Below are 72,089 nucleotides of genomic sequence, written 5' to 3' on the forward strand. Positions count from 1 at the left end.
CACTGAAACACCACGCCGGGTGATTTTGTTTATGGCAGAGAAGCGGCGGGAAAGTAGCACTGTGCAACCAGGAAAACAGTATTAGAATTTCCACGAAGGCGCACTCTCAGAAGTACAAAAACCACGTAACAAAATCACGTGAAAAGATTCAGGGCGGCTTTCTCACGTGCAGGATAGCAAACTAGGCTCTATCGAGGTTAACTTTCTTGCCTTTCTTCTACATCCTTCTTTCACGGGACCACGCATATAAAAACGCGCCTTGTGACGTACGCTTGTTACACATATATGGCAGCCATGAAATCGGTGTTCAGGTGCCTGAAGTAAACGTTATTTACCGAGAAGAAATGCGCGCACAAGGACTGTGACAAAAGGTGTATTCCGGAGAGTAAATATTCTATGTCGCTTTTTGTTTATCACCTAACGCTTTTGGAGTTTGTTGCTGTCTTGCACTTTGGCATCGTTATCTCTTGTCATCGGGGAAATGTGACGCCTGCGGCGTTCCCCTTTTAAAAGTTCTAGCACGTCTGCTGTGGCGTCTTAACATTGCTTGGAAACGCGAGTGCTCTTTCCTCTCTGTAAAAGGGCTTCCGCTCGGGTTTTAGGCCATGTGCCCCTAGTTCAACACATAGTGAACAAAGGGGTTACCGAAGCACTAATACCTTCTGGAAATGCTAAGTGCAAAGTTCGAGATAAGATGGCAACGCCTAAAATATCAATGAAAAGGCACTTCGCGAAATACTCTTTAAGGGGAGTGCCACCAATACCGAAAGTGGCGTCTGTTGACTCTACATAGCTATAAACTTTATAGAACTTCAAGGTACCCATTTTTCTTGAAATAAAGTTAATAAACTATTCCAATGTTTAGTTGATGTGGTCGTTCTAGTATTTAAATTCCGCCTTGCTAGTATTTCATATAAACTGCCTACGAAGTTGCTAGGAAAAACCCGCACGCGATAAAAGGGCGCAGCACTTCGAATAGAGTGCAGCCTTTGTAGAAAAAGTTTTCTTCTACAAGGGCTAAACTCTATTCGGAGTGCCGCGCACGGTTATCGTTCATAGCAATATCAATTTAAGGTACTACAACCTACAATAAACTGGCATGCTATGCACAGTAGTGTCTGTGTTTATTGATTGTGACCGCAGTAGGAAAGTTAGCTTGGTTGGGCACCAAAGGGCCCAACCAAGGGCATACTTTACACCGTGGTTTGTTACTGGTTTGTTACACAAATGACCACCGCACAGCGCCCAGCCCGCACAGCTTGAAACTACTATGTTAATGTAAAAGGTAACGTTACGGTGATTCCGCCAACGTCATATATCTGCTGGAATGCACCGTTTGCGGCAAACAATACATCGGCCAAACTGAAATACCTTTTCGTTTGAGGTTTAACAATCACTGTTCTCATGCAAAAACGTGCCCTTCTTTGCCTCTATCAAAGCATTGTAACACTCCTGGTCCTTCTTTCGAGCAGGCGAAGGCCACAATTCTTGAATCTAGTTTTAAAACGCATCCCGATCGCGAGGTTCGTGAGCCCTACCTCATCTACAAGTTTAAGTCCACCTCATTTGCATCAATGAAAGTTATGGGAAATTAACGTGCCTTTCCCCCGATTAAAATTTCGGCTTTCGCTCCTTGATATTCATATGCTGCAATTCTGCATTCTTCAGGATAGTATCATGCCTGTTCATTTCTTTGCCACGATAATATTCTCCCATCAGTTGGCGAACCCCCGTAGACGGTTACAGTTTCGTGCTGGCACCGCGTTTTTTCCACAGTGGCTTCACTAAACTGAATTTTACCAGCAAATCTGGCCATTATATTCTGCGTAGAGGGCTGCAGTACCATTGTTAGCTTTCATACTCGCCCTTGTAATCGATGTGTGCACGCGAGCGTGTGTGATTGCTTTCCTCTCCCCTTCCTTTTCTTGTATTGCTGATTTCTAATATTCGTTGCTGACCGCCTCGGCGTTCCTGAACCGGTACCATATGCCGACCAGACGTGTACCTCCAGGTTTCCATCATACGTGTGAACCTGCTTTCTGTTATCTTTCTTTTCATGACTTGTTTGACCATCACTTTTTCATCTCCTTTTCTTTTTTTTTCGTTCTTTTTTCTGCTCTTTGTACACGAATGTACGCTCATTTCCTGTCAAAACTGCCTGTCTGACTGCTTTTGGGCGCGACCCTTCCCCCCCCCCCCCAGCAGAAGCAAAGTATAGTACTCTAATGTTTCAATCACCCTACTCTGATTCTTAGAACGGATGTGTATGGCCAGATGTGCGCCTTTTATGTGCATGGACATATCTTGTTTGGGCCCCCTCTCTGGCCCCCTGTTGGCACGAGACACTGAAAATACCAATTAATTTCTTTTTCTTTGTACTTATTTCTCATGTTCGTACCACGTGACTGGGACTTCTTTGTTATCTTTTTTTATGCCCATGCCAAATGCTTGCAAGGGCATATCTTGTTTTCACCCCTCTCTTTTCCCCCTGTTGCCAAAGAGGGAAAGGGTTTTTACCATCTTAAAATTTTTTTTGTCGTTCTGTTTCTTCTTTTTTTTCATTTGTTGTTTTCTCACCTTCGTTCCGCGTGACTGGAATTTTTGCCGATGTCAAATGCGTGCATGGGCATACCTTGTTTTGACCCCTCTTTTACCCCTGTTGCTACGGGGGAAAGGGGGCATTACCTGGTTAAAACTTTTTGGTCCTTTTTTCTCATGTTCGTACCGTGTCACTGTGATTTCTTGTTATCTTTTTTTCCCTATTACAGTTTTCTGATTTTTTTCTGCCCACCAACCATGATCGCATTCTACGAACTCTCCCTTCACTTGCCCTAACCTCACCCTTGCTACATTTTTTGTATGTATATATAACCCTGAAACCAACTTATTCTGTACCCTGGATAAAGGAGGTCCTCTTCCTGAAACGTCAGTAAACGTTTATTTTTTAATGTTTTTCTCGTGCGTCTCTGTCTCTACTTATCTTATTTTGTCGCGCTCTGAGATTTTGTTTCCAGACTTTCTCTCTCTCTCTCTCTCTCTCTCTATATATATATATATATATATATATATATATATATATATATATATATATATATATATATATATATATATATATATATACATTATTTACAAATTTGTGTGTGTGTGTGCACATAATTCTCAGTCAGGCCAGCAACTGACTTGAAGGCAGAATCTTTACTCTACCATTATCTTCCCTTTTAATTATAACTTTTCGAAGCCTTGCACATGCGTATTAATTATTTATAGAGACGGCAAGGTATCGACTTTTCAGCCAATACTCACCAAAATCTTGCCGAGTCGTTTCTTCTTTTTGCACTAGGAAAATACTTCTAGAAAAAACTCATGACGACACTTTAAAGCCTCTTCTCATGAAATTTTTGCCGCGTTGAACGGCACAGCATTGCTGAAGACGAAACGTTGAACGTGCACGTTTTCTGCGAATCTTTCACTCCCCTTTTACAGGCAGTTAAAGATGACACAGTACAAAGATGAGCTGGCAAAGAAGAAAAGTGTGTGTAAGGTAAGAAAAAAACGAAGGAACGAAGGAAGGAACACGTTTTTTTGTCCATCGGAATCAGGTATTGGAGGTGGAGGAAGCCCACAGCGCCGCCGCGACCGCCAGGACTCGGGGGGTGGTCAGGACTTGGCCTGACTTCCCCAGGTCACGCAACATCTGCTCCCAGTGGTGAGGAGAGGGAACGGGGAGGGGGGGGGGGGGTACTGGTCTGCGGGGCATTCGCGGTGGGAATGGTAGTGAGTGCCCAGTGCCCCGCTGGCTAGACAGGTAGGGTCAGTAAAGAGGTGTGGATGACTGTGTATACGTGTAATGTTTAAAGTAAGTCATGTAGCACCCTTTGTACCGTGCTGTGTGGCTGTTGTTTACAAGACTCCTTTATCTTGCGGAAAAATGTATGTAGGTCAGACTGGTCGCGGCGTAAACGTTCGACTGATACAGAATCGCAACACGCTTAAAAAAGATGAATACGAACGTCTGGCCGAGCATTGTCGCACGTGTGAGCACCGTTGCTATCCGCTTTTCGGCGATACTGATATCCTGTACAAGAACAAAGACAGGCATACTAGAGAGTTGCTGGAATCTGACTACATCAGATAATGGGGTAGTGATTGCATCAGTGAGTCATAAGTTGTCGTGCACAAAAAAGAATTTGTTTATTTGGGGCGGTCGTTGCGATAGGTGTTTAAGCGTTAAAGAGGGTACGTTGTCAACAGTGGAGTTTTTTGGTCGTGTTAGTATTTAATTGGCTGGTGTGGGCACGTGGCATGGGGGAAGAGGATTCTGGGTTTGTATAAGTAGTTAAGAGGTCTCTTCCATTAAATCGAGATGAAGTCAGCGCTGTCCTGTTCACTTCTTTCTTCTTTCTGTCCCTGTTCACGCTGTTCCCCAAGATGCAAAATTTACCCCGTCTGGCAGAAGTTTTTCTATAACTGCAGAAGTTCGTAAAAAGAGCGTGTTTAAGGGCTATTTTTTAAGAGCAATGTTTGATGGCCTAACACACAGAATTTTAGCTCAATGCTTTGTGTGAATCCTATTTATCAATGTAGTATTACCCAGAAAAACTGTTGGATCATTTGGCTTGTGCGGAGTAAAAATAACTTCCAGCTGAAAGTTCACGGGATCAGTCAGAGGATCGATGGAGTCTGAAATTGCCATGCTTTCAATGCGACAAGGTTTATTCAAGAGCGGAACACTTTATAAACATTACACTGCTAACAAGTAGAAAAATTAAGGGGATAAATCACAGTTCATAGCGTACCCTGTTCTTTCTTCTAGACATTGCTTTGTCTTAGGAGCAGCTTAAATTTGCTACTTCACATACGAACAGCCCCCTCAGTTGCAAAGTTTCTTTCATTGAAGTCTTCCCGGAAATAGTAAAGATGTTTCTGTATCCTCAATGTTTCAGTCGGCTCTTTATTAGCGCAGTGGTCCAAAGCATACGTGCCCATTTCGGCTAGCGCATTCTTGTGAAAAGTTGGGGCCGAAATGTCCGTGGGATTACAGCGCCGGTAGTACTTCCTAAGCGCTACACGTCGGCCATTCCAAGAAACCTCCTGCTAGCCGTTATAAGAGACAGAAATTTTTTAGAGATTCTACTTGGGACAAGATGCATTGTATGTAGAGTGGGAGGATTTATCTCTAGGTAGGCCGTAAAAATATAAAATCCCTGCTCTCGTACACGCCCTAAGCGACCAGAACGCATGGGCTGCAATAAGTGGTGCTACGGGTCATTCGCCGAACATATCTGGTGTCATGAAGTTTCACCATTTTGCACGGCCAATATTTGTAGCCTAGTAGCGAGGTCCCTTGTGACAAAGATAGCTTCACAAGACAATATATGGTTAACAGGTCTGTAAGGTGTGTACTTCCTATTCACTTGAGTGCCAGATTGGCATGTTAAGTTTCCGGTCTGCAAATTGTGGGCTATTTTTTTCTCCGGAAACCCCAAATACACCGCGAAATTCCAATTAGGCACCCCCGGACGTGCAAAGCACCCCGCCCCTCCCTAAATCCACTAATTGCAAATTTACACACCGTTCCGTGAAAACAGACCCCCTGCTTCCCTCCACAGTGTCCAGACTGAAATGCATCGCATTCATGGAGCACTGACGTGCCAAGGCCAGTCTACAATCCAATACAATCCAATCATGGCTAGCAGCTCGTTAGTCCGTTGTCTACGCGTAATTTCTCGTTTTTCTTTTGAAGGTGTCGATTATATTTGGCGGCAGCATGTGGTCGATTTGGTTGCAGAGGCGTGGGACACTGCACCCGAGGATACTTAGGTGCGGTCCTTCGGGTGCTGTTGCATAAGGAAGGCGCTGGATGACTCGGAGGAGGGTGACCTGCATGGTGGACTGGCATGGCACCAGGAGACCGGGCGGAATTGAAGCGTTATTTTGCGAACTTTTCTTCTGGACTTGCTCAGTGGTTTGATGGTTTTCGAGAGCGACGAATAAGATTTGCTAGAAAAATATTAGGTGAATGTACATTCCGCATTTTCTTGCCGGCAGGGATTGTTGTCGCCGCCATCTTGAATTTTGGATTGATTGATTGATTGAAAACAGGTTTATTCCATTTTCTCGCGCATAGGTGCTGCTATGGATAAGTGTCGGTAGGTGATTCGTAGGGAAGGGGAAAGTGGGAAAAGATACATATGCCGCCATTTACTGCGTCAGCGGCCTGGACGCAACGCTGTGGTCACCTGGAGTCGTAGCCACTTGAATTTTGGTGTTGATCCGGGATAGCACCCCTCCTCGCTCTGGCAGTGATCGTCACTTGCCTGCAGGGGGGCGCTTACTCGATATTTTACCTGCGGCGGTTGAAAGAGTGGCGGAATCCGGTTTCTCTAACCACTTAAACAGAATGCTCGAAATTAGCGAGCAAAACTTGTATTCACAAAGTTTGTTTCGTCTCTTGCCTGGTATAACAAAGAATTGTCGCTAACAATTGACGCACACAGGCACCCGGGTAAGAGCATTGTCATAACCTTTACCCTCCTGATTGTTTATTTTAGATACTATACGCGATACTCAAACAAGTTCTTTGCAGTGCCGACAACGTTTTCAGACAGCCTTGTCATCTATCCGAAGGCCGGATGATAATCCTGCCCTACTCGTCTTTTTATAGCAGAGAAAACCAGTTTGTTATTAACATTCAGAAGAAAATACAGAAAACTATGTTTTTTGCTATAGGTGTAATGCCAAGTGGCGATGTCTAGTGAAAGGATCTTAGTAACAGTATCTTCATGTAACATAAACAAGCATCATGAATTGATCAGTGGTAGTCTACGAGGTAGCTTTCCATACTCTATTGCATTCTCTTTTCTCTCAGCAGGTAGGGCAGACTACTTTTTTAGCGTAGCCCTCTCAACGCTCTCGGATACATTGGCGAAATAGACTGAGGCGGCCGATAGCCCGGCTGCCACTGTTACTTACGTGCTCGAACTCCTATTTGATAAGCCCCAAATTATATTTTGTATTTGAGCTTCTAGGTTACGTATAGCATGGGTTTTGTTTTACGGAGTGTGGCCGAAATATTTCTTTTACGTAGGATAATTGCTCAGGGCTCCCTTATCGACATCATCATCGCCACTGCTTCACATTGGATGCGTGTGAAACCTTCACCACATTTCGCATCAACGCATCAAGCAGGTGGTATCCCGACCGGATATCGCAATATTAAAAACCGATTAGGATTTCCTCCTGGTAGAGATAATTAAAGTTCGAACGTGAACATTCGATGTAATAAAATAACCCGTATTTACAAGCGCGCTAGGATTCTTCTGAACTTAGATATTGCGAAAGCCCAGTACATTATAGAATGTTCGCTGCTGCCGCATGAATTTCAGAGCATTGTGCTTCGCTTGCTAAATTTTTATGTGACAAATACTTCAGTGGTGTAAAGTGTAATATTTGTTCCTTCCGGAAGCCGGAGTCAACGGGTGTACCACATGAGACAAGGTTTCCCTCTGTTCCATGAATGCGCGGAAAGTTTAGGTAGTAGTTAATATTTAGTACTAGTTTATAAAATATGTTTGTCTTCAGTATAAGAATAACTGTAAATAGAATGTGAAATTCAGTTAGATGCTGTAACAGTTACACCACGATGTCAACCCCAAGCTGTAATAAAACGATCGACTGCCTCTGCATTTGCAGAAACAAAAAGTTGAACAATTCACATGCCGGGAACGTCCACTGATTTGGGAAGGTTTATTTTCGTAACTAAACCAACTTTAAATGAGGAAGTTCTGAACTAACGACTGTAGTGCGGCCGTCTTTTATTGTGGTTTTGACCTTTTTGTAACATTCACACAACTACAGCGAGAACAAACCAAGAATGCAACCTGTGGACTTCTATTTAATTTCTACAGTCAATAATTAAGACAGGCTTGCACATATAGGATCAGCTTAAAACCATACAACATTGAAGCACCATGAACGCTGCGAAGACGCAGATAAAAGTCGGACGCTGTGAGAATATTTTTGTCAGTGACCTAAAATCACCAGGCGAGATACTACTAATGAATAAGAAAAACAAACAGAAGGACTGACGGGTCAGCAGCATCTTGCTAACAGATTATCCAGCAACCGGTCAACAAAGCAGGGCACCAGCGTTTCGCTGAATATATTTAAATGTCACGTCGTGCAGGATCTCAAACCCTGGACAACTTTTAAAAGCCCTCTTAAAATATCTGATATGGTAATGAAATACAGCAGCGGACTCCAGTTCAAGCTCTAATGGGCGCTTAAGGGTCAAGAAAAAAACTACTGTTCGATTGGCTGGTTGTTGATCAAAGCATGTATATGTAAAAAACAAATACGTCTACACAATCGCAACAATTTTTGGGCGTGACTGGTCTTGCTGTACCTGTAATTAAAAAACTACCTTACGCAGGAATAGCCCGTCCCTTACATGTGATATTTTTATTACTGAATGGCCGGTGCAGTATTGTGCAGTATGGTGGACGAATAAATAGAGGTTCGTTCCTAGATTGATGCGGAAATAGATCCATATATCAGACAAAATAAGAAAGCAGTTGCGCGGTTCATCTTAAAGGTCGATTGATCTCTTCGTACATTCTATTTTTGTAGACAAGCCCAGCGAACTACGTTTTTTGCTTGCATGTAAATAGATAGGCAAGCGCCAGGGAAACTTGGCTACGCCTGCTTTGATCATAAAATCACAAAGTTGGGAACACAGTTTGTGAGTAGAAATGTATGGTCAATAGAAGAACACAACAGCGAAGGCGCTCCACATTAAGCGGTGTCCTTGCGATATCATGGCAAATATTCAGTATGGGTAGTACCATTCCACAGAACCTCATTTATCGTATATTTTATGCGTATATTTTATACTACCTTTTTCCTTAGTGGTTTGCGCAAACATATCTGCTCGTATGCGCTTTTGCGTATATGGCTATTTGCAGCTTGCAGCATGTCACAACAAATCTTTTGAAGCGAAAGAAATAGGAAGGGCTGCTCTGATTCTCTATTGCCTCACATGATGTGCAGCTACTTTTGAAGCCATCGCTTTGCATTGACACAGCTACGCACCGGTAGACTTTTATGGTGTCGAAGATAGCATTTCCGTCTATACGGTATTTCTAGACTTCTTGAGTACGCGCATCCGTATAATCGCCAGATAACCTATTTCGGTAACTTATTTATAAACCGTCAAAATGGCTCTGGTACATATATATTTTGCTATTTGACACTCCCCTAAATGCTCACCCTTTGCACTAGTTTTTGTGGGTTTGCTTATCCAAACCTGACCTTTATATGCATGATGAACAAAATTTCTTGTAAGGCTTTTTTGTTCGGGGGGAGGGAGTAACCGTAACCTGCTAGCTCAAGTTGACTCTCAAAACATCGCCCGCATCATGTGGAGGTATGCGGGTTCCACCATCCAACAAAGTATTTTCAATTTTCTTTTTATTGAAAAAAAATGGGAAAATAGCATTGAGAGACGCGCCTCGATTTTGTTCGGAAACCGTTGATCAAGTGCAGAGATTTTCTTGTCTAGTTAACTAGTTGGCGGTGGCACATTTTTCCAGGCATGTATCTCATCGTCTTTGATGAGTCAGTCCGCGCAACTACTTACAGAGAATCCACTGTGTTGAACACCGGTAGAGTTATCTCTAAGTGACCGTATTCAAAATTCTTCTCTACCTAAAATTATTAGAATGACCCGAGGTTTCCTGAAAGTGAATGGTCGTTTCAGTGCTCTTCATTCGCATGATATGTCAAAGACTGACCGCACGTATATCCGCTGGCGTGTAACGACAACCCGTGCTGTGAAATACTCCTGACAAACTGTAAGAATACCAGGCCAACGATATCTCTGTGTACTATATTCTCATCAAAACTGGCATAACAATTGGGCTACTTGTAACAGAATATGATGTAAACATAACATCGTTTTCATTTCGGAACAACTTGTTTAGTTCATCGTTTCGGTCTTATAGCGTAACCCAGTGTAACATTTTTTTTATATTTCGAGGATAAGTTATACGTTAGGGAATTAGGGTTTGTCGCTGCGGCATTCTCAAGGAATAAAATTTATTGGGAAAGCTTTTTTGGTGTGCAATTTATGATCTAATTTGGTTGAGCCAAAAACTACTCTTATTTTTTCCGAAAATTCAAACCTTTTTTGTGGCCATTTTTAACCGGTACATATACCGGTCATTTTTATACGTACGCAACGCAAGCGCGATGCGCGGAACATGACTAGTGTTCTCTTGGAATCTGTTAAAGCCACCGTAAGGACTTACAAATAGTGCACACCCGGAAGTTGGAGATGATTTGATTAGCTACGAACACCGGTAGCAGCAACAAACTCAATTTGGTACTGCTACCGACTGTAGCAGTGGTGGATGCTACCGGTGCTACCGGTGGTAGCAGGGTGCGACGGCGTCTTTACGTGTACGCTTCCAGAGCAGATTTCAAATCAAAAGCGCCCGTCTTAGTACTGGGACCGTACCGAAGCTTGTGCATTTTGTTTTTTGTAACGCTATAAATTTCAGCCATCCTATCAAAATACTCAGTGGTACGCAACTAAGTACGCTGGAACCACCATTTTGGACAATACAGGGCTTTGCGTGATCATAACGTTCTTTCGGTCCCTAAAAAAAGAAACAGGTAGAGTATTAGACTTCTAACCTGATCTGAAGTGTTAACAGATGTTATGCCAAATTTATTCTACCTTTTCCCACGACCACACTCGGCACGTGCCGACGTGGGCAAAAAATGAATCAAAGCTGCTTGAGTTGTTATTCACTGGCTCGCACAGTGGAGCGGCATGTTTCCGGACTTACCTACACCAGAGCGTTCTGCGGAACCCTGCACTGTCAGTTTTGATGCTTCACGTATGAAATCACGGTAATTTCTACCTACGCTCTTCGTATGCATCAGTTGGCGCTGTGTGTAAATATCTTATTGTATAATTTTTGCTGAAACATAGGATCAAGAATGCACTGTTTGATGCCCGTTTTCCAAAAATTTGTCAAGGTGAAATGATGTTTGTGCCAACGGGTAGTTGCGCACGGTACAATATATTGATCAGGGACAACAATTTCCCAAAAATCGTAGAGCTCGCACAGTCTCAAATGCAACACAGTTTTACAAGACGGCCAACTAAAACCACGTGTTCAAAACATACAAACATTGTTTTGTTGTATTTCTGACATCAAACACATGGTATTCTCAAGATCAATCGGCATTTTAAAAACATGGGCGACGATCAACCAATAGCTGCTTTGATAATCAATTCGTTTTATAAAGTACAGCAAGTGGAAACTTCAAACTCAAGTGTGTTGCATCGGTGATGTCTTAAGACCCAGACATTGTCTTTGTCTTTATCCTCTCATTTATTGTCGCTATGTCAAGTCAACTTCGCCGTTTCTGATCGCCATTAAATATTTTTTAAAGACATTTGGACGTTCAACATTTTCCTGCAATCAAATCGTCATCATGCAGCAGTGTGATTTCAGGCTTTGTATTTTAAAAAAAGGTTGAGTTCTTCCGGAAAATAACTAAAGGCAATAGAACTAAAGCTCAACTCTATTGAATGAATATTAATTGGTGGCCGTATTCGAGTTTGTTAGGTATCCTTTACGGGAAGGGCGACTAATAATTCAGTTGCAATGGCGCACAAGAAACGGTTCGCTTAAACCGTACTTACATCAGCGGAGTTTCGGTTTTGGCTAGTTAGTAGCGGTAATCTCTGACTTATTGCCCGTCACCTGCTTCTGTCCGTGTCCTTTTTTGCCACACAGTCATGAATTACCCCAGCCACTAGCCGCAATAAACTCACGTGCACCGTGTTTTCTGGAACTCTGTTGCTGTGCCTATTACAACAAAATGCAATGCCTAACATTATGCCAGCTGTTATTTGTGACGCCTTTTTCAGGTGGCGCCACGTTTTAAGAAAACATGTAGTCGCTTTGTGCTCTCACACGCTTTTGCGTGTTTCCAAAAAATAATAATGGCTACCTAAAAACTAATTGAAGGGAGAAATGCTGAGAGCTCCGCGTTTTCATTCGATGGTTGAGTTATGAAAAGAGAAGCGACGAAATACTTCATAATCGGTAGAATTGAGCACCTTAAAAGGCACTGTAAAGCACACATACTCGCACAGGCAGCGGCACGAAAAATGCCTTCGTTCGCGCTTTCATACACACATCCCAAACATTAAAACTCATTTAAAATCACGAAACACGCTCTTTGAGCACGAAGGATGTCGAAAATTTTATGCGATTCTGAGTCTATGAGGCCAGCAATAAACCGGCCTCCTTCGTGCAGCACGGAAACGAAATAATCACGAGTGAAACAAAATTTGTAGTTCTTCACAGGTACACCGTCCAGCAAAGGGATGAATTTCGCACCAAGAGAGGAGGACACGTATACAGTGAGCCATAATCTAGAGCACGTGATCACAGTTCACAGGCACCATATAATACACAGCCACGATAGATGCTGGCGACATCGAGGAAACGTGAAGAAGACATCAATTTTCCGCAACGGCACTTCAGGCGTGGGAAGCCGGCAGCTTTTCCCAAACCGCGTTCACAGCTTGTAGTTCACAGGTTTCCTGCTTTAGAATGTATAAGGCGTGTTCCCACATGAAGGCTTAGAACTTATAGCAGTCCTTCGAGCTGGTGACGGTATAAATGACGAGCACTGCTTCGCTGTTGGTTCCTCTTTTCTGTTTTAGTCAAAACACATTGTCGGCACGTTTGCGCCCGAAGAACGTACCACAGGGTACGAGGTTTCAAAGGCAGCGTGAGGCAACGGGGTCACCTGAAAGAAAAAAAAATTAAGGCACCTGGCTCTCTATTTAAAGTACACGAAACGGAGCATAAAATGGGTATGCAACACGATCTGGGATGACTCAATTATGGAGCTGCGAGTGCCGGCACGGATTCACCGTTGAGTCACTAATATACGAAAGGGGATTTTTTTTTACTGTGCCTAGTGCTACTTGAAATACGTACCGAACAGTTGAAGCGAACTGGATACACAGAATTATCTTAAATACCTCATCCTATGTTACGGCAGATGCGCAATCAAACTGCATACAACATATCCTAAAATGACTCTTCAAGTTTTTTGATGCTCAACAAAATGCGCTAAACGTTTGGCGCATGTTGTGCTTATAGCTGTAGCAGAATCAGTGCCTTCGAGCTTGATAAAGTCGAGCAAAATACTCTGGGTTTGTCTATCCGCTGCTGGGTTTGTCTATCTTCTCCTGATATTTATAGCATAATCACCAGTTGGGTAATGTAGGAATACCAGTCTTATGTGCTCGCGGAGAAGCACAGTTTTGCAGAGGTATAGTGGATATGCGAATCGTGTAACACGAAATTGCAACAGGCCGTCGTTAGTGCAACTGTAGCTAGAGGGTCAAGTTTGCTAATTTTGTTTTCTTCTTCTAAATGCATTACTTTTTCTCTCACTTTTATGCACTTTGTGTACGGTGGAAGAATAAAGCAAATATGCTATTTCAGCTCTCGGGCAGACGCATTCTGCAAGTCATCACGTTCGAGAAAAATTGGTCGGGCAATGAATTTGATAGAACATTGCAAGAAAACCGTAACATATACTCCAAAATATGATTTCCCTACCAATGGTAAAATGCCTAAAAGCCTACCCAAATACGCAATCAGTGGCGGCAACTTCATCATTGGTGCAACTATGGGTGGATAACATTTTTTGTGGTTCTTTTAAGGGCTGCTGATAAAGACTACCTTTGTTTCGCGGAACGGGGAGCAGCAGCGATTCTCTGTTTTTGGGAAATTGATAAAGAAAATATTTTATGTGCCTAAATGCGGTGGACATTGTAACCATGTTCAACATAGAAGAGATACATTGTCAGGAGAGCTTGCCCCAGTTGTAGGTGTTTTAAACGACAGCTAAATGAAGCGACCTTCGCCGATTACAGAAAAAATTAGAAGGTACAACAGGAACTTTAAAGTAAATTTCTCAACACGATTTACCTCGAGTACATTCTGGTTTTTGCCTTTGTTAGTGTGGTACAGTTGTTCTGCTGTAGTAAAGATGATCAAACAAACAAAAAGAGCCGTCACCAAGCACTCCTGACAGTGCCCCAGCAAATTATGCTCCACATCATGGGCCTCCTTCGCTGCTGTTTAAATAAGCCTTCAACTGCTATTCTGGTGAAGTCTCCTTCCCCTAACACTCCAAAGCACTAGACGCCAATATTCATGCCTTTATCCTACTTAGGCAAAAATTCCAAGACCACATTTTGAATTGTGAGAAATAAATACATTCTCTTAGCCCAAAAATCTTCGGCTTTAACCAAGCTCCAAGATGATAGTGCCGTATTGTGTGCAGAAAGCCTGGACGCAACATCGCCGGGAGAAAGTCCGCCGATGAACTCGAGGAGCATTAAAGCAACTTTCATAAGTCTGACGTTCAAAACAGCGCTCTAGCCAAACACCGCGCGGACGATTTCAGATCACATGCCTTCGGCAACCCTAGGAGATGGTCGCCGGTACGAATCAACAAAAAAGAACCTATGGGAAGTAATAACATACAAATACAATATACTTGAACAGGTAAATAGGTAAAAAAAAAACATTCACGACTCTAGCCTGTCGCGCTTGCAGCAACGTAAAGGAAATTTAAACGCCCATATAAATACTTCCCTAGCCCTACCTTCGATGCAATAAATTAGGCCTGTGACTCGCCCTAAACATGGTACGTCGATATGCAAAACTTGCTGGTTGTAGTATCTTGGTATTGTTTTCAACGAAGCTGGTACAATAAATTGGAACAATGCCTACATGTTTTCTTCTCCCGGTTTCTCTAAATTCTGGGGAATAACAAATCGCCAGAGGGTATTGTATTGTATTTTTATATATATATATACCTATATATTCCCGCTGCCAGCAATTACATTTCGCATTAGAACGTTTCTGTTTTGGAAGTTATTTTCTTTTGCGCACCCGTAACCGTAAGCGGCCGGGAATAAGGTTTCGGTGCCTGAACTGAATGTGAAACCGGAATGTAGTTCTCATACAGTAATCGTTCTTCGTGACAATCCTCTGAAATTAAGCAAGTGACCTGCAAGAATGTCAACAGCCACCATGAGGGAATGACATACTTTCTCACCTGGCCAAAGAAGAGTTGCTCGTGCAGTCCAAAGATGAAGTTGGACTCGGACTTCGACTTTATTACGGGAAACCGGTAGCAACACCAGTGCTGCTTGTCCGAGTGAAAGCTGGAGCCATCTTCATGCATATGCTGACCATGGCCGACGGTAATTTGATTGTGTGCCACACCACACCCTGGTGAAGGGCAGATACAACCCCGTCCCTTGCTGCTGCATCATGTCTTCGGCACTATGTTGTGGCGGCCTGGTGAGGGCCCGTGCACCACCTTGAACGAGGGAACGTCTGCAGAGGACTCGAAAGTCTCCGTCATGTGGCACATTGAGGTGAGAGCGCGCCACTTGGCCCACAGGTACTGTCGCATCATGCGGCGGAAAATGCGACTGCCCAGGTTGTAAAGAAGGAAGTTGACAGCGAAATTTGTGTAGTAAAGGAGCATGAAGTACCGCTGGAGCAGCAGCACATGGTCCGGCACTGGCTGGTTGCGGATAGATAGGACGAACACATGGATCCTAACCACGTAGCTGGGCAGGTTGAGGATGATGAAGACTGTGCAAACAAGGAACAACATGCGGTTGACGCTGATCTGGCTCGGGTGCATTACCAGGCTGCGCGGGCTTTTTGCCAGTGTACTGCCGCTGGCGGTCACTAAGGAGTTGACGACTTTGTTGCAGCCGGTGGGTGAGTAGTTGGACGCGTACCGGTTGTCTGCAAAACGGATGATTTCTGGATCAGTTTTTGACAGAGAAGCTTTTAGCTTCTAATCAGTCCTACCTTAAGGTAATCTTGTTTTGTTACTGCAGTATAAGGAACCTAATTGGCAATGCACAGTTGAAGGTATGCTTGCCCCTATAATTGATCTTCCCGTTTATTTGTGGGTGCTTTCTTAAGAAGAGTCCTACATTGGGTGATTGCGCCATCACAATTTGTAGAAAATACTGTTCACTTAAACGACAGTTTTTTGTGACCGTGTAAATACATGCTTGGCAAGTTATTTAAAAATTATTTATTGCGGCGAAAGTTAGTTATCTGCGTATTTTTTATTGCTACATCATAGTTTCGTCGGTATCTTTAGATTATTTGTTTTTTATTGTCTTTGGCGCAAAATGCTTAAACAGGCATGTTCGTGACATACGCCACAGCTTCTCCAGAATCGACGTTCGGCGCATTTGAGGGCCAGTGCTCTACACATGTCTGCTAGCATTCTCTTATGACGCGGCCAGCACTGCTTTCGGTTTTCTTGCACCGCTGGCAATGTGTACAGAAAGCTTAGAGCAGTCCATCTTAAGAACAGCCCTACATGGGGTGATTGTGCAATCACAATTGGTAGAAAATACAGTTCGCTAAAACAGTTCTTTTTGACCATTTAAATGCATGCTTGGCATGTTATCGTAAAATATTTATTGCGGCAGCGGATAGCTGTCGACATTTTTTTTCTACAACATCATAGTTTCATCTGTGTCTTTCATTGGGTTTTTCTTTTGTCAGTGGCGCAAAATACGTAACAGGCACGTTGGTGACATACGCCACAGCTTCTCCGAAATCAAGGTTCGACGTGTTTGAGGGCTAGTGCTCTACACATGTCTGCTCGCATTTACTTATAACGCGGCTAGCACTGCTTCCGATTTTCTTGCACCGCTCCCAATGTGTACAGACAGCTTAGAGCAGTCCTTCTTAAGAACAGCCCTACGTTGGGGGATTGCGCAATCACAATTAGTAGAAAATAGTACTCACCTAAACAACAGTTCTTTTTGTCCGTGTAAGTACATGCTTGGTATGCTATTTAAATTTTTTTATTACGGCAGCAGATAGTTATCGACGTCTTTTTTATGCTACATCATAGTTTCTTCTGTCTCTTTTATTTGCTTTTTTTGTCATTGGCGCAAAATGCTCAGACCGGCACGTTGGTGACATACGCCACAGCTTCTCCGGAATGAATGTTCGGCGCGTTTGAGGGCTAGTGCTCTACACATGTCTTCTCGCGTTCACTTATCACGCGGCTAGCACTGCTTTAAGTTTTCTTGCATCCCTGGCAATGTGCACAGACAGCTTACGGTCATCCAATTCGATAAAAACTAATTTTTCTTTGTTTGCTGTTCCAATCGCTGGCCATTTTCTTTGCCCGGTAATTAACATACCAACTATCAATGATTTTCGCAATATAGGGTAGTTAGAGCTTTCACGCTCAATAGTTCTCAGAATTATCACAATATCTAGAAGGCAGGAGAAGAGAAAGACGAGAAAGAGACAAAGAGGAGCGAGATGGGCAAGTAAAGTAGGTTTGCGAATATAGGAAATTGGGCAGGAAAGCACGGTGAGTATTATAGGATTTAGATAAAATTAGGCCGGAAGGAAGGGGGACAGTTTGAGGTAGATTGGGGTGGGAAGGGGAGAAAATGCAAAGCCTAAAGTATTTTGGGCCACTGAAACGCTGCCAGCGGTCAGCGTTGCCTGTAGCAGACCGAACATTTCGCCCCCAACTGTTTTTTTTTCGTATGCCGTTTTATTCTGCTTTTTCTTACGTAGTACGTTTCAATATGAGCGTTTGTTTAGTTTATCCCTGAAACTCCGAGTTACAACTGTATGCATTGACATCCCAATCCTCATGTTTCTTCTAACCACACTAAGACGGTTTGCTAGGTACTTCAGTCTTTGGGAAAAGTGATACCTAACGGCCATGTGGTTTGACGAAAGTCTTACTCCATTTTAGCAGATGTACGGCTGTACATCTGTGTACGCTTCACAAAAACCGCATATAGAACTTACCAGGTTCTAAAGATGAGTCGGTGTGCGCGCTGTTCACTCTCTGCAGCCTTCTGCGCGCATTAAACAGGTACAGTGCTCGTCCGATCATGAAGTTCATGATGACTATCAGCAGGAATGGCACGATTAAGGTAACCACGGTGTCCAGGATGTTTGTGTAATGGAGGATCCTGGAAGAGTGTAGAAAGAAAAGATTTTGCGTCATTTTGCAGTCACTCCACACTCTTTAATTGTTACATTGCTTTCACCCCCAGATTTCATATATTTAAAATTGTTACGTTTATATACGACATTTATGTTTACTTACATCTAGCTTTTATTTCTGCTAGGCGAGCATGACCACTGGGAGACAGACGAAAATTTCGGGAAAAGTTCATACGAAGGTTTTTCTACCATGCAGTTGGATTCACATAGACTCGATTTTCAGATTTGGTGGAGGGAAATCGCAGTTGTTCGAGCGAAGAAATTATTTATAGGAATATCAGATCAATCAACTTCATAAACAAGACGTACAAAATACAACCATTCCAGGTTACTTTTATCAAATCATTATCTCAAGAAATTTCAGCAGGTTTCCCAGATATTCCGGAAGAAATTTCAAAATTCAAACACGTAAAGCAACGTGTTTTATATTTTGAATATATGTATATGCTCCTATTGTAAAACTATTCTGACATATAGAAGTAATGCCATAAAGTGTTCTTACGGCCCCATAGCACGTCTTCAGAAGCTCCACCCTTTTCAGTAACAAACAAGTTCTTTTCTTGTTTCCGGTCTGAGTGCGCCCCGACGATAATACTAGGGATAAATGCATGAGAACATGCGCGCATGGATGCATGTATTAATGCTTTTATCTATACCTTTTTACAATCTTTTTTTACATAGAATCGTCATCATCACCAGCCTACCTACGCCCACTGCAGGGTAAAGGCCTCTCCAATTATTCTCCAATTATCCCGGTCCTGTTCTAACTGCGACCAATTTATTCACGCAAACTTCTTGATCTCATCTGCGATTCTAACTTTCTGCTGTCCCCTGCAACGCTTGCTGCTCTAGCAATCTACGGTGTTACCCTTATTGACCAACAGTTATCTCGCCTTTGCATTACAAGCCCTGCGCACGTGAATTTCTTCTTCCTAATTTCTACTAGTACCCCCTTACACGCCTTTGTTCTCTGACTTACTCCGCTGTCTTCTTGTCCATTAACATTACACCTATCATCTCCCGCTTCATTGCTCGCTGAGTCACCCTTAAATTAAGTTGAACCCTCCTAGTGAGCCTTCAAGTTTCTGCCTGTAGGTGAGTGCCGGTAAGATGCAGCTTTCATACACTTTCTTCTTCAGGGACAATGGTAGGTTGATATTCATTATCTGAGAATGTCTGCCGTATGCACTCCACCCAATTCTGATCCTTCTAATTATCTCTGCCTCACGGTTGGGATACCTGGTCACAACTTGGCCTAAGTAGATATATTCGCTTACCACTTCCACTACCTCGCCCCCTATCCCAAACTTCTGTGCTGTCCCGAGGTTATTGATCATTACTTTAGTTTTCTGCGTATTAATTTTCAGGCCCACGGTTCTACTCTGTTCGTCTAGTGCTGAAAGCATGCTTTGCAATTCGTCCCCCGAATTACTTAGCGAGGCAACGTCATCAGAAAATCTTATGTTACTGAGGTATTCTCCATTAACCCTTACTCCCACTTTTTCCCAATCCAACGTTCTGAATACTTCTTGTAAACATGATGTTAATAACATTGGACAGATTGTGTCTCCTTGTCTGACGCCTTTCTTTATAGGTATTTTACCGCTCTCCTTATAAAGGATGATGGTAGCTGTGTACCCATTGTAGATATCCTCTAGTATTCTTCCATAATGCTCATCTACGCCCTGGTTCGTAATGCCGGAATGACTGCTAGGGTTTCGACCCAGTCAAATGCTTTCTCATAATCTATGAAGGCTATATATAGGGGTTTAGTGTCCTCAGCGCACTTCTCTATCACCTGATTGATCGTGTGAATATGGTCCATTGTTGAATAACCTTTACGGAACCCTGCTTGTTCTTTAGGTTGACTGAAATCTAAGGTTGCAGAAATTCTGTGAGCGATTACCTTAGTAAGTACCGTGTAGACGACTGACAGTAAGCTGATCGGCCTGTAATTTTTCAAGTCCTTCATGTCACCTTTTTTATGAATTAGGATGATGTTCGTGTTCTTCCAAGATTTCGGTACACTTCCGGTATTTAGGCATTTCGTATACAGGTTTGCCAGTTTTTCAAGTACAATTTCTCCGCCATCCTTCAAGAGGTCTGCTGTTATCTGATCCTCACCTGGTGCTTTGCCCCCTTTTATTTTGTTCAAAGCCTTCCTTACTTCTTCGGTCGTTACTGATGGGATGCATATCTCCTCTTAACTACTTTCTCGTTCGGTATTATCCACGGTGTGCCGGCTACTGTACAGGTCCCTATAGAACTCCTCGGCCACTGTGACTATTTTATCCGTATTTGTGCACACATTGCCTTGCTTATCTTTAAGTGCATACATCTGGTTTTTCCCCACGCCAAGACGTTTCTTCACTGCTTTCAGGCTACCTCCGTTCTTTACAGCGTATTCGATCCTCTCCATATTATACTTCCGTATGTCAGCTGTCTTACGCTTATTGATTAACTTCGAGAGCTCCGATAGTTCTATTCTGTCAGCTGCGATAGAGATTGTCATGGTTTGCAGTTTCCTGATTAGATCTTTCGTCTCCTGTGAAGGTTTACCAGTATCCTGTCTAGCCATAGTGCCCCCGACTTCTCCTGCACACTCCGAGATAATGCGTGTAAGGTTGTCGCTGGCTTCCTGTGTCGTAAGCTCGGATTCCTCGTTAAGAGCGGAATATCGCTTCTGTAGCGCCATCCTGAATTCTTGTACTTTACGTCTTACTATTAGCTCATTTATCGGCTTCTTTCGTACTAGCTTGTTGCGGTCCCTCCTCAAATCTAGCCTAATTCGAGATCTTACCATACGGTGGTCACTACACCTTACCCTTCTGAGCACTTCCACATCCTGCACGAAGGCAGGGTTATCGCATAATATGAAGTCAAATGAGTGATTTCTAGCCTCCTCATATCAAGACATGTTTACCTCTTGCCGAAACAAGAGCGGTAAACTTCGTTGATGTTTCTCTTGTGTTTCCACCTATCACTCTTATTATAAGGGGCAAGGCCCTTAGGCGCTGGCGCTGTTGGCGTCTCCTGTCGTTGTCGTCGTAAAATTCGCCTCATGTATTGACTCTACTAAAACACCGGGAAACTCGTTTACGCCTTGCGCTATAGCGTAACGCGAGCTAAGAAAACACCGGTACACTCGTTTACGGCGCACGGTGGAGCGCGTCGTAACGCGTACTAAAAAACACCGGGACACTCGTTTACGCCTCGCGCTAGAGAGGTACGTGCTTCAAAGGCAAGAGACTTTTACAGCAAAGCTGTAATACGTCTGCTCTCCGACGGTTTTATAGCCGTTGTCAAAAACGCCAAGGTGCCAAGAATGCACTTATGCACTGCATGCTTTAACTCTCACCATATTTCACGTTAGTAGAGATGTCCCGGGATCTTTAGACACCATGGGTGGTATTATAGAAGGCCTGAGTTTGAGCGAAACTCGGGCTAGCGGAGCTTTGGTTATAAGGCTCAGCTCATGATAACATTTCCAGGCGGGGCTAAATTGTTTTAAAAATGCGATCCATGCTATTCGAGGATTATTGAGGTGTCGTAAGCGGTCCAGACCAGCGCGCTCCAAGGATGCACGACTAGGGCGGGGCACATCTTTCAGTGCGTTCGTTCACTTCACTGTTGAACCAATGGGTAAGGGGGGTAAGCAAATCCAACTACTTTTTTTCTGTCTTCAAAGATTATGTATATTTAGGTCTGTGTCGCTCAACATCTATTTCATCTTCACCTGTGCCGCACAAGGGATCAACCTATTACCACCCGCCGCGGTGGTTCAGTGGCTAAGTTATTGCGCTGCTGAGCACGAGGTCGCGGGTTCGATTTCCGGCCGCGGCGGCTGCTTTTCTGATGGAGGCGAAAACAAAAACGCCCGTGTGTACGAGATTTTGGCGCATGTTAAAGATCCCCAGGTGGTCACATTCATTCAGGAGCCCTCCACTACGGCACGCCTCATCGCCTGCGTTGCGTGGGCGCATTAAACCCTACAATCAATCATCGGATCAACCTATCACCAAGTGTCAGTGTGGTGCACCACGGCGAGCTGGAAGAAGTCATCGAAAATTACGGCCAATATTTTCCAAGCAACGCTTCCTAACACCAAAGAAGAGCTGCCAGAATAAGAATAGGCCCAACCGACCAGGACATCATCCTATTCTCTCCATACCGCTTCCAGTAGATGAATATGTTCTGAATGATTTTCAGGCATTTGCTATTGGCGTGAATATCTGCGACTGCTTCGCTACCTGTCATTCAAATTATCCCAAGAATAAAGAAGTGGAAGAGAGAATTCCTATGGAGGAACAAGTCATACAGTCAGTCAGAATAAATTCCTCTTTCAATAAGGCAAAGTACAAAGTAGTCAGAAAGATTGTAAATGACAACTTAATACAAACGTTTTTTTGCGGGTTCGCAAGTAGGATGCGCTTACAATAGTGAAGTCCTGCCACTGCTAGATCGGACAACATGCCTTCCGCATTACGCGTACAAAAGTGGTAAGAGCGCACTGGTTTTCATAAATGATGTGCCAAGTACGTCGGTACGTTGCCGTATTCACATTTTACTGCTCCACAAGACACATTTCCAAAAAAAAAATTGCGCCCACCTACCCGCGAGGGGAACCCTGTGTAGATGCAACGCATCGTGGGGTTCACTTGGTGTTTCCGTTGGATTGATTCTGAAATCACGTGAAACGTGTCGGGAACGCGTATGATTATTATGTTTTATGATTATTATTATGTTTTACTGGCCAATCTTTGTCAATCTCTCTAAGTCGTATGCTTGGGGCTTCGCTGTCGCAACTACCTTTACTCCATCATTGTTGCTGTAAGTGGGAGCTTCTTTTCTTATATTGCAAGTGTTAATGATTGCCCCATTATGCGTTGTATCAGTAGCTTCTTGACGTAGTTTGAATGAGTCAAGGATATAAGGCACGTTCGTAGCATTTGATTCTGTTTCGTTTTCGTGGCGCAGTGGGAAGAGCACCATGTACCTCGCGTTCCGCCCACAGGGTCGTTGGATCGAAACCAGGCGCCGCTAACTATTATTTTTTAATAGTGTATGGGGAGGGGTGTGGACGAGAGAGGGGCATCGGAGAGGAGAGGGAGTGAGCGGGGGAGAGCGCAGCTTGCGTGGCGAGGAGAATGGGGGAGGGGCGGACGACAACAACGCCGACGCTGCATGGACAAGGCGAGTGAATGAGATGCAGTCGCATCTAAAATACGGCAACTGACTTAATATAGGAAAGGTGAAAAGCCATTTCGCACGACACGTAGTTTTCCCGGATGGTTTCTCAGAAGCAAACCAGGCACCGTGTTTAATCATCGCCGGCTTCAGAAATTTGGCGCTGTGTTTAGCACAGTTGGGTTTAGCACAGTTTCCGGAAGACATCGGCAGCGTGTACTGGCCAATGCAAGTTGCGGACATTCACGAGCAATACTGCATTATACTGCACGAAAGTGCATTCATGAACGATACTTCGGAAAACTGCATTTCACGAGCGATAATTTCGGGACAACGGGCGATCCATTACAGTTCCTTTTCGTCAACAATTTGAAAGTGCGCGAAATCTATCGAATTCCGCCCGAGCTAGAAATCATGTCAAGCGTTATCACAGCATTATTGCGCCAGCTGTCATGAACCTAAATAGAATTAAAGAGAGGGGACACTGGGTCATTTTGTTAGCTCAGGCTGAGAGAGTAATGGACTCCCTTTGGGTTCCTCTTCAATTCCTGAACACGGGCCGTCATGCGTAACAACCTATAGGACGCCATTGCTGAACAACTTGATCATGAGGTAGAAAAAAGAGACCTCGAGGAAGTAACAAAAATGCGCAAGTGAAAGTGAAGGGAGTGATATTATTACAGCACAGTACTGGACACCTACGGATACTCACCACAGATACGGATACTCCCCCTTCTCATTGAGCCAGCACAGGCTTCCAGCGGGAAAAAAATTAGTCACAAAAGAAGTTGAAGCGGCCCAAGTTATCACTGAAGTCCTCCCTGACGACCGCAACGCATCGAAGACCTCCCCAAAAAATAGCAAACGCGAAGGGCGAGTCGCACCCCTCCCATACATAGAATCAAACTGTGAGGCAAGAACAATATCGATTATAGGGATTCAGACCCCGGAAACGAACTGGAACTGTCACTGAATCAAGACGGCCAGTTCAAGCCCTATACACTACTACGAAAAGCCAACACCACGCGAAGTGAATAAAAAAAAAAGTCAACGGCAGCTGTCAGTTGAACAAAGGGCGATTCGATCCCTGGAGCCCCAGAGACTCTCTTGGTAGCAACAGAATTGGAAGGACGAGATTACAAGGTTTGCTCTTATTCTTTTTGTAAAAAGGCTTTGTTTGCTTCGAGGCATGAGTGCGTGTACTATTTTATTCTTGCGTAACTGGCTTTACCGATTCAACAGAGGGAAAAAAATGGCACTGCTCGAGTAGCACAAGAAAAATCTTGTACCCCTCGGCCGGCGACCGAGATGGTTGAAAGCGACGGTTTATCGTGACAACCTTTTGGTGGTCTGAGTTATTTCTTTGAGTCCCAGATAGTTGGGACTTTGACTCGTTAAGCAATGGGTGTTTCACTCGCACGTCGTACGGCCTTCTGATCTCAGCGGCTATGACATTGACCCTTCGGCATTTGATTTCGCACGAACAACGCTTCTCGTGCGTTCAGCCATCGTCGTCGTGAGACGAATGGGTGTACAATTTTTCTAAGCTTGCACGTCGATACGCCCATCTACAAATTCGAATTTGCTTAGAGCAAGCCACAGCAACTCAATCGCATAGACTTCGGCTACATAACGCGAGGGGCCTAGTATTGATGATGATGATGATGATGCTGCTGATGATGATGATACCCTCAAAGGTTTTTGCACGTGCTCTCAATGGGGGGATTTCCCAGGGCTAACTCAATTGCTTAAATTCGCGAGAACCTCGAAATACTAATTTATTCCCGGAAAGAACGAGGCCAAAAGATGATACTTCGTTATGGTTAAAACACGAATAGCGCATTAAGACCACGGGAGGCGTCTTTTTCTCCAAATCACCCGCGATCATGTTCACCGTCAGAGAAACTTGGCTTTTCTGCTGCGCCTTATGGAAGGTTTACAGACGACATCCGTGAGAGGACGAAGGCTCCGCTTTAAAAAGAGACGCCCCTGGCAGTTGTCAAAAGAAACTTGCATTTGTGTAATGTAATTTAACGTATAAAAGGTTGTCTCTTAAAAATCGTGAAAATTTTTTCCTATACGAAGAGCGAGCTATTTTTTAGCTGGCTGGTTGATGTATTACGCGTGCGCTCAAACCCGTCTCGTCCAGTAATTGCAGGAGAGTATCATCAACCTAACTTTTCCGGTTAGGACTTAAATCAAATCTAATTTGACTTTATTCTTATTATTACGTTTTCGCTGGTAATATAAATTATTTAGCGGTCATCTTAAAAAATATGACTTCGTCAAGCTGTTTGGAGTAACTTAAAAGTTTCAAACACTTATTCAGCAATTTGAGCGCATAATTGGGTAATCGTCACAAGTACATTGTAGCTGAAGTGCTGTCGGAAGTAGTTCGACGAAGGCCTTAAGCCGCCTCATGTAATGAACTTCATCTACTTTGATCATGGAGTATTTCTTACAAAAGGCATTTCTTGACAAATATTCCGAATAAGCAGCCTGGCACCCAATTATCCGCCACATTTTGCGCTGTGGTTAAAGTTTAACACTTTATTATGTATGACTGCTCTTATTACCAAAATACATTCGCGTAGCCTTGTATAAGAGACTGAGCAATGTAACGCAACACTTTAGTTTAGCAGGAACCAGTCAACTAAGCTTATACGGTTATTCAGTCGACTTACTGTTATCAATGGCCAGTTTATAGACGTGAACATTCCAAGAAATCATTTTTTAAAGCAAATTCTGAATATTTTTTTGTTTTTTTCTTGCTTGAGCTTGAAATCCGGAAAATATTATCGGAGCCTATTGTTTGGTTTTATACAGGAGCAAATGCCAAGGATTATTTTTTTCCGGACGTTAGTTGAAGATTGTTTGTGCTTAATCTACGATATATCCATGATAAATACATTGAAACCGTGTTTCAATTTGAATAAGCGTGCGCGCATTAACGAAAATGTGCCATTGCAATATATGATTTGCTTAAGTGTGCAAATATAGTTACATAAAAAATTTGCCTTCAACAGATACAACAGCAGAACATAATAAAGCGCTTTGGCAACTTTTTTTTTATCATAACCGATTACGAAGTTTAGCAGCACACAATTACGTACAGAGTGCTAAAAGAGATAGTTTCATAATCGTTTCATGAGCGGTCTACGAACCCCATATTCTCGTTTCGATAGAAGCGCATCCTCAAAGTATGTTCACGGAGAATCCTGAAGTATACAATCTGCTTTGAATTCTGTAATTCTGGACACTATGTCATGATTGTACAATGTAAAGCTGCTTTAAAAAATACCTTTTTGAAAGCCGTACTGCGCATGCATTATTTTTTATATTAAGTGTCCTATCAGCGTGCGTTATCACTACGTCAAATGCCGTGGATGAAGCTGACAAAATTGGAAAATAGCACGAATTAACAAAAATTATATTTTTGTTACAGTCGGTCCTGAGCACGTAACGAGTTGGGTAGTTCACCGTTCGGAAAAATTCTAATCTCCAAAGTTAATATTTCTAACAGCTACAATGAGGAAATATATCTGACTCTTTCCTGATCGGTACAGCTTTTATGTCATCCGTGGCCACACCAACGTTCGTTGTAAGATTGCTATAACTTTTTCAGGTTTTATTGGCTGTTACATGGGACAGGCAGATGAAATGAGGTATGGAACACCAGCTGCAACATACCTAAATTTTCAGCGAACCAATAAAATGCAAAGAAGCAGCTGGATTGAAATAGCCTAGTGTGTGATTAGTATTTGAGAAGCGTGTGTTACATGTTTATTGCGAGATAGATCGGAAATTATAAAGACATCAAGGTATTGCTAAGCGGCCACACGAAGCAATACTTAAGTATACGCTCCTCGGGTTATAAACTCAAGGAGCTGATGGGGGTGGGTGTAAATGTGAGTTAGTTTGAAATTAGTCATATTAAAGCGTATTTGAAATTTATTGCACTTACCCGAAATGTGGTCAAACTTGGCGGTAGTAGAGCTTTAAGATCATGTTTTAACTCAGGCTGATATCCCCCGTTGAGCAGCTGATGTTTTATTTTTGCATTAGAGTGCTAAGAAAATCAGGAGCATAAATGAAGAACAGAAGTGGATCCAGTACCGCGCCTTGTGGTAATCATTATGCAAAGTGAGAGAATCAAAAATAGGGACGTTAATGTATAGCGAGGTGTACGTGATTAAATCTTGAATTGTGGTTGGGATGCATGGTTGAGTGATTAATACCTTTCCGTTTACTCCAATCAAGTTATGCGCCATTTCGAAAAAGCTGTGGTGAGTTCTATAGAAATACAATAATACTTCTGAGCTTTTTAAAGATAAATAGAACGCATCGCTAAACGTTACCCGTGTTTCACACAAAATACTTACACAACAACCATTGTCATCGCCATGGCCATACCTTCAGCTCCTATTCATCATGCCTTCTTCTTTCCTACTGTTTTACCACAGCTGTTTGGTATGGTTGCGCTTTAAATCTACTGAACATAACTCACTGTTCAAACTCTGGCCGGTGGTTGCAGGCAGATGTGCCATCTTCATAGACGACAACGTCCGTGAGCAGCAGCAGGTAAGCATTGAGCAGGAAGGAAGCCATGGCAGTGGCAGCAACTGTTGCTCGGGCACGGCTGCGGGTACCCAGCTGCAGCCTCCATAAGGGGCACTGGACGGCAAGGCAGCGCTCGGCCGTGAATGTAACCGTGAGCCACACCGACCAGAAGCTGAACGCCGACGAGAAGTACAAGATGCCTGTGCACAACCCACGCTTGTTCAGCATCTGCTCGCCAACATGCGGGAAAAATGGCAGTTCACTATAAAATTGCTCTTGGGAAAAAAAGCAGTGTATTCAGAAGCACAAGATATACACGTACATTTAAGACAGTGGGGGACTACACAGCGACTAAAAATTAACACATCCCATGAGAAAACTGCAATAACATCATTTGTTGGTCAAAATATAATGATTAGTTTGTTTATTGATTCATATAAAGTGTTTTTTTATAGAAATTCAATGACAAAAACAATTTAATTGGCTCTTTTGATTAACCGCAGGTGCAAGTGGGCTTTCAGGTAGATTTTTCAGTGAATGTATGCAACCCGGCCTGAGATAATTGACACCTTTATTTAAGAAATGACATCTAAAACCCCCTACCAGCGCCGTATATAGGTAACATGGAAACAATTTCAATTACTATCATTCTATTGTACTCTCAAGTACAGAAAGCACGGTCTGTGGCAAAACCACAGCTGGAGTAGAAAAGCTGGTTTCCACATGCCCGTGCGTCGTTACCTAGGAAAGCAGAAACAAAAACGCCAGTGTCCCAAAACACTTATGAAACAAAAGCACCTTGTAAGATGAGCAATCAAGGGACTAAGAATGGCGATAACCTAAGTTTCGAACCCTAGACACCATTTTTATAGTTGTCGTTAGGAGCACGGTATACACGACTCTGAGACGGGCGTAGTGCTACAGCACGGTACCTGTTATCTCTTTACCCCTAGAGAATGAAGGAGTTTCACCTTTACACCCTGTTTGTCCAGCCACACGAAAGCCATGATGAAGAGGTAGCCGAAGTCGGATAGTGCCAATGTTCCAAGGTAAAAGCTCGACGCACGCACCTTCAGTCTCGTGAAGAGAAAGGTGACGAAAGAGAGACCGTTTCCGACGAGACCTAACGTTATCAGCAATGGGATGAAAAATGTGTACAAATATCCTAGCACAGTCACGGCACGCTGAAAGGACTCGGAGAACTCTTCGTCCAATGCCAGGTCCTCGGGCCACCCTTCGCCGTTCTGCACCGGAAGTTCTGTCCCACTGTTGTTCGGTTGGAGGTTTGAGGCCGTGGTTAGCGGTGCTTGTAATACCAATCCGTACGACTCGGCAGTCATGCTGGTAGTGTAGGTTGCTCTAGATGTCCAAGATGAAATGATGCGGCTATGTGCTGCGCGCTTCGTCCTGGAAAAAAAGTGCAAAAAAGGTTTGTTAGCCGAGTGTGCCTCTTATGTTTCGAGGATAATTAAACATTCACTTATTTTCAATTGTGCGGCATGGCAAAACTGATTGTTTAACTCAAAGGGGCCATGAAGATAAAATGCAAGTGTCGTTCATTCAAAAGATTTCCTCGTTAGAATCGGGCTGCCACCACTTTTAACGCAAATTTCGCTCCAAAAAGCTGCATAGTGTAAAAAGAAGGTAATGCCCATGCCACCTACTAGCTCATTTCCCGCAGCGGAACCTGTGATGTCATACCAGCCAGCTCTGCGATTGGCGGAGGCTGGAAAAGCACACGCATATTAGGCAGAATTTATCAGCTTGCCGAACGAGCTATTTGCGCATAAACGTATTGCACACTTTTTCTCTACCAATAGGAATGGTGGGACGGAAAGTCGAAGTTATGAACGCCTACGTCAACATAGAAGTTCCGATGCGTACTGCTGTCCGTACTGCGCGCACTATGGTTTGTTTAGATGCACACCACTGCGATGCCGCGGGGTTGTCTCAGACGACACTGGCCGATTGACGCAAGCGACGGTGTCTCACAGGACCACATTTGTCGAGCGAGAACCATGTTTCACGAAACAATTATTTTCCCTAGGAAGAAAAATTAGCCGGGTTTAAATACGGTTACAAACAAACCAAAGGCAGAAAACGGTTTGCCGTGGTGCCGTGGCGTCTAGGTTGACTAACAGTAAGCAAGTCTCCGCTCCACACGAAGTTTAGCTGAAAGACATGATGTTATGGTGTCATTGAAAACGTCGTTCAAACACACGTTTTGGGGCAATAACCAAAATTTTAGGCTGAATTGCATAATTTCCAAGTGAATAAAGCATCGCTTGCTTCCGGACAAGCGCTGAGGGTGCTTAGAACACAAAATAATTCGAATAAAACAAACCTGTACGGTGCCTTCATGGCCCTTTTAACGGACACTATTTACCATTGAACGATACGTTACCTGATCTCGAATGATAAATTCACTTGTGATTTTGTAAAGAAGCTAAATTTGGAGCCTGCTGAACGAGTTTGTACGCGATAGTTTTGCTATCACAGAAACGTTGCAAGCCCAGATTTATTAGTTATTTAAGTAGTTCATTACGGCTAGAGAATGTATTTAAGAGCAGATTATAAATCAAAGTTGACAACCTTAGTTATGTGCAACATGATCACTGAACAGAGCGCTATTGCGTATCTACCTACATGTTCGGGTGTACAACGTGCGATGGTCTACGTCGCTGTACCAGACGACCAAATGCGAAGACCGAGTCACGCGGCCCGAGAATAAAGTGCTGCACATGGCACACCCCAATCAATAGTGGACCTTCCATCGAACTCTCGGCAATCCCGGTGGTTGGCCGAAAGTTCGAGGCAGAATTTGGTTCCAAGCGTGGCGAGTCTGAGAGAAGATATAACTTTAGGGCGCCTTTCTAGACAATAGCTCGTTTTTTCTTTGTAAAAGGACTGAACACATGGGCACAAAAAGAAATAGAAGTGCGAAATTTGCCTGCATTATCCCCTACACATCATGATTGACACTTGAACACTACTTTTCAGAAGCTAAAAACGTATTGCGATGAACAATGCATTGAAGTCGAAGACCAATAGAAGGTCCTCAACGTTTATTATGATTGACAATCATTTCCCTTCTAAAATTACGCTAAACTAAAAATAAAATGGCTTGGACTTGTCGAATATTGTGACGTAAGTACAAATATTTCAATCAAACACGCAACACCTAACTGGTTAGGAAAGCAGAAAAATCATGTGCGAAATTAGGTATCACTAATTTATGCTTCTTTCCCACTATGATTTGTGATTGAAAAATCTTGAATAATCAAACGGGTTGGTAAATCTTTCCAAGGAATTTTTGGGAAAAATGGGAAAGAGAGGAAAATAAAAATTGAAAACAAATGAATTTCCGAACAGTTGTGACGTAGGTCCGTAGGTATTATAACGCTGCATAATTGGTATTTAGTAAATTGTAATTTCCTGCCGCCCTTTTTGTACTGTAGTTGCTATTCCTGCTAGGATAAACCGCTTTCACCTTTCATAAAGATGCGCCTAAGAGAGGGCTAAACCATTCCTAACTAGCACGACTAGTAGAAAAGAAAAAATAGTTTTCATGCGACTGTCAAGTATTGCCTGGCCATGGATCCTGGCATGCTAAATGATGAATAGGATGACAATGATACGCATGCTTGCCTGAACTTCCTTAGCGACTCCTGCACTACGGTCAACACACAAGAGATATTTTATCGCTTGTACTCTTCTGTTACCATTCAACCAGCGGTTTACCACACCACTTACGTTCACGAGAGCGGCTTGCCTAAGGACACTATTCTATTAAAGACGTTCTAGGGTCTGCATACCGTGCATATTGACAAGTGGCATAATGTAGGTCCTCCTACATATTCGCTTCAAGGTGTGGAGAGTGGAAAAACATGTGTTGAAGGTCCAAGTGAAAGTATCTCGAGTAAAGTAGTGTCACTCTTGATTCCTGTCAAGATTGCTTGGCCTACAGATGATAGCCTTGAGCAGATTTAATGCAGATTTTAAGTACATAAATAAGATTTAGGAGTTAAAAAAAACATTTGAATTCTATGGGTATCTACGAAAATAAACAGCAATCCCGGGTTCAAATTGAGCGTAGGGGAGGAGAGAGAAAAGCGCCAAAGCAAGTGAGGTGAAGGAGACTTCCTTACACTGGATATAGAGGTTCTAGATTGGGGAAACACACAAAAACGAAAACCAGCTATAGGCTTTGCACAGAAAGCGTACGGCAAACTAATCGGTTTGGCTCGATTAAGAGCGGAAGAATTATGTAACTTTTTTCCCTTCGCCTTTGGCTGCGTTGCTCGAGCACAAGGCCAAAGTGCAACAAGAATCAAAACACGTGGAAAGAGAATGCATTATTCTTACGTCCTACAAGACAATTCCTCAGTAGAAGGTTTTTGCTTTCGATTTGATTCTTTTTTTAAATAAACAAAGCGTCATTTACGAGGTAACAAACTATGAAAACGCTTTTTAACATCACCTCCTCAGACGGATTTCATTACGCGCTGACTTTGACGAAGCCACATATTTGCATAAAACGACTCGGGTGGCATAGTGGAGCATATTTGCAATATGCTGCCATTCCTCATAAATGCAGTAGTGCTTAGAATTACGCATGACTATAATTTTTTGAGGAGCGCGACGAGCCCTTTCATATTTTTCCTCTTGCTTGACAGCAGAGGCACGTAATTTAGGGCGCCATTTCCTTCCGTTCTTTATTCACGTTAATATATTACGCATAAAATATCACCATGTGTCGGCCACTCAAGTCTTGATCTATTACGTTGTACCGACCTAGTGTACCAAGTTTCACGATGGTCAGTTTCCTATAATTTTTCTTATGCTCGGTCCTCTTTATATTCTTATTTGAATTGCTAGCCAATCTTTTTACTTGCCACCGACGGATTACTCAATGCATCCCTAAGCAAATTCGGAAGAGCTTCAAAGGTAAAGCTCAGCGGAAACCTAGAAGACGGTCCGTAAGCGGGGAGGGACCAACCCAAAGCCTAGTAAATTTTGGTAGTTCCCTTGTTTGCAGCCCTCATTTAACCAGAGGTTTCTGCTGCACACATATGAGATTAGCGTAAAAGCAAAAAGGGTTTTTCGTTGAAAACAATCCTAGAGGCGACGCCTGCCTTAGGTTTGGGACTTTTCAAAACAAATAAAAATTTAGTTCATCTACAGAAGCACCGAGTCATCGTGGGCAAGGTGGTTGAGGATCCTAGACACAAAACTGCCGACACAAAACTGCCGAACAATTTTATTGTTTATAGACTCCACAGAAGTTCGTCGTTCTTTTAGCCTTATCTTTACATTTCTCTTAGTCTTGCAAAATTCTGCTCCGCGCTGAAGCTGTTCTACTTTTATCCTTCACGCGTGCCTGGCACTCCTTACGCATCGCATCTCCCCGCTATGCCTCATGACGATAAATACTACAGGGTCTGCGGATTTCTATGCCATAAAGAAATATTTCCACCGAAGTTCCCGGCAGATTTCATTAACTCAACGTACTAACACAAAAAAGTTACAACCCATGGCTGTCTTGCCGTTGGTTGCCGTTTTCATTGTTGCTTTCGGCGTTCGTTGAGCTAAAATACGACAACTAAAGCCGAAATGCTGCGATGTTCTGGGTTTACCGGAAATAGACAGACAAGGCAAACAGTCCACATCAAGTTCCCGTACGTAATGCTTCAGGAACAACTTTCCGTGAATACCACTACTGTATGAACCGCAAACATTGTTTTGGCTTCTCTGCTACAGCTTCTTTCATTCCACTCGAATATACGCGAAAAAACTCTGTCATCATTTCGAGACACACTGCGGACCTTCTTCGGCTACCAAGTGCTTTGGTGACAGTTCCTGACGTGGTGCGCCACGTCTCGTTGTCTTTTACGATTATTTTTGCGTTTTTTTGAATGGCAGCTTCCATTTAAGGACCGACTTGTGTCTTAGCTCTCACGTATGAAAAAGAGAATGTTCGTAACATGCTTTGATTTTGCCTCGTGCTCAGCAGCATAACGTTTGTTACGTCGTATACTACAGTGGTCCTCTCCCTAACAACACTTTTTTTTCAGCGTCATTTTGGGCGAATGGTACGTTACTCATGCTAAATCATTATATATCCCATCATGTGAAAATTAGGCAGGAGGGTTCTGCGTTGCCACCAATACATAGAGGTGCACGCCTGCCAAACTTGTTGGCCATTTATAACAAATACCAATTTCTTTCCTTTAGGGAAGCACCGAAACGTAGTGCAGATGTGGTGGGCGTGGTTATTGAGAACCAGAGCTTAGAATAAAGAATAATCCTGGTACAAAAGAAACTGGGCAACACTTTTTTTTTGTGTATACTCTGGAGAGAAGCTACCCTTTTTAGACTCCATTTTATGTTTCTTTCAGACTCGCATACCGTTCTGCGGAGAAGCTGTCCATTTTAGCCATTCCGCGTGCCTGAAAGAATTTACGCATGCCATTTTTTGGTGTCGCATTGTAGCGGATGTTAGGCGGTCTGGAGATTCTTATTTCAATAAGACATGCCGCCGAGGTGTCCTGGTACGTATCATCATACGAAAAACAATTAAAAAAATAAATGACGCACGTCCTCCCGAAGTCTTTATTTCCGTGTGCCTATTTAATCTGTTACTGTAGTTTCCTTCTATGAAGGGAATGTAGAAAGAAAACACGACCACACGACCAGAAACGCTGTGGAATGCCTCGCTTGGCGAAAAAAAAGCAGACAAACCGAATAGGAAACGCTAAGTGCCTTATGTGTTCTTGTAACCCTTACATTCCAAAAATGCCAGTTCCGTATAAAACGACCAACATTATTTCGCGTTTTCTGCGACAGATGCTTCGATACCGGGTGGATATGCAATACAGAAAAACTGAGTTCTTATGACAAGACATACTGCGCTCATTTTTCTTCCAATACTTTGGTGACAGTTCCTAGAGAGGGGAGGCTCTAGTTCTACTTGTTTTTTTGATAACGTATATTATTTTGTTTTAGTGACAGCTGCCAGTTAAAGGCAAACTTCGCTACAAGCTGTCATATCTGAAAAAAAAATCACTGGTGCACTAAAAAATGCTTGCACATTTTCAAGGCGTAGTTATTATGGCTTTCGCTGGACATAAGTACCAAATAGATTTACAACTACATCGTTCTTGGCTAGTTCGTTCGCTCTTATTTTTAGGAACTTGGGCGGTACTTCAACAAGTTAATTGATCCCTGTTAGCACCACAGATTCCTCAAAATCAGAGTTATCATTGGATAGATCAAATTTGTTCTACTCATGCGTTACTCCACGAAAGCTTTTACGCATCGTGCTCGTGCTTAGCGATTGGACTAAGGGGGAGCATTTACTGGGTATCTGTATACGGCAAGGCATCCATAATTTTTTTGGTCCGTCTCAAAAATACCCACAATAAATGGCAGCATCTCCTCTCCGTGAACGATGGCGATGGTGTGGAGTACGGGGACTCGAAATGACGTCCAGGTTGCACCCCGATTGACAGCCCATTTGCGCTCCTACCGTCATTCGATTTGAGCCGTAAGTTGCACCTTGATTATTCCCTAAATGAAACTGCAACTCACGGCTCAAATTAAATTTCGCTTGATTTTCGCTCGATGGTGGTTGCACACGGATGAACGCGGACAGACACTTGAAGATCCCAAGGCACCATTACAGGCGAGGGAGTAAGCCGTTTTACTTTCGGGTTTACAACGTGGGGCCCAAGCCGTTTACAACGTGGGGCCCAAGCAATACCCACGAGGCATTGAACTCGCGTTCTGCTCTCCCGCTCACTAAACCTAGCAATGGATTGTTGTCCTCTGACTGTTTTCGGACTGTGGGTTGTTTGGCATGGGGCTACCATGTACTCGCAGTTGGTGATTCCAGTGTCAATATTGTCGCGCTGTCAGCGTGGAAGGAAAGTTCTCCTAGAAGTGAAGCTTTATTTCAGCGAACTTGTATTCCGCAAAAAAAGACCAGCAAATGCACAAGCAGCCAAAACAGTATAGAAAGAGACATGCACAGACGACCGTCAATGAACAGAATGCCGCGGCGTTTTTCCGGAGAAACGTTTATCTCAGGGCACTATTTTTTTCGGCAACAAAAGTGATCAAAGAAAAAAGGCCTAGCGTGGTACCGACAGTATAAAACCCACTCCCTACCAAACAAGATTGCACTTTGCGGCGCGAAAGAGAAAAACGAAACAAACTGGCGCTCAGCTCGAAAAGCTAAGGATAGCCCGGCATGGCCAGGCGGTGCTGTAATATAAACGGGACGTGTTAGCGGGTTTACCACCTCTAAAGGAAGGATGAGTGAAGTATTTGGCAAATATTTGTGTGGTCAAGCAGCTGATATACGCTCATAAACATTGTGCCTGTAAAATAGCCACGTAAGCCGTAGCTGATTTCAATTGCAGTCCAAAACAAATAATATGGTTTTAATTAAAAACCGCAGCAGCTTTAAATTACTATTATTTGGAATCGGCCCCGACCAAGGCAACGCGGTTCATGACAGTCCTCGTACTCGCGCTACCAAAGCGTATCTTCTTCAAAGGAATTCCTTAATCTGCCCTCGCTTGCCACGCGCGGCAAATTGGCTCGACTATCTTTTTTTTTTTTTCATTCGCTGTCCCCCAGTAGCACGCCGTTTTCCCAGGTTCATATCCTTCCGCTGCCTCACGCCCGGGTAGACCACACTTTCAAAGTTACACCAATTGTTGCGCAGCCAAAAAGATATAATACTCTCCGTTAAATCTTGCAGTTGCAGAATGGAACTGGTTGCCTTCTCACATCGCAGACCTGTCCGATTCATCATACCGTCAACATGCGCTCAAAACAGTTTTTGAAGTTCTTTGACGTTGTAGGAATATTTCTTTCGTTTTTTCCTGTGTATATACTTTTCCCTCCAGTTGAGTGTAGTGATTGCGTTTTTTTTGTCGCTTTTGAGTGTTTTTTTGCGTGAACCCTTTTTTTATTCAACGTAATTACACTGTTCTTTCGCGCTGTTTCTGAATTGCACTTTGAGTTTCTCTATGCTATAATCACGTACTTACAGCATCCTTGCCGTAATTATTATGTTCTGCTGGAAAAATGTACAGAACCTTTTATCATAACCCAACACCATCCACCCTATGTAATGCCCATTCAGGCCTTTAGGGTATGTAAATAAAAAAAGAAATAAAATAAATTCATGAACTCTAAATATCCATGAGAAACAAAGCATCGTGTTACAAGTACTACTTCCGGGCAGCTATACAAAATATTTATTTTCTAGTCATCGTTTGTTACGTATTGCCACATTTTCTTCTCACGATTGCGTACAGTGAAATTAGGCGAAAGTGGACAAATACCTTGCGATTTATAAGCGACCTAATACCTTTTGGGGAGATGAAAGATGATTAGTTAAGTGGAGCCGAAAACGCGACGGCACGCACTTGAACTCAACAGGCCGAGTTCAAACTTCAGTATCAAACGTTAGGCAACTCACACTAGGAAACGCCAGCCGTGGCTGTGGGAGCTCCTTGGAATCGGTAATCCCCTCCGAAATTTCTCCACACTGGCTCTTTATCGTTAACGGCCGTGCCAACACATCCATCCACGACTTTAGAAACACGAAGCACGCTGCAAACGGCGAAGGTAGCGAAAATAGAATCCCTCCTTCTGTGATGGTAAGCACCATGGCCAGGACGCTGACGTTGAATACGAATGCAGGATGTAAAGGGAGCAGTCGACCAACTCAACGCCGGATCACGTTCCTTTGGCGAGGAGCACTGGCTCCTAATCTCCAAATGAAACTTCCAATTCTGCGTTAGGGCATACTGCTGAGGAGGGATAACACAAAAATATTGGACTTCCTTCCAAGAGAGCCCACCTAACGACAGAATGCTCATTTATTGAGAGGAAATACATCGCAGCAATACATGATCGGTTCGTGTCTTTACGATACCGGAGAATTTTATTTTCTCTTGTTCTCTCTGCTGAGCTGCCTACGCTGGGAATGTGGCTGTCACTTTGCGCGGGGAGCCATGGTGAGAAGTTACTTTGCGCAGCACAATAGTATCTTCGTATCTACTTTCAATATGTTTGAATTATTTACGTAAAACGTCGCAATATTACATTACAAACACGGTATTTGCGGCTGTGATGTCGTCGCGGAACAAGCAGCAACTGAAGAGAGGTCACATTCAACGGAACATTTAGGCGACCGCAAGAAAGTGAACGGAACATACCAGAACGTTTCTTAGAATTTTCTATTTCGATTGGTCATGGAGAGGGTGAAAGGCGAAGTTAGAAAATAATAAGAAGTGTAGAGTATGTTAAAACAATCAGGTTATAGAGCCAGCTCTCGGCTATAGTAGTCCTGTCACCGAGGTTAGTTTCACTAGATGACAGGGTCACCTGCGTAAAAGCGCGTAAGTGCGCTTGCAAGCAAGCCGGCAAGCAGGGACCGAAATCCACGACATGGCGCACGGAATTTGTATTACGAAGTGGAAAAAACACAAACACCTTTACCTGCACAAGTTGGACCTGCCGTTTGTACGTTAGTGACAGTGTGTATAGTGTGTACGTAGCAGTTGTGCGAAATACTGAAACACCTTTATTCGTATCCTTTCAATAGAAAAAGAAACAGCTTTATAAAAACCTTATGCGAAATGCAAGCGACATGCCTTACACTTCAAACACTCAGGACTGCGTTAGTGGCATCTACGTTGGGAATGTGAACAGTTAAAAGGGCTTATCTCCATCAAAACACAGAAGCATTTTTTTACCTTTGCTTATACAATGACGATTTACTTTACTTCTCATTTTAAATAATCGTGGCTGTGTGGCAGGCAAGTACGTCATGGAGAAACAGAGTTTGGGCACGAAAATATGAACGGGAACACGATAAATTGAAAAACACTGTTGATGGAGGTACAATGACGGCGCACTATTGGTATATTTGGAAAGCGACATATTCAACACTTCGTGCCAATTCGGTGACGCGTCAATGTGACTTGCATAGAAAAAAGTCGCGGTTTTTGTGTGTTCTTGCTCATATTTTCGTGTTTCTGTTTCATCTCTCCATGACTGTGCGTAGCAGTTGTGAATAACTACAAAAAATGCTTGTAAAATATTTCAAAACGTTCTTATCAGGACGCTCAAGCTGCTTCCTTTAAGCATATACAATATGACAAGGACTTGGTTTGGTGCTGCTAATGTTTCTGATTGCATCACTGGAAAGTACCATCCAGTTTTGAATAAATAAGGAAGCATCTGCACTTTAGGTATCTACACCTTAAGAATCTTGAATAAAGAGACATAAACGGCTTTTTTCAGAGCCTATAACTAACCTTATCTCGAAAGGACCACAAATACACAATTTATTGTTGTTTGAGTCTGTGAAAGTTTGGTTCGTTGCAGATGGGGACCATTGCGAAAGCACCTGTACAAATATCTTTTTTCAAAAAATCAAGAACAATGTTATCATCGGGTGGGCGTTTTAGTACAAAACCTGTTTGAGTGTCATCGCTTTCAGTAGACCTTACAAAAAAAGATACTTTACCTGTAAGGGCACAGTCTTTCTACGCCTCACAATGCGAACAAAAGTGGTGTTGCAGGCCGCATAAATAAAACACTTTGTGCGCAATTTCGAACCGAAAACAATTACTGATGCGCAGTTCTAACTTGGCAGTCTTCACTTCGACCAAAATCAAGACTGATTGTGACACCGGGTTCCTCAGAACACGAAAGAACTGCTTGAAAAAGCACATAGTACCAGCGCTATGCCTAGGTCTTGTCCTAATTGCTTCATCCGTCCAGTTATTTTGTGTGCCAAATCACTCCAACAATAAAAAACTGCAAACCATCACATTGGTGGTTAGAGAAGAGGATTACAATATTGAGGTCATCGTTCGAACTCTTCTCTTGAATTTGCGTCGTGTCTAAATATGCAAGCGACCACCACAAGTAAAAATAACGCAGCACATTCTCTCTATGTGCACCCACCAGCTATTGTGGAAATTGCTGTGATTACGGTATTTACCATATCACCTAGCATGCGTCCGAATGCATAGAAGAAACGCCCAGAGCTTGCGCGCTCTTAGAAAAGCTCAAAATTTGCAGGGAAATATCTAACGCATTGTCAGATAATTACTTTCGTGCACGAATGCCTTCACTCTCCCCCTTGTTCTTTTTTTTTGGCCCACACGCACATATGATGTAGTGGCTGCTTCGGCGATGGTGCGTGGGCTGGGATTACAACACGGATTCCGCCTTTATAGCGGAAAATTGACCAGTTAAGAGTTCGTCCGAAACTGAGCAATGCAGCTCCGGCGTCGGCCTGTATCATTGTTACGCTGTCTTCACATTGGATTCGTCTTTATTGCAGAATAATTAACATTTATTGAAGAAAAAGAGAGGCATGCATACCCTGTCACATCCGATAACCGTGGCAATCGGGAGTAATTCTCAATACAATCTAAGCTGGTTTAACAACTGTCCACCCATATTCTGCCCCTTTATATGAATGAGCTTCTAGAAAAAGATCAAAATAACGGAGCACCTGTTATTTTGGCGGCGTTGTGCTTAGCACTGAAATATTACTTGTTTTGAGGCGACAATGTAAACATGCATCATCTGCTTTGCCAAACGTTTGCTTGGTGATCCGCTTTTGTACTTTGGCGTGTGCCCTATGCCTAGTGACCTCCCGTTAAACCGGCGCAAATGATGGGCTTTAATATTTTGGCTCTGGACATGCAATGTAAGCAGTTCAAATAAACCTGTATGTTTCGCACCTTCAAAGACAGACACACACACGTACTTACATATACACATGAATACATACATACATACATACATACATACATACATACATACATACATCTCTATTTGTATTTATAAGTAAAGTCGCAGGCACAGCAAGAACGATAACAAAGATGTTTACTTTGGTATCGGCAACGGGACTGGCGTTCGTCAGTTACAGTCTACATTACATAACTCTGATGTGATTTAATCAGCAATGTAATAAAAATTGTACTCGGATGAAGGCAGTCCCCGTTGCTGACACATGAGTAAACATCTCTGTTATTGTTCTTCCGTGTCTCCGACTTTTTCCTTATGCTATTTCTGCGCGCTTTCTGTGAGTTCGATCTTTCCGTATATATTATTTATATATACGTATACACAGTACCTTTACCGACAGGAAACTGTTGAAATGCGTCGTTAAGCTGATATTTATTTCATAAGTTTCGGTTTGCGTGAGACAGGCTTTTGATGTCAGCCGGAAGTCCCAAAAACAGTTTTTCCGTTTGTCCGCTTTAAGAAGATTTACCAGCGCTCTACGTACAAATACAGCTGCTGAACAAGGAGCGACTAAAAGCAATCGATCATGTGCCGCTTGAATCAATGCTCTTGAAACAGTCAATCTATATAGGACTGTTGTTTTAGGATTTAACCTGAATAAATCGAATAAGGCCATCCCTTCCCCGACCATTCCTGAAATAAACACTTATTGATATCCGGGAAACGCCATTCGAAATGAGGCACGCGGCTTAAACACAAGCCTTAAAGGCGAGAGCGGAATTTACAGGGCTTCCCGAAGTTTGCTTTTCTTCGATGTACTCCTTGAAGTTACAAAAAGGCTTTTACGCCAGGAGTCCTTTAGAAACTATTCAGTTTTATTTTTGACGAAAAAAAAAAACTTTCACAAAGAGAATGCGTTTACCTTACACAAACAAGCGTTTAATTCCCAGCAGTTTTCTTAGAATTTACATGAGAACATCAAAGAGGCACAAATCCGCTTCCAGGCGCTCACTGTCGCGGTACTCTGCTACTGTGGGGTTAAGTGATAGTCATATTTGGGAGGTGTCTAGATCGAACGTCGTAGAGGGCGGCACATTCTCAACTTTTTTTTCAACTCGGCTGCCATGTTTGGCATTCGCTGAGCTGTCGGTCGTTTCGTATGCCCTCGTTGAGGCCGCTTGCTTGCCGTTTGTCTACCGGGGATGCTGAAGTTTTGTTTCATAAGCTAAATTATTGCTTTCCGAACATTAGAGGTAGAACAAAAGACTGCCAAGTTCTTGACAGAGCCAGTTTGTGTACTATTTCAGAGTTTCATGAAGACCCGCAAATGGAGCACTCCAGTTTAGCTGCAATTCTTTCTAATACTGTTATGATAAAAGAAGTGATTCACCCAGAGGATTCCATTCGAGGCCTCATCCTGGAACAATGACAGATCACTGCATGAGACTAACCCATGCCCACGTCAATGGAATAGCTTCCCATCCGTCTTGCACCCGCGTGTTGCAAAATTAATTTTTCAACGCCTGTCTTGAAACTAGAGCGAGCACCCATGGTTGTAATGACGTGGGGCACGTTTGCTGCCTGTGCCGGTTTTGTGTCTGTTTGCAGCAGTCATAGCGCACACAATCACAACGATTGGTGCTCGCCTTAATTTCAACACGCGCGTTGCATAATTAATTTTCAGCGTGCGGCTGCGGAGGGAATGGGAAGCTGTACTCTTGATGCAAGCATGAGTTAATCTCATGCAGCGATCTGTCATCGTCGTGGGATGAGGCCTCGTATGAAATCCTCTTCGTGATTCGCTTCCTTTACCATATTTTAATTACGAAGAAGGGCAGCCTAAACTGGAGTGCTGCATTTGCAGGTTTCTCTGAAAATTTGCAATGGTACACAAGCTGGCTCTGTCAAAAGCCTGAAAGTGATTTGTGTTACCTCGAATGTTTGACACCAATAATTCATTGGCAAAACAAAACTTTAGCGCCCCTGAACTTCAGTGTATCTCATGTTGCAAGAACCTATAAAGGGCAACGCGAGCGCGAAATGTACGAAGAGTACGCCATTCACAAGGCAGGACAATATTGTGTTAGCAAAGCGTCTGAATATTTACTAAGGAACGAAATCTGCTCACTGGATTCTCGAAAACCATGCTACACTGTCCTTAGTTGCCCTACCTGCCACCCCCCCCCCCCAAATATCTTGCCACGCGTCAGATAAGGTGCTCCAGAACAAAATTACAACAGGAATACCACAAAAACCTAAGGATTCCTGTCGTACGACAAAAAGGTTTGTTGTGACAACAGAAGTCATCTTGTTACGACACACAGTTCTGTCGTAACGACAAAGTCAATTTCCTCAACGACAAGAATTTCTCTAGTTACGACAGAACTGCCAGTTACGCTACTCTTCCCAATGGGCAATAACGTTGAAACTGTGTGCAACTACGGATGTAACATATGGATGCAACAAGGCAAGAATTCGGCACGAAGGAACATCAAGATCATGACAGGAATACCGCTTACGACAGAGCAGCAGAATCACGACATGACAAGAATACAAGACGACAGTACGACACGCGAAAATACCACAACACTACAGAATTTTTTCTTGTCTCTTTCGACTGGATACGCTGTATCTGCAGTGCTCATTACGGTTTCAATGCGCGTAGAATTATCCTGTGGTGTTTGTATTTTCTTCGTTGTATTTAGTTGTTCTATCATAGCTCCCGTATCTCGCTTAGCCTGCATTCTTTCTCTCGTGGTATATTTCCTAGGCCACAGATTGCAACACCAGTTGCTAGTCAGCATCGTGCGCTGCCGTCCCTCATCCATTCCATTAGGGCTGTGTTGAATCCAGATAGCATGCACCGACTAGCCCAAATCACAGTCCCAAAGCAGCCAGGCAAACACAATATTCAAAACGCCTTACACTACAAAACACATACGGATATAAGTAGGTTTTATATCGCACAAATTTGGTCCGTTTGCGGTTACTGCTGTCAGCCGCCTGTAGTGTGGAAAGGGACAAACCTGGCAAATATTACAAATTCAGTAAACCAGAACAAAAAGCTAAATTTACAGTTAAAAACCAGTGTGATTATCTCCCTCATGACACTTTCTTTGCACATCATGGCCTCGGCTCTCATTTCCGAAATAAAAGCTTCACCATCCGCTCTAGTAGCCTCCACCGTTTTTCTATATATCATTGCCCTTATGTTGCATTTGCGTTATCTTGCAGAGAACAATTCTTTATGGCACGTTTTGTAGAGTCTTTTAGGAGACCTCCCAATGCTTCGTAAGGGAAAGAATCCGGGCTCGCTAGTATGCACAAGACGGCACTAAGACCCCTCTCGGGGCCGACCCATCCGATGGGAGGAAACACCTGAGGATACGTGCAGAGAACAGGTGCAGCTTACGGCACTTGAAAGGAACAAGCGGGTCCCAGCCACCGAAAATACGGTTTCTAGAAACCTGTGGCGTGCAGCCAAGGGGATTGAAGTTTGCACAACACAAAATTAAATAAAATGCAAACAATTCCGCAAGGCCCCACGTGAGGCCGTAATGCGCATTAAAGCGCATAACCAGGATGGATTGCCCTGATAAATTTCCTTGTAGTACCTGGCTCTACTGGGATTTTAATATATTTTGCTGAAACAAGAGCCTTCATTTGTACGCTTCGCAGGAGTGCATGCCAGGTTATCTTGTGGAAAAAAATTAAAGCTCTTTCGCCGCTCACGTAGAGTACTCGTCTTTGATCGACAATGCTCTCGGAAGGATTTTATGTTTCAGTAACTGACTACACTCGAAGACAAATGCATTAGGTTCAAATACAGTGGCAATCTATTTGCATACTCATGACGGGACACGCTTCTGTGATTGGCTGCTGCTTCAACGTTCAGGTCAAAATGTCATTGCGGAACACAAGTTTGCTGCAATAAACCTAAATAAGTACATGAACCTCACGAAATTATGGAATATTTCACGAAAACACAATATTTTGGCTATGCTAATGCACCCTAAATACTACTCCAAAATCATTTTCGTTAACAAAATCGATTGATTGATTTGATTGATTGATTGTAGGGTTTAACGCGCCGACGCAACGCAGGCGATGAGGCGCGCCGTAGTGGAGGGCTCCGGATTAATTTTGACCACCTGGGGATCTTTAACGTGCGCCGAAATCTCGTACACACGGGCGTTTTTGCTTTTCGCCTCCATCAGAAAAGCGGCCGCCGCGGCCGGGAATCGAACCCGCGACCTCGTGCTCAGCAGCGCAACGCCTTAGCCACTGATCGTTAACAAAATCACCCATTCCCTCGGAAATTGTTTACTAGTAACGGATAATAGACAAGTTTCTTCTATACTTTTCCTCTCCGAAAATAGTACCAACTATTCGTGCCAACCGGAGCGTTTTGTTATCGCCGCCTAAAGGGCAACCTATTTTCGAAATAGCAGAAAAAAAGGACGCGTTCTACATTTACGATTTCTTCCATTACCGTCAATGTTTCCTTTCTAAATATAGGTTCTAGTTTTTTGCGAACTTCTTTCTATGCGTCATTGAATTGTCCTTTCTTCCGGTTTCCTTTTGGTTACTTTTCGCTTTTACCGGAGGAGTTTTTAAGAACAGTGTTACCTTTAAGAATCCTCCGAAACCAATCCCGTTTTTGTGAACGATGTTGCTGAAAACAAAAACGAATAAAATAAATCAAATTCACAATTTCCTGCAAATTGTAAATTGAGCAGCCTCGGAATATTTATTAGGGATAATGCCCATAGACTGGTGATGCCCATCTGCTCCGCGACGCATCGCAGAAGTAAAAATAATGGGCAGCCATAAAATTGTCACGTTCTTACTGTTGCACTCCGACTTACGGGTAAATCAACGAAAAGGGAGCACATGGCGAAAACACGACAACGACATCCGTAAATAAGACAGGCAGCTCAGTAGGGATTCAAGGCGTTTCTTTTGGCATTTTCAGTTGAAATTTTAGGTTCAAAAAGCCTTTGATTACCGCGGTTTTTCAGAAAAGAAATGTGTTTACGCCTGCTGCAAAAAAAGCAAAACAGCCCTAAACGTGACGTTTTTATCTCGCACCATCCGCTGGGAAATAGAGAACATGGTTGTGTCACCGCGTTCGTGGGTACATCAATGATGCAGAAGCTTTCTCTTGACAAATCCCAATTCGCCTTTCGGCTCGGTTCGGACTATTTTTCCAAAGTCTTCGTTGAGGGAGGATTTGTCTATATAGGTTGCGTATTGTGTCGTTTGTCGTGTAGAGACTAAAAGCTGATTTCACAAAATTACGTAACAATACTTCATCGCCAAATTTCGCGTTTACAGAAATAAAAGGCGTGACTTCCTTACCGGCCTTGGTTGAGTACTTTTTTGGAGCCTTTAAAGGAAGCTGCATGATTAGGGTCCCTGGGGATGACCAATTTTGGTGTAGTTCAATCGAGTAGTCGCCTCAATATGTTGGAGAGAAACCAATTAGCTTGATGACGCCAACTTTCCCCGCTAGTTTCGGCGGAATAATATTAGTGGCTTTTTCCTAGAAGTTTAAAATCACGAAAGTACGAAAAAAAAAACTCTAAAGGGACAGGCGACCGATTTGGTCGTGTATGCATTTTCATCCCAAATGAAAGGGCATCACTGAAACGACCTCATCCAGGAACGTTTTAGCTGATGGCGCCCTAGACTTTCGGAATCTGAATTTTGAGATCGGCCCGCCATACGCGTCATGCCGAAAGGAATGCTGGCAACAATGGCAGCGCGCCGTGTGACAACACACTTTTAGCTTCTCGTGAGGCCAAAACGGTCATTCAAAAACGTGTCAGCCGCTAAAAAACAATATTGTGCAACCTTTCATATTTTTTGTGTTTTCTAAGCACGCAATAAAAACGACGGAGTTATTTGGACAGATGACGCAGGGCCAGTTAAATAGTGCAAAATTATAATTTTTTAAGTCTTGTTATTTACAAATTCCTTCAGGTTACTCCAGCGTGTAAAACGCTGGCTTTTATATGAGCTAGGGGACATGCACTTCACTAAAATTTTCTCTGTCTCTTTAAAATGTAAGTCTCTAACGAAGTATTTTTAGCAAGGCTTATATTTGCCCGATTTGATTCAACGAAGTAATAAGAAAAAAAACATGAAACTTTATGTACCTAAAAACTAATACCACGTGCACAACTCATTCTGGGCTGTTTGGAGTTCACAAAGTAGCCAGAAATACTTGAAAAGTGAAGTATTGAATGAACTTTTTCTGACAGACAAATGCTGAAAATCAGAAAAAAGTTGGAAAGATATCTTTTTACAATAAACTTTGTATTTACACTTCAGCATACTAACATTTTACGTAACAAATTATCACATTTTTTTTAAATATAACAGCAAAAAACGATGCATTGTGCTAAATGAGCCCTTTCTAGCCTTGCCACATAGAGGAAAGGCACCATTCCAGGTAACCTGAACTCCAGATAAAAAATGTGTTTTAGGAACACGGCACAAGTACCCAACTTTTGTCCAGCGTGTGACACATTTGCGGTCCATTTCTAGCCGTGATTGTTCATACCTACGTCGCAGGCATTCTGTACGAAATCATTCTTTTTATCAACCCATTACCAGAGCACAGAAAACCCTGCCAAAGTAATCAAACGAATTGTACTTCAAAAATTTATTAGCCCTTCTAGTACGTACAGATGTGCCAGCAGCGAAATGGGTTCATTTCACCTGAATCGACGCATCTCTGCACGAAACCATACGCGTTTTTTTGGTACTTGCAATTGGGCATAAATCCTGTTTATTTAACTAAATAAACTTCTCAGTAGTAACGCTTTATACTACTAAACACATATTAGATTGTTCGTTTCCCTTCGTTAGAAAAACCATGTATTGAATTAAAGAACGTATTCCGAGCATAGGCGATATTTCCAACTTCGTCGCGAGCTGCGTAGTTCAAAAAATCAAATCCATTGTCCAAACAGAAATTTGGTTAACGCGAAGCTTTCGCCAGTGGAACCTGAGTGAAGGTCAGCCCAAAATACAAGCTACTTGGACCGTTTCGGGATGGCACAATTTCAAAGACGTTGGGCTCTTTGGCGAGGGACCGAGGTTCGATTCCCACAACGGGAAGCATTTTATCGGGCTATTCATGTTCTGTTTAGGAAGTCCTTCATCATATTGTGCGCTCTCGTTGTGTAAAGTTGACTTTTCTGCACTGCGTTTTCGTATACGGCTACCCTCAGTGATCCACAGAAAGCTTCATTTTAGAAATAGATGAAGCTAGACGTAATGTTAGAATTTATAGGTTACTAGTTATCGTGTAAATAGGGGCACTGAAGCGATATGTAAACATTGTGGGATTACTTGCGCAAATTGTAGTCCGGAGTCCCCAGGCCATGTTTCGACCACTCTGGGCGCGTTTACGCGATTATATTTAGTAGAAAAATTAATTCGAAAATGCTGTCCTCCTCTCTTTACGCTCGCCCATTTTCTGCGGCGTTTTCGTGTGACGTCGCGAGGAGCCGAGCTCGCAATTGGCTGCGCTACTGCACGGCTCCCCGGCCTTCAGACAGAGTCAGTGGGCCCAGCGTTTCGTCCGCTGGCCGCCGACGGGTCGTCGCAATTCGTTCGCTCAGGTGAAACGAAGCCAGGACACACTTGTGAATGGAAGAATCTGCGTTTCTTTACTTGGTTAGTTTGTACACTGTATCTAGCTCCAAGTCAAGGTCGCTTCACTCAAGCGCTGCACAAGCGCACATGTGACGCTTCGCTGACTGGTACGCCAGTAGGAAAATATAAGGCCTCTTGAAGGCGGGAAAAGAGTCAGCGAAGTCAATATAGGTACTAAGGAAATAAAATCAACTGATAGTTTTACCGTACAGCGTAAAACTAGGGTGCGGGAAGCACTTTTTTGCGCTGGGCGAACAAGCACAGCGGTCAGCAGCACGACTGCGCATCTGCGAACGCTTTTCCGTCTACGAAATGCAATTGCTAGACGTGAGCTATTGTGGAAACTCGGGGGACGATTACTGCACGAGCGCAATACAACAAATAGTCACCTAAGCTGCTTGAAATGCCAAAACTGAGCGCAATACAACAAATAGTCACCTAAGCTGCTTTAAATGCCAAAACTAAATAAAAGTGCAATCTGGTTATACAATATATACCTTATATTACCAAGGCTCGCGGAGTCTGCTCCGTGGCTGAGTAGTCTGGGGCGTTAGGTATGTTACGTAAGTGTTTTGCAAGTCACGAGTTCAAATCCGCACGGGTACGTGCTTTTTTTTTGTAAATTAACTTTTTCGTTTTCGGCCGATGTTTTCTATACCTATATGTTCACCTTTTTTTGAGCCGCAACGTTCATGGCTCCACGAACTAGTCCACAAAACGCGCGCAGGCTGGCACTAGCGCGCTAGCAAGTTCTCGTTGGCTTGAGCCTGTTGCCATAAGCACCGACTGCTTGCAGTCAGTGGGCACAGGCCAGAATGAACAGACACTTGGCCTCTTACGAACATTCTTTTTACGATACAGGCATGAGGGAGGCAAGCTCCAAATATGGGGGGAAAGCGCATGACATTTGGGCGTCTGCGGGTACGCGGAGGGCGTTCATGCACTGCGTAGGCCTCGGCTAGTGAATGCTACGATTCCAAGCCGTCCTGGGAGCCTTATCGTCATGCATTTTTACAGCTGACAACATGGCAGAAGCGCGGTACGATGATTACTGAGTTATTGAGAATGCCCATCCAACAACGCCACCGGTTGTGTTTTACAGCACCGAAACCGAAACCGAAACTTGCTTGGTTGCTCACCTTGGGCATCGTCAAATCACGGTGCCCGCTCCTCCCAACGTCACAGCTTTAGTTGGTGCGTCCGCCGAAAACCGCGCATGGTAGTTTTTCTTCTTTCGCGCTTTGTAAAATAATTACCGATTTGTCAACCGGATAAACGGTGAAAAGTGTGCTAATTTGAGCCAGTCTATGCAGTGCAAGCAAAAACGGGAGCTTGACAAATTCACTTCAGTGTCCCTTTAAATAACCCTAGAGTTACAGCTCTTTTATGCAAAAATACTACCTCCGGGGGCATGTATGGATTGTCTCTTACGTATACGTCCCATTGCGAGCTATTTACGCCCAGACAATAAAACTCAAATTGGGATAGCCGAGCCCCAACGGCCAATTGTATGCTTGTTTATAAGATACGAATAATAAATGGAGAGCTATAGAGGATGTACGAGAATTTGGAGACGAATTTCTTTCTATCGACTTAACCCGCAGACGCACGAAAATCCACCGCCCCGAAAAGTAGCTCTATTCAGTTTTAAAGACGGTATGTTATATTCTTTTTAGCGTCCTCAGAAATGAAGCAGTGCAGAGAGTGGCAACAAAATATTCAATAACAATTTCAAACTTGCCTCGGTTCACCATGATTTCTCCTGCTCCTCTTCAGCAATCTCGCTTATGAGCAAGGGGAAATTTTTTGATAGCTTCTTGCTGGGCTATTTGGTGAATAGATGGCATGATTTTGAAGCGCTACAAAAACACACGGACGAAGAACAGAGTAGACGAGACAGGCGCTGTCTCGTCTGCTCTGTTCTTCGTCCGTCTGTTTTTGTTCCGCTTCAAATCAAGGATAAGATTTTGACCCTGAAATACAATGTTCCCAGTTAAAGTAACCACAACTTGTCGCCTTCCTGCAATACAATTGCGCTTTGCGCATATGCGGCACATGCGATTTCAAACGTCCTGGGCTGAGCTAAAAATATTGCAAGGACCTAAGACGAACCTTTACGAAGTCAGAGCTGCTGGTTGTGAATGTGCGTATTTGATAGCACACACGATCACACACAACGGAAGCGTAACAAAGATTTCGCAAACATAGGTCAAGTTAACTCCTAAATCAAGGCCGTGCACAGCGTATCTCTGGAACTATTGTGTTACAAGCGCGCACGGTGGGTTCGGCGCCGTAACGTCGTTTTTCTGTTGGACACCGTTAAACTCTCATCAAAGATTTGCCACTGTCTATTTTCCAGAGAGTTGTCACAGATTTGTCCGCGAGCACGACGCCGTTCCAGCCACACAGACAATGGTTCGCGGGTTATTTTATGTCGCTTTTCAGCAGCGAAGCTGTGCGCCGCTTTAGGACAGAGCGCGGGTCGCCATCTAGAGGTGTAGACCCGTGACTAAACACGCATGAACACGGTATTGCGCGCGCCTTTGGCAGCTTCTGGAGCGACAAGATAGGAAGGGTAATGTCGCAGAGCTTTTTCCGTTAGCACAGCTACTAGAAATGGCCCCTACAATAACGTGTCACACCCTACAGATACCGGATATTTATTTGTTAGCAGCTAAGCACCACAACAAACGCATTATTGTAAGTGTAATTTTGACGTATGTTCTTGGGGTGCGTCAACCAAGCCAGCTCACTGGTTATGCGAACATTTGGTGCGAAATGGGCACTTCACGCTTATACCCAAGCGCAATGACAAATAAGATGCTCTCTATGGTAGGAACAAACGCGCAGTGATTCCAGGGAATCTTGTTTCGATTTTGCAGGGGCTGGAGAGCACATTATTATTTGTTCTACTTTTTGATGCTAGACTTCCATCGCTTGTCAATTCTAAAAAATGTTTCAAGGTGCCATCCTTTGAAAGTATACATTGCAAAGTTGCCCAAGATTGCGTTTCACGGAATTATAGCCCAGGTTATACCTAAATTCTAGGCTCACGTTCCGTCATCTGACCAACTGATTCAAAAAGACGCCTTTCGAGCGCCAATTGAACGATAGAACTCGTTGCAGGGTCGTTGCAATGTTGATAGATTCCCGTTGGTGATCTATGTTGCTAATGATTATTACCCTAAGTCAACAAAACCTATTGAACCCCTTGTGATCTAACGAGGTCTTTTGAATTGTAATAGGGCTACGTAAGCAGAGATGAATGTCAAAAATATTAAATACCGAGAAATATTTGAGAGGTTTTAGGTTAGCTATAAACAAAAAAGACAAAGATATTTCTGCCGTAGAAGTGTCAACAGCATGTCATGGTGACTCTTTTTGCACCTAGCGGGGCATTTGCCGAATTGCTTCGTACACCGATGAAAACAAGGGGGTCTCCAACCAGTCATCGCATCAACACACTTATATTTATGGAACATCATGACTTGTGAGCGTTTTTCTGTTTGGCTGCTTCTTCCAGAATAAGTCATCTTCGGCTGGTATTAAACCAATAGAGCAAGGGAAAGTTTACATTTTTGTCCCATGCATGAAACTTTTTTGGTGCCGAACAGATACTATTTTGTTGCAAGAATTGCTGGATACCACCGCCGGAGTGGAGTTTTGCAGATATACATTATTTCGGCTGCATTTTATAACAGTCCATATCTACAAATTTTACTAAAACTCCCTGAGGCAGTTTGTTCATCAAGTGTTTTAAGCGTAGTAAAAACATTTTTGAGGGACGTTTATACCTTTTTAAAACTGCGCATGCGAATGCCAAGTTAGGCCTTTTGGTAGTCTGCTGTTGAACTTTTTGTTGAACGTTGTGGCCACGTCCGTCCCAACGCGACCGGCCCCGTGGACAGATCCCGCGGAATAAAGTTCTCCTCGTTAGCTATTGGTTACGCTTGGCGCAATCTGCGTCACCTTTTCTTAGAGCCTCCCTCCGACTCCGCTTCCGCAATGCTGTCTCCCTTTTCTGACGGGCGATCCCGGCCACACGATCGATGGTTCTTCGAATTAAATTTTTTTTTGGACCATCTTTTTTGAATGTCCCAATGCGCGTGCTTGCCCCAGAAATTTAACGGTATTTCCTTCAAGCACGGCAAAAACGTATGGTTTGAAAATCAGCAGAGTGCGCTCATTTTCTTCCAACACTTAAGCCGGCCGTCGCGGAAGTCATAAGCATTGCACATTACAATTTTTTTGGACCATCTTTTTTGAATGTCCCGATGCGCGTGCTTGCCCCACAAATTTAACGGTCTTTCCTTCAAGCACGGCAAAAATGTATGGTTTGACAATCAGCAGAGTGCGCTCATTTTCTTCGAATACTTAAGCCGGCCGTCGTGGAAGCCATTAGCATTGCACAATAAACCCCGAAAACTGCGCTCTTAACCTTACTGTATCCGATCTAGCCATATTACCGTTTCAGACTTCGCAATATTCGCAATTCGCAACACCCGAATTCGCAACACCCGGTTAAAACGGTCCTATAAAGTTGTAACTTGTCAGAATAAGGAATGAAGAAACCACATTGTTCCGAGCTCTGAATCGTTTGAAGTCTAGCTTTCCTTCATTGGTTTTTATATAAATCAGAATGAGGGCCTTACTCGTTTGTGTAGTTTTATTTTAATATAACCTATCTGATTACAGAACCCTTCCTCTCGCTTGGGGGAGATATCTTCCTGCTTCCTTTGAAAAAAAGCTGCTTCATTCTGTACTTTCAAATATTGCATCTGGTCAGATGTGCGTAACAAAGTTCTGATGGTAAATATTATCAATAAAAATGCAGTTCTTTCTTTTCGTCCCAGCAAAAAAACACCGCCATTTCGCGCGGAGACGGTAGTTTTGGCTGCTGTTGTTCTTTTTCCACTTACATAATGCAAAAACATTCACCTGAACGGCTTCCATGCGTCAAAAAGGATTTTCTCACCACGTTCAGAGCACATTATTTTTGGGAAAGCTTTCAAACTGCGCGGGATCATCTTTTTTTATCTGCGATGTGCTCGAAAATACTTGATGTACTAATCTGCTTTTGATGTGTGGCTGACTCCCTTCGATTAGGTTAACTTTTTGGTACAGAATAGGGATGATAAATGTTCAGCTTGTTGCATACTTCACGTATTTCTGATAAAATCTGGAGAGCTGTAGGCTTTGCGGTACCGAAAAAATTGGACTAAGCGAGCGCCAATTTTCTACCTTCTATCTCACAGCTAACGATGACAATTTCACATTTAGGCGTGTCAGCACCACTCTTTCCGAGGCAGCAAAATCGGCAATATTACAGTATGACTTTTAACGAGTACCGCAAAAAGACTGCATAAAGGTTTTGCAAAACTTAAATATTGTTCTTGGGCACACATCAAGCGCATTTTTCGAAGCTCAGGGTCATACAACCAATGCGTAATAAAAAAAACCATCAGATACAAACCCCGGCGCACACTTGAACAACGCGATTACATCCTAACGTGTGCCGTGAACGGGGCAGGATTGGCAATATTTCCCTACCCCCTGGACGTTTCACTTCAAAACAACATTTTCGTCCGTCACAGGCACTGAAACATTTGGAGCCAAAACGCACCAAAACTTTATAAAAACGCCAAAGCGAAACATTACGCAGTTCGGTACGTCAATTTCTTTAACAACGCGCGTTTTTCTTGAAGTTTAATTTAAGGGATTGCGTTCCCCTAAAGTTCGCGGGTACAAACTTTTTCTGCAATGAAAATATGCGAAGTAAGCAACTGAGCCTAACATTTTTAGCGGCACAGAGCGAACAACCGCTTTCGAGACGAACTTTCAGGCACGAGAACAACTCAACATTCTTAGGACGTCCTACAAAGCTGCACCAGGCGCCACATAACTTGTCTGCACAAAAATACAACAAACAACTTCCTACAAAGCTGCACCAGGCGCCGCATAACTTGTCTGCACAAAAATACAACAAAAAACTGGCTCAAAATACTTAAGGACAGTCCTTAAAGCTAATTTAAACGCGCTGTTTTTAGATTACAGCATCGTCCTACATATTATTTGTAATACCATGCAAGATTTTTTAATAGCGCTGACGTTCCAGTTGGACGAGTAAAATAAATGTGACTTAACCCTTTCGTAAAATTTTCAGCATAAATGTGCACTTACTTGGAAAATAGACACCCTAATACGTAGTTCCTGTGTTGGATCCACAAATCACCGCTCACTCATGAGTTCACAAACAAAAAACGACAATTACCCCCACAGGACAATAGTTTCCGCAATGATACCTTCACGTGCAGAAGCACTGTCACCAACAAACGATTCTCAGAAATCCTATTCAGGCCACAGGCGCGCATAGACGCACCATAGTTGCTATGCTGCGAACACATAGCGCGGAGTAAGAATGGTGTGGTGCATAACAGCTGGGAGGACGACTCCAGAGTGCGCCGAAAGAAGCCGACGTGGAGGCGAGTGCCGCTGCACGACCATTTCATTAGAGCGCCCGCGGGCAACTGGTTCCCGAAGCCGGCTCTTGGCGTCCCATGCTCTGTCCCAAATAGGGAGGAGCAGCGACCCCGGCGCGCTTCCTGAAACTCTTCCTCCTCTCCCGTGACGTCACGCAGAAATACGCCGCTAGGGGTGGTCTCAAGCCGCAGGCGTCCGCGGTAGGCTTGCGCGCCGAGCGCACAGTCGCCCGCCGGCATTGGCGGGTTTCGGGTCGCAGTATATTTGCTCCCTCAAACCAGGATCCACAACGGTCTAAGTCGCGTTTGTGGGACAGAGCGGAAACATTTTGAAATATTCGATAGCCGCCCGACAAGGTTTTCACATCTGAAGAATTGTTCGGATAACTCAAAGGAGGTTGTTGAGTCCACGAAGTTTTTTCTATAAATGCCCGCGGAGAGTTTAAGAACAAGCTCGCTGGCGTTCCGAATGTACTCCTCTTTTTTTTTCTCCGAAAGTTTCACTGTTTCGATACTTCCTTCCTCGGTCGCTGTGTACCATATTTGCTGGAAGTATTTTGTAGCTTGGTCCAAACAAGACACCTAGGCACTTCTTGTAAACCGTGAATGAGAAAGCAATATTCTCACGTTGGGGGTCTGTTAACACTTGATTCCACAGTGCGTTGTGTTCTTGTTCTTTTTTGCGAGAATTTGCACTAGGCGTTAACGCTTAAGCTCTGATAGGTACAACAGCATTGCACTTGCTTGTAAAGAAATTGGCTGCTGAGGGCTTCGTCTGCAAGCGACCTGACAAACTTTGCTTTGAGCATTGCCTTTGCCACAAAGCTTTCGAATCGATTCGGTCTGTCTCCCATGCCTTGCGCCGCTGACTGTTCCTGCAGCTGTGTAGTATGTTAGTTGACGGGGATTGTGACTTTTGATGCCTCCCCGTTTGCTCTCGCGGCCGCGTCTTTCCGCTTTCTTACTTAATAGTTTGTTGGCGTAGATGGGCCCTTCTGCGTGGTTTCTGCTCGCGCGAATAAACGCCTGATGCAATGAAACGCCTCATGGTACAAAACCTTCCCTCAGTGCCCGCTCTCCCTTGCTCAAATACTGTGCACAAATACTTTAAAGACTCGGTGCCTACCCTGGGGAGCCACGTTCCGCGTTCATACAAGGGATGGAAGCAAATAGCTTCGACTGGAAAAGCAAAGAACTGAAAGCACATCTACATGTCCTCCAGATGCCCCGGCCCGAGGTTGTGACATTCAATGGCACAAAACTTGGCGTGACTAACAGTTCCGAAATTTGCTCTTTCCCACCAATAATCTGTGATACCGTAGGACATGAAAAATTTTTACTTCTGAATTAGCTCTTCCGCAGAATGCGCAGAGCTCTTTTAATGCGAAAGCAACGTAATCCCCATAACTTGAATATATGGCATCCAGCATCGTCGTAAGCAAAACATGGTCGTTAAAGTGTCCGACAGCTCGAACAGAATAAAATAAAGAAAATGAGATTAGGTAAACTTAGATCAGCGGTTAGAACCGGGTTACAACGGCATGCGAGTGTTTTATGCGCCCGCTCCACCACCACTGAGCCTTGGCTCTACCGCATAAAGATTGAGGAACTCGCTTAAGATTCATAACTTGTCTGGTTGCGGAGGCGTAACATTTCCTTTAGGCTGTGCGATCCCGCATTGCTAATCATTGGTCTATCGTGATTCTGTTCTTGCTGCAAACCTCGAGTGTGTGATTGTGTCCGCTAATCACTATCTCTAAGATCCTTTTCCCTTCGCGTGCTTTTCGTTTTCGTTAGAGAGCGAAGCTGTTGATCAAATCGTTACTTCTTCTGTCAACAGTTAAAAATGCCCACAAAATGCCGAGTCTACGTTTGCGCGCGCATGTTTGCCTCACGGCGACCACCCGGTAGTAAAAAAAAACCAAGATAATGTCAAGCGCTCGTGTATGCGAGCCTTACGGTGACTGCTCAGCGTTCCCGGTGCACATTTGTCAAGCGAAGCATATCCACTTAGGCAGACTGCCACCGCCGGCCAGTAAAAGAACCAAGAAACTGCCGAGTGCTCGTGTGTGCGTGCCTCGCGGCGACCGCCCAGTGTCCGCAACGCATGTTTGTCAAGCCCAGCATATACACTTGGGATGAGTGGCTAAGATTGCCCATAAATTACGGCGTTCGCAGTAATTGTGGCAACACTTGCTCGGAACGACAAATACACATTCATAGCGTGTGGCTCCCCCAAGGTGATGCCCATTGATTATCACAATTCCAAAAAAATGAAGGAAGCTCTCACTTACAGCAACAGTGCTGGTGTAAAGGTCGTTGAAGAAGAAGCAGATCGGCGGCAGTGGTGGACTCAACCACGCGATGGTCGTGAAGGTTCCGTAGAGCTTCGCTACCCTCAAGTCTAACGCGTCATTTGGAGCTTCCTTCATTTTATTTATTTGCTTCTTTTCCGTCTGATCCGCTGCACTGGTATGTCATTACAGGGGGGTTTCCTTCCCCACCTTCCCCTTTAAATGTAGAAGCTGGATTTTTAGGCACTTAAACATGGCATTTTAAGGGGCAACCTAGACAGGCAAAACATCGTTTTAAGCGCCCAGCATCTTAAAAAAGGCACCGCAAACAACGTCGTACGCGACCTGCAACTACGACCGGAAAGCCAAAAATATTATTGTTAGTAACGGCACAACGGCGCCAACAGTTGGATATAGCAGTTCAATTGTCCCATAAAATTGCTGGACAAATGGGTATCCATTGGCTTAATTGAACAAGCGCAATGCTTTATCTCAGTTTCAATGGCCTCTGTCGCTTGCTAGAGCGTCGTATAATATGAAACACGCTTGGAAACGACCACTTTAAAACTGCAATACTGATTAAAAAAGCGCTATTTTATATCACCTGGCATATTTCAATTACGATACAACAAAAACATACGCAAACAACAAGCCCAAGAGACACGATAATTTATCAAGTAATTAACATGCTCTTACATGAGGAGTGAAGATCGAAGTCGAGCAATTTTGTTATACACTGTGATGTTATCCGAATTGTTCGGGCACGGCGTCTTCACACTGCCTAATAGAGTTCAACACATTTGAGGGCGTTTTAAAAATGTTTAGCTGCCGAAGATAAAGTTTTGATGTAAAAGCGTGTTTTGGAGCCCGTCGGACGTGTGAATTTAAAGGCATGCGGAAATGCGTCTCCCATTGATTGGGTGGCTCTTCAACATAAGAATGATCTGCCAACACAGCGTGTTCCATGCTGAACCATCGCGTTGAAATTATAGTTGGGTGCGACTGCATATACTTGAAAAAATCTGTCTTGGAGCACAAGAAACCTTGTCTAAGAATCACTCTTGAAATAGCGAAAACATTAGCAAAAAACCACCATTTCCACATATATGACTTCAAAATTGTGCCTCTCGTCACTGAATATGAGCGTCCTACTCGAATGCCGCTACTGAATGTTTTCGGTGGCGGAATCTGCAAATCGTCTCGGGAACGACTTGCACACTCATAGCCATGTTTCAAATTATCCATAAGGGCTTGTAGAAAATACGGCGGCCGCAGTGACCTCTCCCTAGCAGCGTGTCTTGGTCACATTTAGCATTAGTGCTGTAACATTTTTTTGCGCAATCCGCTGCGCGAGCAATGGACTCGGCGATCACCAAGAGGCGCGCCCTAATGAACTCTTGCGATTTGCTCCTCGGGTTTTTTGAAACTTTTTTATCTGAAGCCACTGCGCCATCAGTGCACTCAGCGGTCGCCGCAAAGCACGCTGGGCATTTTCGTAGTAATTTTTTTTCTGCAATGCTAACCAACGGCTTGGGCAAAACTTCTGCTGTTAAAACACGAATAATTGCTCACACCTCTCGAAAGCATGCCTAGCACGTCTAAATACCGCTAATGTTTAGAGACTGAAGACGAAAGAAAGCAAAGAAGGATAATTTTTGAGGCGGTTAAGATGCTTACATGCTTTGTAGAGAAAGCCTGGGGGTACACACCGACGCTTACCGGTGCTTACCAGTTCCAAATTGCGTCAAGTGCGCTAACTTGCTGGTGAAGTGCTCACTGCACAGAAAGCAAATTGACTAGTGCTTTGAATGTGGTCGCTTGGACCACAGAATGGACGTTGGCCCAAATCCGGTGAACCGGATCTGCCGCGGCTGCGGAATCCAGAACCCGGGAGAAGACCACAACCACGGCCGTACGTAAAAGTGCACACTATGCGGAGGAGGCCACCTCACGGAAGACAAAGTATGCAAGGCCCGCTACAAGACTCCATACGTTGTACGCAAACGAAAATGGAAGCGGAAAAGTTTAGCCTACGACGGAAGTTCCAGAACATCGGCCCGTCCACAGGATCCGCCCGCTGCGCCGGAGCTCTCGCCCCCTCACCGAAAGCGCCAGAGCCGGCTCTCCCTTTTCAAGGGGAGGGGAAAGCCGAAGTAGCAATGGCTGCTCCTCGGTACCGGGTTTCAGGACGTCATCACCAGGCGCCGAAACCAAGGGTCGCAGGCGTGAGTCAAGCTCGACGTCGAAGACCAATAGCAGTGCGCTGAAGCAGATGGCCTGCAAACAGGTAGGTCGGGCAATTGGGTCTTCTGTCGCTCCCAGCAACGACAAACAATTCCCCCTCTCACTCCCTCTCCTCTCAGTAGCGACTGCAAAGAATTATCCGAGCTTAGTAAATAATTTGCCGAGCGAAGGACGCTTACAGCGCAACAAAACCAACAGATTAAAGCGCTCATGCAGCGCATGGAGGCACCCGATAGAACCGAGAAATCGGAGCATACTACCAAGAGAAATGTAGCTAAGAGAGACACCCATCTCGATGAATTACCGCAAGGGGAGAAATGGAGGCTGACCAGACACAACCGGCTCCGTCCCGAGCTAGCCTCCGACTGTGCCGCAGCAACCAGAACCTACCCTGCAAACCATCATGTAGATGCTGTCTCTGATTTGAAATCAACAGGCTCAGACTAACATTCAAGTAGGAATTCTTACCTAGAAAATGGGAAACGTTATGTCAAGACTAGATAACTTTGAAGCCAAGTTTAACTAAATCTCGTCAAGAATGCCGGATTTCCATGCAGCGCTGAAACATGCGACACTACTAATAAAGAAGTCACACAAGAGCACGCTCACGATCCCATGGAACTAATCCCGCGGAAGGTAACACCTCTCAAGACGGTGAAGAAGAATAGAAACAAAGAATACATGAAAGATTTATCAATAGAATTGCAGGGGTACAACGAACAAATTATAGGAGCTTGATCTACACATCAAAACAATCGAACACAAAGCATATGTTAAAGAACAAGAAACAAACGAGAGACCCAAATTGGCGGGGTACATTACGTATACGGACCCAAGAAAAAAAGAGTACGGCGACCTTGGTAACCAAAAACGTAGCGGCAACGCCACACATGAAAACCCGAAGGCTGTGCGAACACGTACCAGTAGAAATTCACAGGAAGGATATAGGCAGCAGTAAAAACATGCTCATGTTAAATAAGCACTGCCGACCGTCTTAAAATAACAAGAACATTGATAACACCACGCTAGATTGCCTTAGAGAAGCAAAAGCAAGACCGGCGCTCACATTAGGCGATTTTAACTCCCCGGAAACGCAGTGTAGATACAAATTGCAGTATAGAAGGGCCAAGCCCCTCATGAGCATGATAGAAGATTATAACGCAATGATACTTTGCGAGCTGAAGAACCTCACAAGTATGGGCACGAGCACGGCCAGAGACACCACGCCGGACCTATCATTCCTGATGGGAGAACTCGGAGTCACCTGGGCCAATCTACACTGACCTAGGATCAGACCATGACATCATCTCCTTGAAGACAAGGGGACAAGACTAAAGGGCAAAACCAGGACAGGCCAGGATCACCGACGGGAATCCCCTCAGGAGAAGAACGGAGATAGAATTCGAAGATGGTCAGGGATGTGGGAACGACCAAGACTGGACCAAAAAACTTAACTTGGTTCAGGACGGCACCGAGAAAATAGACCCAATATAAACTGCATATGTAGACACCAAGCCGTGTCCCATCTGGAAGGCGGCACGCGCGCTAACCAAGAGATTAAAATGGCAAAGGCGTAAGAGAAAGCTACGAAAGCGGATACACGAGCTCAATAGGCAGGCTGCCCAGCCCAGCTTGTTAAAGAAAATTGGCCAAGGATGTGCGACGGGCTCCAGGAAATATGCTGCAGTAGAATGGCGAGTTGGGCTAGTTGGTGAAATTGCATTTTGAAACCTTCTGAAAGCGCTACACTGAAAAAACGCGACACGGACAACGGGAAAACAGGGCGAGTGCTTACCAGGGCTCCAGGGAACCCTCTCCGCGAGGAAAACATGGAGCCTCCAACGACAACTCATAGGTCCTGTGAACACCAAAAGTGCGAGCAACCAAAATATCAGACGCACGGTGAATAACTTTAAAATAAACAATAAACGTGCTCAAAAAATAGTTGAAAACGAAAAGTCTGAAGCACGGATACCCGGATACGAGGGAACGGAAAACCTTGACTTGGGCCAAACCTTCACTGATCGGGAGCTGGTAACAGCGACCGAGGAGAGCAACCAAGCCAGTGCCCCAGGCAAGGATGTCATTACCTAAAAACGGCTGAGGAATCTTAGCCACAGGGGCCGAAGTGAGCTCATAGGATATATAAAGAAGGCCTGGAAAGACGGGTCTGCCAAAGGAATGGAAAGAAGCAAAGGTGCGTTTTATACCGAAGCCAGGGAAGACTCCACGCGTCGATAACATGAAGCCCATCTCCCAGACGTCCTGTTTGAGGAAAGGGTTTGAGCGCATGATCCTGAAAAGGCTGTAGAGACATACGCCACTGATCAGATGTTATCGTCCATGTACAGTTTCGGTGAACACCTGGGAACCCAAGATATCCTTCAACAACTCAATGTATTAGTCATCGAAAAGGCAAGAAACCAGACCCCGAGAGCAATACTAGCCCCTGACTGGAAGAGAGCCTTTGAGAATGCAACGCACGAGCGCATTCTTCGAAGTCTGAACAACGTGGACTGCGGGGAAAATCTACAGTTACGTCAAAGACGTCCTCAGTAACAGGACGGTTATAATCAAGATTGAGGAGGAAAAGTTACAGATAATAGCACTAGGGGACAGGGAAACTTCGCAAGTGTGGGTTCTGTAACAACTGCTTTTCAACCTGGAAATTCTACCTCTACCAGCATTACTAAGGAAAATAGAAGGAATGGATCACGCTCTTTATGCGGATGACATTACGATCTGGACAGCGCTAGCAGGCTGAGAAGGGTGGATAGATGAAACCCTCCAAAGGGGGACGGACACAGTCCAAGAATATGCCAGAACCTGTGGTCTCTTCTACTCACTGCAAAAATCAGAGCTGTTAGTGATACAGCCAAGACTCAAAAGGGAAGACAACAGAAACAAGAATACTTATAGAAGATGCAGCGTCACGCCCGCAAGTCACGTCAAGATCCCTGGGCTAGTAAGGCAGGGAAATGGTAAAGCTCGAAGGGCTCTCAAAAAGCTCAAGAGCACCTCCGAACAAATCATGAAGATGATTACAAGAATCACAAATAACAGGAGAGGACTTAAAGAAGAGGAAGCCGTCAGGTTTGTCTAAGCCTTTGTAATTTTGAAGATTGTTTACTCAGGTCCTAACATCCAGTTTTTCAAAAACGAAAGGGACCAACTGGACACAGTTATAAAAAAAGCAACGAAGCTCGCGCTGGGAATTCTGATTCACTCACCCACGGAGAAGCTACTGCGGATGGCCAAGCAAAATACGGTCTCCGAGCTGATTGAAGCGGACCTACCAAACTAAAGGGTGCTACTGAGCCAAACAAGTGTGGGAAGAGCCGCCATAGCTAAAATAGGATGCCAAGAAGCTAATCGCCAAAAGAAAGACCCTATACCGTTAGCGTGGGCCGAGGCAGTGGATAACAAAAAAGTACCTCAAAACATGTAGCCCGACAGAAACGAGAAGAGACGAGAAGAGAAGAAGGCCCAAAACGAGTCTAAGTAAAGAAAAAGGAGTGATGTACACAAATTTCTCACTTCCAAAGCACTGAATGAGAGCAACGATTGCAGCAACAGGAGCAGACGAGCTCATCACATGTGCCTCATTCATTACATCAAGCCCAGAGGAAGCTTAAGAAACAGCAATTGCTGCCACGTCGACCCACCTAAAAGCGGCGAAAATGGTCACTGACCAACAAAACGCCTACATGAACTTCAGGAAAGGATGAGCGTCTGATAAGGCAGTGAGAATCCTCCAAAAGAAAGTGCCACCAATCCACAAAATAGACCTAATATGGGTACCAGCCCACTCTCCGGTAGAGGGTAATGAATTCGCCCACCGAAAGGCCCCAGAACTAATCATCCGGGCAGAGGGGCAGGAACAGCAACCCATAACGAGCTAGAAAGACAGTCAATAACTGCAAAGAAGGAAAGAAGCGGTATCCTGAACCACACTACTCTCTAAGCAGAGCGCAGCAAGTCATATAGACAAATCAAAGCCGGGGGTCTTTCGCCCACCCTTAGCTCCAAAACAAACAAGTTCTACCCGGATAGATAGGAGAACGAATGTACGAACTGTAGACAGCTGGGCACACTCTAACACATAATGGGGAGTGAAATTTTCCCAAGTTCACCCCACCCCCATCCCTTCTCTCCTCTCATGAACCTTGAGCGATGGGAGACCTTGTTGTCCAGCACCGCACTGGAAGAACAGATTGCGCTTATATCCAGGGGTCACGTGTGCCTGGAGACATATGGGGTCCCCTAAAAGGGCCCCACCCCAACAAACGCATCAACGGCAATAAAATATGCAATAAAGTTTGTTCTCTCTCTCTCTCTTCGACAAAACAAACTGAGTGCATTGCATAGAACACCTGTTCATTTAACCCGAAAAATCCAAATTCCGTAATGTATTTATAAATAGCTCCCCCATTGTTGTAAAAAATAGCACCCAATTTTAACCCCCCCCCCCTCCCACAATTATTAAATATACAAAACCGGGAAACGAGTATCCTTTGTCATTTATAATAGCGTTTAGCATTAGAAACCGCTACAGAATTTCACTGCTCTTTCAACTCCGCATTCACAAAGAACACCAAATGCCCTGTAATATTAAGATTGTTCCAGCGAAGTCGTTTATAAATAACATCATAATTGCACTTGTTGAATCAAATAAATCATTGATCAACAAGCAATAGCTCCGCAAGTGGAGCAGACGACATGAGCCCAAAGCTACCTAAAAGACTAAGCCCACAGTGTTGGCTATGGGTTAGCGCACTGTCGTTCTTTCCTTCCATCGTCTTGGTTCTTCTGGAACATTTTTTTAAGTAGAGGAACGAATCTCCATTTTTACCTCATCTTTTAACCATTCCCTTGATACAGAAATGGAATACCCAATGAGTCGACCATCAGTCTGTCACTCCAATTACTAGTCAGGGGACCCATCAGTGGCCTCAATTGACTGATTAAGTGCACCGGGTAAAATATCTGCGTACCAGGTTGCATCTTCCAGGCTTAAAGAAGCTGTAATACATTTCATTACCTGTTAGGCCTGGAAGATATAGAACACCCTAAGTGCTGGTAAATAGTAAATGGTAAATAAAATCAATACTAGACGAATCATAATAATTTAGTAATGTTGGTATCAAAAACGATAACCTCTCCATTGAAAAACTAGCGCGTAAAGTGGCTATCTTCGCTGTGGCAGGCAGTATACTGGATTTCATTCTCTTTCTTTCACTCGGGTAGTACAATGGGTTTCATATGAGTTTCATGCGTCCTTGCTACTCTCAGCGCTTTTTATACCACCCATACCATCACTTGCGCCAGTTTCTCCAAAGCTTGTAGTGTCTGGGGACTTGCCAGCCGCTACAACCTTTGGAGAAGCCGTCGTGGCAATGGACCTCCTCAAAGTGACGCTGAAGGCAGGGCGGCTTTTCAGGTTCTTTAGAAGGGACTGGTCCTTACGAGCCTGCGAAAGAACGGGCATGCTTCTATGCTAGATATTTTATCGAGAATAGATAAAATATCGAGAATAGGTTGTAGAAATAGGTTGTAGAAATAAACCTTTTTGGCCAAAAGGGCACTTTTGTTCATTTTACGTATCACGATGCCCGTGTTCGCGACGCGAGACGGTCGGAACGGCGAGCGAGTGGTACGGCGATTTCACGACGCCCGATTTTGTTTTCGACCTTCACCAGTAAGGTGACGGCGAGGGAGTAGTACAGTAATTTTATGACTACTAACACGACCTGACGCCCGTCCTAATTGCTCTTGGCAACACTAAATGTGCACATAAAAATGCAAAAAAAGACCGGTACATTTGGAACAATCGGCAGAAACCAAGTTTTGAAACGATGGAGCTCTAGATCGGGGGTGATTAAACGACGCCAGTTAGACACCGGCACATTTTCGTGGCTTTCCCACTCTTACGTTTTCCCGGCTGTTACGTTTTTTTTTTGCGGTCTGGTGAAAAACGCGTTAACGGGGTTCCACTGTATTACTACCAATAACACCATAAAATATATCAAAGATGTATTTTGATAAAAAACTTTCAACCCATCGCAACCAATTTTTATTCCATAAGAGGTCAGTTTATCCTCAGCATCACACTTGCACCTATTTTGTTGATCATTTACAGTATTGCAACCAGTTCGAACCTGTATTCAAAGGATAGATTGTCACAATGGTATTGTTTCCTACATACAAATTATTGATTCTGAATACGGCAATAGATTACATGTAGAAATTAACATGATTTATCTTGATGTCGAGCAACGCCAAGTGGAGGGAATGTTTCATGGCCTTTACTAAGGGTAGTAACGTCCAGCAGATTGGTTCATTGAAAAACATTTATTAAGACATGAATACCAGAGGTCCGACAGTGGTAAGGAAAGAAAAGAGGGAAATGAAAGAAGAAAACGTTGAGCAAACTACACGCGGACGAAGAAAACAAAGTTTTACCGTTTGCGCCACGTTTACTTCTTTCTTTAAGTATGTACCAACTAGCTCAGCAACAAGTTTTGGGAAATGAAAGCCAATCACTTCAGTACGTTTGCACTAGATTTCTCTCTATACCAATACCACAAATCTAAAAAAATTACATGGCGCTCATAATTTCTAGTCTTACATATAAAAAACCAATTTAACAAAGGCAAATAAATTATTGTTGGCGTTACACGTAATTTGCAATTAACAAATGAGTTCACTAGACTTTTCACTTACACTTCTCCTGGTTCAGAGATGAGGTTAAGGTTGCAGCCACAATCTTCTATGGCTAATAAACATGCTTGAAATGTCACAATCTGAAGCAGGAGAAATCACCTCAAAGATCTGGCATGCAGCATAATTGATACAACAAATTTAATTCAATCTCACCTTCTGGAAAAATGGCAACACTACAGGCTTGCTCCTCCATTTCGTCGGACTCCATGAAATCCTGTCATTTTTTTCCTCCGCTCTGCACAGAGCATGCGTATAAAGTGTTTCTCGCCTCGACTACGCCTTGGAACTCTGCCCTTCGTTCGCAGTTTCTAACTTTCTTTGACAATCACCAGTCTTTGCTAATGTTTACCAAAATTAAAAAAAAGAATCAATGCTCATGAATTGGCGTGTATTGATTAATTTAATGTAGGGTTCAACGTGCCGACGCAGTGCAGGCGATGAGGCGCGCCGTAGTGCATTGATTGATTGATTGAGGGGTTTAACGCGCCGACGCAACGCAGGCGATGAGGCGCGCCGTAGTGGAGGGCTCCGGATTAATTTTGACCACCTGGGATTCTTTACGTGCGCCTAAATCTTGTACACACGGGCGTTTTTGCTTTTCGCCTCCATCAGAAAAGCGGCCACCGCGGCCGGGAATCGAACCTGCGACCTCGTGCTCAGCGGCATAACGTCCATTGAGCCACCGTGACGGGTTTTGCGTGTATTCACAATGGCTTCTTCGCTAACCAATAAAAGGGCAGTAAAAGACAAGAATTACCGTATCTAAAATGTGTTATGTCCATAAATACCCTCCCCAGTTATTTTTTTCTTTTTGCATTTTGAGTTATGTGGCATCGAATGATCAAATTGCTTTTTGATTCCTAATATTTTTGAATGTTTGTAATATACTGACAGGTAGCCAAAGACGACGCAGTTTACTTGAAGGTAAAACAAGTTTATAGGAGTGAACTTATGCTCCCCTAACAACCCAACCAATGCATAAGCGGTGACACAGCATTCAACAAAGTGACTGTGCCGACTGGTATCGGCGAATAAAATACCGCAGCGTCTCCTCTGCGGCTATTTATCTTTCGACGCGAGTGTGTTTCGATTCGTCAAATTACATCAAGAGTGTAGATTACCGAAAAGTATTCTAGGCTGGCGGCGTTAGTTCGAAACACTCTTCCTATCGAATGAGATAACCCGTGCGGCATACCAATAACACAGCCCGGCGTGTCCGGGTGGTAAAAACAAAGTATAAGTAATCAAACTTAATGCATGATTCCCGGTAATGTTGTTTTTACCCTCCTACGTAATACCACGCAGCGCCATTAGGCTACAGAAAAAATTCGACATGGTCAACCTGTATGTAGAATTCGCTCGCTTTCTCATCGCGGAAAGTATCTTTTTAAATCTGCCGAAAAGCCTCGAGCTTTCGACCGCGCATAAAGACGACAAATTAAAATGATGACGGCCGCTGGTAATTCGAGAAAACAGCTTAACCATCTCCATTGAACGTGCCGGGAATCTCTGTTTTTCGTGAGCTGCATGATAATGAAGTCTTTGCAGCGAGGTCCAAACTTTTCGTTTCTTCAAAGGGACCCCAACGTATGCCTTAAAAGCATGCTAAATTTCTTCCGAGAATTCAAACCTATTTTTTATGCTTGGAAACTCAGCATGAAGTCTCCGGTTACAAAATACTTGCTAGCATTGCCCTCCAGCCACCCCGTTTTTGTTGCCCTCGACTGTACGCGTGACATCATTGAGGGAAAAAGGTTTAAGATCTTCCTTTCTGTGGCCCTAAGTTAAGGCCCTTTCGTTTTTACTGATATTAGTTCTTTCGCTTTGATTTATTGCCACCGTGGCTTGAATGCAGGGCTGCGCATTACCCAAGTTTTTCCACGAGAAAACTCGGGTTTTTCAGGCGCCAAAGTTTCCGTTGGATGGCGTTTCTCGGAGCACATTTTTTTCACTGCCTTCATGAAGCAACCTTCCAAAAAAGAGATGCGACCGACATTCATGAACAATTATTACGCAAACTATAAAAAAGGCACAGTAAGGAGTCGGAGCTTAAACTTCACTTCCTGCGTTTCAGGCCCTCAGTTTTCTCCCGAGTCAACAGCACGCTGCATTTGAATAATGACAGAAAATATTGGTATGGGGTTGAGTGGTATAATTGTGACTTGTAGCCGAAGCAGCATGCGGTAATTTATGTTACGAGTTATTTTATAGTACGCGGCTGCTCACCCCATCCGCTACTCATGACGTGACCATACACAAATCGTGGTAGCGAAACATCCATATCACATAAAAATTGTGAAGTCAAACACATTAGTGAGCCTGCTTCTAGCGCTTGAAATCATGCTTTAAATGAGCCCCATTAGTAACTAGGCGTTGTATGAACACTGGTGGAGCTGTAAACTGTGCACGAAAGGAATGAGTGTGGTGAAACATGCTAGAAGGCAGCTCATCCGGAGTTGGATTCCCGTCGCTGGCACACGCAGATGATTGATATGTGCGCGGTAGAGCACGACGCATTGTCCACCGCTTTAACGGTGCGACACATTAGGATCATAATTTTGTGCTGGAGCCATGACGCAAGCCCACTGTGCTCACACTTTCTAGCTTAATTTACCCCTTCTCGTACTCTCCATGTCGTACTTTCGTCTTCCCCCACCCTGTCTGCTTGCAGGGAACAGAGCAGTTCATGAGCACGGAATCTCGAAAACTTGCGCTTTTTAAAAGCGCGAGCCTTTCCTCGCTAAGCTGATGATGTGTGAACGCCAGCATGGGCTCCGGGAGCGCGCAAACGAGCTGAAAATACAAAACGACTTCGCGCAAACTGGCCACTGCCCCGAATGTGGCGAGGGAAGGCGGTAGGACTATACCCACTTTTTTTCAGCGAAGATAGGTGACCCATCTGTCGAGCTTTCTTCGTTAAAATGGTGGTACATTTTCTCGAAACCTAGCATACATTCTTCTGGAGTGAAGGAACAAAAATGAGATCTGGCGCATGAAGCCATCTGCGCCCAAAATTTTAGTTGTTGCTAGCTGCAGAATTTTTGAGAATGTATGCAAAATGTTTCCGCAATATAATCGTCGATGGATAATTACAGTGCAACAACTAAATTGGAATTTTATATCCTCTTGTTGTACCACTTTTGTAGATTTGGAACCTTTCGAATAGATGCAGGGAGGTAAAAGCTGTTTGCTAGAGAATTCGGAAGTGTAGATAACAAATAGAATGCTAATATGTGTGTGTTCACGTGGGAACGTCGGCCACGAACATTATATCACTGGGAAATTGCGTCGGGAAGCTGACATGGCAAGATACGCGGAATCTATTTTGAGCCCCGTAATATTATTTCAAGTTTATTTTGACTGGTTTGTATTTTTAAAAACAAAAAGCAGGCACCTTGAGACATGTCGCAAATGTAGCGAGCGTTGAGAACAAGAGCACCCGGTACCACAAGAAAGTATTTCGCCTTATTTTGCATTTGATTTTCAGAGCTAACTTATTTTCCTCCGCCTTCGGCCATCTGCATAACAGGCGCGAGATTTTAGAAACATCCAAGTTTTTGACGGCGACGGTGACCTGAGATTTTGAGTTTTGTTTCTTCGCCAACAATGTGCCTAGTACCAGGATAATCTAGTGGCACATCGAAGGCTCCCATCTATCGGCGCAGCTAGCTCTAAAGCATCAGTTGATGCTAGTGATAGCTTTGGTGCAGTATGGTGAGTCCAGGTATAGTATTTCATAAAGAAAGCGTAGTTTTACCCACCTTCCTGCCGTTTATCCGGTCTAGCTGCCAAACGTGATCGCTAGGGGCAGCGCCCAGCAACAAGCCGGAAAATTACCATATATATGACCAAACACAGGGAACATATTCGGTGCAAAGCATCTCGAATAGCCAACAGCTAACACATAACCAGATAGTGTTTTCCTGCAAAAAAAGGCTAAGATTTGTGCTTTGCATGTTGTATTTTTAGAAGCACGGCTTTTCCCAAGTGATTTTCCAAATCACTGCACGCCTAACAAACAAAAATTTGCATGCTACTGCGTGGTATACTATAGCGCCGCATAGTCTGTATTGGTGTTCATAAAAAATTCTGGTCTTTTTCTCATACGGAAAACAACCCGCTTCCTTAGAGCTCCCGTGAGAGTGAACGGCTGCAAAACGCCGTTTGCCCTTTGATGACGCAAGATTCATAAGCAAGCGATGGGAGTGGAGAACTCGCAGCAGAGGAGGTCACATTTGCATGCAACGTGGCCGCAGTACGGGACATTTGTTTGTTTGTTTGTTTGTTTTGTTTTTTGTTTTGTTTTGTTTTGGCTTGTGGTCTTTGTTTGGACATTTGGCGGTTGCTGTAAAATCAGAACGAAATTTTACGTCACTTTTGGATTCAACACGGCGGAGCTTCTCGCTTTTTTCGTCGTTGTTTGTTGTTCTCGACAATACACGACGCTTTCTCTTGGCGCGTATCAGCGAAAGGGCTCACTTCTCGTTTGCTGGGCCCATATCTTTTTGATGTTAGTGACTCCCTACGAGTTCGCATTTCTGGCTTTGAAACAACGCTTCACAAGGCGTGACGCATGTATACGTACTGCTTCGGTTACCACGAGGTTTCTCGAAGATTAGATATTCAACGTTCGTCTCATTGTACCACATGTGAACTTCGCCAAACAGAATCGGATTTCTTAGTGTCTGTTCACCGCGTCGATAGAGAACAGTATAACAGTCGCATGCGCTGAACTCGAACGCTATAGTTATGTTAACGTCACGAGTGTGTACTGAAACGCACTCGGTTTTCACAAAACGAAGATGATGATTAGCGAAGGCACATCAACATCTTGAATAAATAACTTTGTTTGACAATTTCGCTAGTCCCTACTACAAAATATGAGCGCAGCGCGAACTGCAGTCTTCCAAGTCACTGCGCATAGCTGCTGCGTCTCAAGAAGAGATCACGTAATCAGCGAACGCACGACGACGTTTGCAACTCTGCCCATGATCTCGCAGCGCGTCGACGCCGTCGAGCTATGTTTCTTCTAAATCGTGTTTGAACCTAGTGCGAAAGTGTCACTTGGTTCGGATGAGCCAGGCAACGTTGATGATAGATCGTGGATTGTATGGTTTAACACGCCGACGCAACGCAGGCGATGAGGCGCGCCGTAGTGGAGGACTCAGGATTAATTTTGTCCACCTGGGGATCTTTAACGTACGCCGAATCCTCGTACACACGGGCGTTTTCGCTTTTCGCCATCGTCAGAAAGGCGGCTGTCGCGGCCGGGAATCGAACCCGCGACCTCGTGATCAGCAGCGCAATGCTTTAGCCACTGAGCCACCGCGGCGGGTGACCGATGGACGTGCCGCACGCGGCGCGTGCTGGGCTTATGTGCTTCTTGCACACTTGAAAGCACAAGAAGCTCGCTTTTATAGATGCCCGGTTTAACGTCTCTTTTCTCGGGCTCCACTATACGCCGGGGCACGGTTTTAACGTACATGTCCTGCGCCGCCACGGCGTACTGCGCCCCCCCCCCTCATACTTTCGCCATTATTGTGTTCTCCGCGCCTGCTTTTTCCACCTCCGTTTCTGCTCGCTGCCTCGTCCACCCTCGCTGTCCTCTTTCTTCGCTGGGTAAACGATGAGACGACGGTGCCGCGAGACCACAGGAGCGAGCGCTTAAGAGTTTGCGCTTTGAAAAAGCGTCGCGTGGGTGGCATGAAATCCGCGTCACTCGCGTTATTATTTCGCAGTTTCGACATTGTCGAAGCCGTTTGGATTTTGGACTTTGTCATTGACTCATGTTGCATGGCCGAAACCTTCGCGTTTTAACCATTTTTCAGTTTGGAAAGTGGCTTTGATTTTTTTTAATTTTTGGTTGAGGCCCCACAAGATGAATATTATCCTTGTTCTTCGGCACGTTGTCATGCCAGCAAACTCTCCCTGCTTTTAAGCGAAAGCGACGCCCGTCACTATTGAGCCAGGGGATCGGCTGCGCCCGGCATCATGAACAAAAATCTGTTTTT

At 43.9% G+C, this 72,089-nt stretch overlaps 1 protein-coding gene across 1 annotated transcript; it reads right to left on the reverse strand.

Moving 5' to 3' along the window:
* Positions 1 to 7,811: 7,811 nt before the first annotated feature.
* On the reverse strand, positions 7,812 to 54,846 carry LOC144142296 (uncharacterized). The gene is made up of 6 exons (XM_077673692.1): positions 54,519 to 54,846; positions 28,853 to 29,288; positions 27,829 to 28,109; positions 17,934 to 18,100; positions 15,169 to 15,875; positions 7,812 to 12,834 (listed from the first exon to the last, which is right to left on the reverse strand). Exons 2-5 carry the CDS (start codon positions 29,219 to 29,221, stop codon positions 15,385 to 15,387), a joined length of 1,308 nt encoding a protein of 435 aa, XP_077529818.1. The 5' UTR covers positions 29,222 to 29,288; positions 54,519 to 54,846; the 3' UTR covers positions 7,812 to 12,834; positions 15,169 to 15,384.
* Between the last annotated feature and the right edge of the window lie 17,243 nt (positions 54,847 to 72,089).

Source organism: Haemaphysalis longicornis, unplaced genomic scaffold, assembly GCF_048455015.1.
Source record: "Haemaphysalis longicornis isolate Haplotype H1 unplaced genomic scaffold, Haemaphysalis longicornis Haplotype H1 scaffold_6, whole genome shotgun sequence".
Taxonomy (NCBI): Eukaryota; Metazoa; Arthropoda; class Arachnida; order Ixodida; family Ixodidae; genus Haemaphysalis; species Haemaphysalis longicornis.

Excerpts from the sequence above, each read along its gene's own strand:
- LOC144142296 (XM_077673692.1), bottom strand. The coding sequence starts at position 29,221 with ATGACTGCCGAGTCGTACGGATTGGTATTACAAGCACCGCTAACCACG. Across the intron at positions 18,101-27,828 it reads CACCGGCCAGAGTTTGAACA|GATCCTCCATTACACAAACA; the intron begins GTGAGTTATGTT and ends ACACTCTTCCAG. Across the intron at positions 15,876-17,933 it reads CGACTCATCTTTAGAACCTG|ACAACCGGTACGCGTCCAAC; the intron begins GTAAGTTCTATA and ends TCCGTTTTGCAG.